General features: G+C 48.7%; 2 protein-coding genes across 2 annotated transcripts; both read right to left on the bottom strand.

Moving 5' to 3' along the window:
* Positions 1 to 11,930: 11,930 nt before the first annotated feature.
* On the bottom strand, positions 11,931 to 42,271 carry LOC311123496 (guanine nucleotide exchange protein smcr8a-like). Its single transcript, XM_084197754.1, has 5 exons — positions 41,376 to 42,271; positions 36,692 to 36,889; positions 16,304 to 16,554; positions 15,190 to 16,001; positions 11,931 to 12,037 (listed from the first exon to the last, which is right to left on the bottom strand). Exons 1-5 carry the CDS (start codon positions 41,565 to 41,567, stop codon positions 11,976 to 11,978), a joined length of 1,515 nt encoding a protein of 504 aa, XP_084053880.1. The 5' UTR covers positions 41,568 to 42,271; the 3' UTR covers positions 11,931 to 11,975.
* Positions 42,272 to 42,754: 483 nt separating this feature from the next.
* LOC311123497 (mitochondrial dynamics protein MIEF1-like) lies at positions 42,755 to 51,268 on the bottom strand. The gene is made up of 2 exons (XM_084197755.1): positions 50,871 to 51,268; positions 42,755 to 46,159 (listed from the first exon to the last, which is right to left on the bottom strand). Exons 1-2 carry the CDS (start codon positions 51,221 to 51,223, stop codon positions 45,673 to 45,675), a joined length of 840 nt encoding a protein of 279 aa, XP_084053881.1. The 5' UTR covers positions 51,224 to 51,268; the 3' UTR covers positions 42,755 to 45,672.
* Positions 51,269 to 58,852: the final 7,584 nt, after the last annotated feature.

The raw sequence follows: 58,852 nt of genomic DNA, 5'->3' as shown, positions 1-58,852 counted from the left end.
CAACTCTATAGGAGGAGAGGAGAGAGTCTAAACCCAGCCTTCACCCTGACCCAACCCACCAGACAACTCTATAGGAGGAGAGGAGAGAGTCTAACCCAGCCTTCACCCTGACCCAACCCACCAGACAACTCTATAGGAGGAGAGGAGAGAGTCTAACCCAGCCTTCACCCTGACCCGACCACCAGACAACTCTATAGGAGGAGAGGAGAGAGTCTAACCCAGCCTTCACCCTGACCCAACCCACCAGACCAACTCTATAGGAGGAGAGGAGAGAGTCTAACCCAGCCTTCACCCTGACCAACCCACCAGACAACTCTATAGGAGGAGAGGAGAGAGTCTAACCCAGCCTTCACCCTGACCCAACCCACCAGACAACTCTATAGGAGGAGAGGAGAGAGTCTAACCCAGCCTTCACCCTGACCCAACCCACCAGACAACTCTATAGGAGGAGAGGAGAGAGTCTAACCCAGCCTTCACCCGGACCCAACCCACCAGACAACTCTATAGGAGGAGAGGAGAGAGTCTAACCCAGCCTTCACCCTGACCCAACCCACCAGACAACTCTATAGGAGGAGAGGAGAGAGTCTAACCCAGCCTTCACCCTGACCCAACCCACCAGACAACTCTATAGGAGGAGAGGAGAGAGTCTAACCCAGCCTTCACCCTGACCAACCCACCAGACAACTCTATAGGAGGAGAGGAGAGAGTCTAACCCAGCCTTCACCCTGACCCAACCCACCAGACAACTCTATAGGAGGAGAGGAGAGAGTCTAACCCAGCCTTCACCCTGACCCAACCCACCAGACAACTCTATAGGAGGAGAGGAGAGAGTCTAACCCAGCCTTCACCCTGACCCAACCCACCAGACAACTCTATAGGAGGAGAGGAGAGAGTCTAACCCAGCCTTCACCCTGACCCAACCCACCAGACAACTCTATAGGAGGAGAGGAGAGAGTCTAACCCAGCCTTCACCCTGACCCAACCCACCAGACAACTCTATAGGAGGAGAGGAGAGAGTCTAACCCAGCCTTCACCCTGACCCCACCAGACAACTCTATAGGAGGAGAGGAGAGAGTCTAACCCAGCCTTCACCCTGACCCAACCCACCAGACAACTCTATAGGAGGAGAGGAGAGAGTCTAACCCAGCCTTCACCCTGACCCGACCCACCAGACAACTCTATAGGAGGAGAGGAGAGAGTCTAACCCAGCCTTCACCCTGACCCAACCCACCAGACAACTCTATAGGAGGAGAGGAGAGAGTCTAACCCAGCCTTCACCCTGACCCAACCCACCAGACAACTCTATAGGAGGAGAGGAGAGAGTCTAACCCAGCCTTCACCCTGACCCAACCCACCAGACAACTCTATAGGAGGAGAGGAGAGAGTCTAACCCAGCCTTCACCCTGACCCAACCCACCAGACAACTCTATAGGAGGAGAGGAGAGAGTCTAACCCAGCCTTCACCCTGACCCAACCCACCAGACAACTCTATAGGAGGAGAGGAGAGAGTCTAACCCAGCCTTCACCCTGACCCAACCCACCAGACAACTCTATAGGAGGAGAGGAGAGAGTCTAACCCAGCCTTCACCCTGACCCAACCCACCAGACAACTCTATAGGAGGAGAGGAGAGAGTCTAACCCAGCCTTCACCCTGACCCAACCCACCAGACAACTCTATAGGAGGAGAGGAGAGAGTCTAACCCAGCCTTCACCCTGACCCGACCCACCAGACAACTCTATAGGAGGAGAGGAGAGAGTCTAACCCAGCCTTCACCCTGACCCACCAGACAACTCTATAGGAGGAGAGGAGAGAGTCTACCCAGCCTTCACCCTGACCCAACCCACCAGACAACTCTATAGGAGGAGAGGAGAGAGTCTAACCCAGCCTTCACCCTGACCCAACCCACCAGACAACTCTATAGGAGGAGAGGAGAGAGTCTAACCCAGCCTTCACCCTGACCCAACCCACCAGACAACTCTATAGGAGGAGAGGAGAGAGTCTAACCCAGCCTTCACCCTGACCCACCAGACAACTCTATAGGAGGAGAGGAGAGAGTCTAACCCAGCCTTCACCCTGACCCAACCCACCAGACAACTCTATAGGAGGAGAGGAGAGAGTCTAACCCAGCCTTCACCCTGACCCGACCCACCAGACAACTCTATAGGAGGAGAGGAGAGAGTCTAACCCAGCCTTCACCCTGACCCAACCCACCAGACAACTCTATAGGAGGAGAGGAGAGAGTCTAACCCAGCCTTCACCCTGACCCAACCCACCAGACAACTCTATAGGAGGAGAGGAGAGAGTCTAACCCAGCCTTCACCCTGACCCAACCCACCAGACAACTCTATAGGAGGAGAGGAGAGAGTCTAACCCAGCCTTCACCCTGACCCAACCACCAGACAACTCTATAGGAGGAGAGGAGAGAGTCTAACCAGCCTTCACCCTGACCCAACCCACCAGACAACTCTATAGGAGGAGAGGAGAGAGTCTAACCCAGCCTTCACCCTGACCCAACCCACCAGACAACTCTATAGGAGGAGAGGAGAGAGTCTAACCCAGCCTTCACCCTGACCCAACCCACCAGACAACTCTATAGGAGGAGAGGAGAGAGTCTAACCCAGCCTTCACCCTGACCCAACCCACCAGACAACTCTATAGGAGGAGAGGAGAGAGTCTAACCCAGCCTTCACCCTGACCCAACCCACCAGACAACTCTATAGGAGGAGAGGAGAGAGTCTAACCCAGCCTTCACCCTGACCCAACCCACCAGACAACTCTATAGGAGGAGAGGAGAGAGTCTAACCCAGCCTTCACCCTGACCCAACCCACCAGACAACTCTATAGGAGGAGAGGAGAGAGTCTAACCCAGCCTTCACCCTGACCCGACCCACCAGACAACTCTATAGGAGGAGAGGAGAGAGTCTAACCCAGCCTTCACCTGACCCACCAGACAACTCTATAGGAGGAGAGGAGAGAGTCTAACCCAGCCTTCACCCTGACCCAACCCACCAGACAACTCTATAGGAGGAGAGGAGAGAGTCTAACCCAGCCTTCACCCTGACCCAACCCACCAGACAACTCTATAGGAGGAGAGGAGAGAGTCTAACCCAGCCTTCACCCTGACCCAACCCACCAGACAACTCTATAGGAGGAGAGGAGAGAGTCTAACCCAGCCTTCACCCTGACCCACCAGACAACTCTATAGGAGGAGAGGAGAGAGTCTAACCCAGCCTTCACCCTGACCCAACCCACCAGACAACTCTATAGGAGGAGAGGAGAGAGTCTAACCCAGCCTTCACCCTGACCCGACCCACCAGACAACTCTATAGGAGGAGAGGAGAGAGTCTAACCCAGCCTTCACCCTGACCCAACCCACCAGACAACTCTATAGGAGGAGAGGAGAGAGTCTAACCCAGCCTTCACCCTGACCCAACCCACCAGACAACTCTATAGGAGGAGAGGAGAGAGTCTAACCCAGCCTTCACCCTGACCCAACCCACCAGACAACTCTATAGGAGGAGAGGAGAGAGTCTAACCCAGCCTTCACCCTGACCCAACCCACCAGACAACTCTATAGGAGGAGAGGAGAGAGTCTAACCCAGCCTTCACCCTGACCCAACCCACCAGACAACTCTATAGGAGGAGAGGAGAGAGTCTAACCCAGCCTTCACCCTGACCCAACCCACCAGACAACTCTATAGGAGGAGAGGAGAGAGTCTAACCCAGCCTTCACCCCTGACCCACCACCAGACAACTCTATAGGAGGAGAGGAGAGAGTCTAACCCAGCCTTCACCCTGACCCAACCCACCAGACAACTCTATAGGAGGAGAGGAGAGAGTCTAACCCAGCCTTCACCCTGACCCGACCCACCAGACAACTCTATAGGAGGAGAGGAGAGAGTCTAACCCAGCCTTCACCCTGACCCAACCCACCAGACAACTCTATAGGAGGAGAGGAGAGAGTCTAACCCAGCCTTCACCCTGACCCGACCCACCAGACAACTCTATAGGAGGAGAGGAGAGAGTCTAACCCAGCCTTCACCCTGACCCAACCCACCAGACAACTCTATAGGAGGAGAGGAGAGAGTCTAACCCAGCCTTCACCCTGACCCAACCCACCAGACAACTCTATAGGAGGAGAGGAGAGAGTCTAACCCAGCCTTCACCCTGACCCAACCCACCAGACAACTCTATAGGAGGAGAGGAGAGAGTCTAACCCAGCCTTCACCCTGACCCAACCCACCAGACAACTCTATAGGAGGAGAGGAGAGAGTCTAACCCAGCCTTCACCCTGACCCAACCCACCAGACAACTCTATAGGAGGAGAGGAGAGAGTCTAACCCAGCCTTCACCCTGACCCACCAGACAACTCTATAGGAGGAGAGGAGAGAGTCTAACCCAGCCTTCACCCTGACCCAACCCACCAGACAACTCTATAGGAGGAGAGGAGAGAGTCTAACCCAGCCTTCACCCTGACCCAACCCACCAGACAACTCTATAGGAGGAGAGGAGAGAGTCTAACCCAGCCTTCACCCTGACCCACCAGACAACTCTATAGGAGGAGAGGAGAGAGTCTAACCCAGCCTTCACCCTGACCCACCAGACAACTCTATAGGAGGAGAGGAGAGAGTCTAACCCAGCCTTCACCCTGACCCAACCCACCAGACAACTCTATAGGAGGAGAGGAGAGAGTCTAACCCAGCCTTCACCCTGACCCAACCCACCAGACAACTCTATAGGAGGAGAGGAGAGAGTCTAACCCAGCCTTCACCCTGACCCACCACCAGACAACTCTATAGGAGGAGAGGAGAGAGTCTAACCCAGCCTTCACCCTGACCCAACCCACCAGACAACTCTATAGGAGGAGAGGAGAGAGTCTAACCCAGCCTTCACCCTGACCCAACCACCAGACAACTCTATAGGAGGAGAGGAGAGAGTCTAACCCAGCCTTCACCCTGACCCACCAGACAACTCTATAGGAGGAGAGGAGAGAGTCTAACCCAGCCTTCACCCTGACCCACCAGACAACTCTATAGGAGGAGAGGAGAGAGTCTAACCCAGCCTTCACCCTGACCCAACCCACCAGACAACTCTATAGGAGGAGAGGAGAGAGTCTAACCCAGCCTTCACCCTGACCCAACCCACCAGACAACTCTATAGGAGGAGAGGAGAGAGTCTAACCCAGCCTTCACCCTGACCCAACCACCAGACAACTCTATAGGAGGAGAGGAGAGAGTCTAACCCAGCCTTCACCCTGACCCAACCCACCAGACAACTCTATAGGAGGAGAGGAGAGAGTCTAACCAGCCTTCACCCTGACCCAACCCACCAGACAACTCTATAGGAGGAGAGGAGAGAGTCTAACCCAGCCTTCACCCTGACCCGACCCACCAGACAACTCTATAGGAGGAGAGGAGAGAGTCTAACCCAGCCTTCACCCTGACCCAACCACCAGACAACTCTATAGGAGGAGAGGAGAGAGTCTAACCCAGCCTTCACCCTGACCCGACCCACCAGACAACTCTATAGGAGGAGAGGAGAGAGTCTAACCCAGCCTTCACCCTGACCCAACCCACCAGACAACTCTATAGGAGGAGAGGAGAGAGTCTAACCCAGCCTTCACCCTGACCCACCAGACAACTCTATAGGAGGAGAGGAGAGAGTCTAACCCAGCCTTCACCCTGACCCAACCCACCAGACAACTCTATAGGAGGAGAGGAGAGAGTCTAACCCAGCCTTCACCCTGACCCAACCCACCAGACAACTCTATAGGAGGAGAGGAGAGAGTCTAACCCAGCCTTCACCCTGACCCAACCCACCAGACAACTCTATAGGAGGAGAGGAGAGAGTCTAACCCAGCCTTCACCCTGACCCAACCCACCAGACAACTCTATAGGAGGAGAGGAGAGAGTCTAACCCAGCCTTCACCCTGACCCACCAGACAACTCTATAGGAGGAGAGGAGAGAGTCTAACCCAGCCTTCACCCTGACCCAACCCACCAGACAACTCTATAGGAGGAGAGGAGAGAGTCTAACCCAGCCTTCACCCTGACCCAACCCACCAGACAACTCTATAGGAGGAGAGGAGAGAGTCTAACCCAGCCTTCACCCTGACCCAACCCACCAGACAACTCTATAGGAGGAGAGGAGAGAGTCTAACCCAGCCTTCACCCTGACCCACCAGACAACTCTATAGGAGGAGAGGAGAGAGTCTAACCCAGCCTTCACCCTGACCCAACCCACCAGACAACTCTATAGGAGGAGAGGAGAGAGTCTAACCCAGCCTTCACCCTGACCCAACCCACCAGACAACTCTATAGGAGGAGAGGAGAGAGTCTAACCCAGCCTTCACCCTGACCCAACCCACCAGACAACTCTATAGGAGGAGAGGAGAGAGTCTAACCAGCCTTCACCCTGACCCACCAGACAACTCTATAGGAGGAGAGGAGAGAGTCTAACCCAGCCTTCACCCTGACCCAACCCACCAGACAACTCTATAGGAGGAGAGGAGAGAGTCTAACCCAGCCTTCACCCTGACCCAACCACCAGACAACTCTATAGGAGGAGAGGAGAGAGTCTAACCCAGCCTTCACCCTGACCCAACCCACCAGACAACTCTATAGGAGGAGAGGAGAGAGTCTAACCCAGCCTTCACCCTGACCCACCCACCAGACAACTCTATAGGAGGAGAGGAGAGAGTCTAACCCAGCCTTCACCCTGACCCACCAGACAACTCTATAGGAGGAGAGGAGAGAGTCTAACCCAGCCTTCACCCTGACCCGACCCACCAGACAACTCTATAGGAGGAGAGGAGAGAGTCTAACCCAGCCTTCACCCTGACCCAACCCACCAGACAACTCTATAGGAGGAGAGGAGAGAGTCTAACCCAGCCTTCACCCTGACCCAACCCACCAGACAACTCTATAGGAGGAGAGGAGAGAGTCTAACCCAGCCTTCACCCTGACCCAACCCACCAGACAACTCTATAGGAGGAGAGGAGAGAGTCTAACCCAGCCTTCACCCTGACCCGACCCACCAGACAACTCTATAGGAGGAGAGGAGAGAGTCTAACCCAGCCTTCACCCTGACCCAACCCACCAGACAACTCTATAGGAGGAGAGGAGAGAGTCTAACCCAGCCTTCACCCTGACCCAACCCACCAGACAACTCTATAGGAGGAGAGGAGAGAGTCTAACCCAGCCTTCACCCTGACCCGACCCACCAGACAACTCTATAGGAGGAGAGGAGAGAGTCTAACCCAGCCTTCACCCTGACCCAACCCACCAGACAACTCTATAGGAGGAGAGGAGAGAGTCTAACCCAGCCTTCACCCTGACCCAACCCACCAGACAACTCTATAGGAGGAGAGGAGAGAGTCTAACCCAGCCTTCACCCTGACCCAACCCACCAGACAACTCTATAGGAGGAGAGGAGAGAGTCTAACCCAGCCTTCACCCTGACCCAACCCACCAGACAACTCTATAGGAGGAGAGGAGAGAGTCTAACCCAGCCTTCACCCTGACCCGACCCACCAGACAACTCTATAGGAGGAGAGGAGAGAGTCTAACCCAGCCTTCACCCTGACCCACCAGACAACTCTATAGGAGGAGAGGAGAGAGTCTAACCCAGCCTTCACCCTGACCCAACCCACCAGACAACTCTATAGGAGGAGAGGAGAGAGTCTAACCCAGCCTTCACCCTGACCCAACCCACCAGACAACTCTATAGGAGGAGAGGAGAGAGTCTAACCCAGCCTTCACCCTGACCCAACCCACCAGACAACTCTATAGGAGGAGAGGAGAGAGTCTAACCCAGCCTTCACCCTGACCCAACCCACCAGACAACTCTATAGGAGGAGAGGAGAGAGTCTAACCCAGCCTTCACCCTGACCCACCAGACAACTCTATAGGAGGAGAGGAGAGAGTCTAACCCAGCCTTCACCCTGACCCAACCCACCAGACAACTCTATAGGAGGAGAGGAGAGAGTCTAACCCAGCCTTCACCCTGACCCACCAGACAACTCTATAGGAGGAGAGGAGAGAGTCTAACCCAGCCTTCACCCTGACCCACCAGACAACTCTATAGGAGGAGAGGAGAGAGTCTAACCAGCCTTCACCCTGACCCACCAGACAACTCTATAGGAGGAGAGGAGAGAGTCTAACCCAGCCTTCACCCTGACCCAACCCACCAGACAACTCTATAGGAGGAGAGGAGAGAGTCTAACCCAGCCTTCACCCTGACCCAACCCACCAGACAACTCTATAGGAGGAGAGGAGAGAGTCTAACCCAGCCTTCACCCTGACCCAACCCACCAGACAACTCTATAGGAGGAGAGGAGAGAGTCTAACCCAGCCTTCACCCTGACCCAACCCACCAGACAACTCTATAGGAGGAGAGGAGAGAGTCTAACCCAGCCTTCACCCTGACCCACCAGACAACTCTATAGGAGGAGAGGAGAGAGTCTAACCCAGCCTTCACCCTGACCCAACCCACCAGACAACTCTATAGGAGGAGAGGAGAGAGTCTAACCCAGCCTTCACCCTGACCCAACCCACCAGACAACTCTATAGGAGGAGAGGAGAGAGTCTAACCCAGCCTTCACCCTGACCCAACCCACCAGACAACTCTATAGGAGGAGAGGAGAGAGTCTAACCCAGCCTTCACCCTGACCCACCCCACCAGACAACTCTATAGGAGGAGAGGAGAGAGTCTAACCCAGCCTTCACCCTGACCCAACCCACCAGACAACTCTATAGGAGGAGAGGAGAGAGTCTAACCCAGCCTTCACCCTGACCCAACCCACCAGACAACTCTATAGGAGGAGAGGAGAGAGTCTAACCCAGCCTTCACCCTGACCCAACCCACCAGACAACTCTATAGGAGGAGAGGAGAGAGTCTAACCCAGCCTTCACCCTGACCCACCAGACAACTCTATAGGAGGAGAGGAGAGAGTCTAACCCAGCCTTCACCCTGACCCAACCCACCAGACAACTCTATAGGAGGAGAGGAGAGAGTCTAACCCAGCCTTCACCCTGACCCAACCCACCAGACAACTCTATAGGAGGAGAGGAGAGAGTCTAACCAGCCTTCACCCTGACCCACCAGACAACTCTATAGGAGGAGAGGAGAGAGTCTAACCCAGCCTTCACCCTGACCCAACCCACCAGACAACTCTATAGGAGGAGAGGAGAGAGTCTAACCCAGCCTTCACCCTGACCCACCAGACAACTCTATAGGAGGAGAGGAGAGAGTCTAACCCAGCCTTCACCCTGACCCAACCCACCAGACAACTCTATAGGAGGAGAGGAGAGAGTCTAACCCAGCCTTCACCCTGACCCAACCCACCAGACAACTCTATAGGAGGAGAGGAGAGAGTCTAACCCAGCCTTCACCCTGACCCAACCCACCAGACAACTCTATAGGAGGAGAGGAGAGAGTCTAACCCAGCCTTCACCCTGACCCAACCCACCAGACAACTCTATAGGAGGAGAGGAGAGAGTCTAACCCAGCCTTCACCCTGACCCAACCCACCAGACAACTCTATAGGAGGAGAGGAGAGAGTCTAACCCAGCCTTCACCCTGACCCAACCCACCAGACAACTCTATAGGAGGAGAGGAGAGAGTCTAACCCAGCCTTCACCCTGACCCAACCCACCAGACAACTCTATAGGAGGAGAGGAGAGAGTCTAACCCAGCCTTCACCCTGACCCAACCCACCAGACAACTCTATAGGAGGAGAGGAGAGAGTCTAACCCAGCCTTCACCCTGACCCAACCCACCAGACAACTCTATAGGAGGAGAGGAGAGAGTCTAACCCAGCCTTCACCCTGACCCAACCCACCAGACAACTCTATAGGAGGAGAGGAGAGAGTCTAACCCAGCCTTCACCCTGACCCAACCCACCAGACAACTCTATAGGAGGAGAGGAGAGAGTCTAACCCAGCCTTCACCCTGACCCACCCACCAGACAACTCTATAGGAGGAGAGGAGAGAGTCTAACCCAGCCTTCACCCTGACCCAACCCACCAGACAACTCTATAGGAGGAGAGGAGAGAGTCTAACCCAGCCTTCACCCTGACCCAACCCACCAGACAACTCTATAGGAGGAGAGGAGAGAGTCTAACCCAGCCTTCACCCTGACCCAACCCACCAGACAACTCTATAGGAGGAGAGGAGAGAGTCTAACCCAGCCTTCACCCTGACCCAACCCACCAGACAACTCTATAGGAGGAGAGGAGAGAGTCTAACCCAGCCTTCACCCTGACCCAACCCACCAGACAACTCTATAGGAGGAGAGGAGAGAGTCTAACCCAGCCTTCACCCTGACCCAACCCACCAGACAACTCTATAGGAGGAGAGGAGAGAGTCTAACCCAGCCTTCACCCTGACCCAACCCACCAGACAACTCTATAGGAGGAGAGGAGAGAGTCTAACCCAGCCTTCACCCTGACCCAACCCACCAGACAACTCTATAGGAGGAGAGGAGAGAGTCTAACCCAGCCTTCACCCTGACCCACCAGACAACTCTATAGGAGGAGAGGAGAGAGTCTAACCCAGCCTTCACCCTGACCCAACCCACCAGACAACTCTATAGGAGGAGAGGAGAGAGTCTAACCCAGCCTTCACCCTGACCCAACCCACCAGACAACTCTATAGGAGGAGAGGAGAGAGTCTAACCCAGCCTTCACCCTGACCCAACCCACCAGACAACTCTATAGGAGGAGAGGAGAGAGTCTAACCCAGCCTTCACCCTGACCCACCAGACAACTCTATAGGAGGAGAGGAGAGAGTCTAACCCAGCCTTCACCCTGACCCACCAGACAACTCTATAGGAGGAGAGGAGAGAGTCTAACCCAGCCTTCACCCTGACCCACCAGACAACTCTATAGGAGGAGAGGAGAGAGTCTAACCCAGCCTTCACCCTGACCCAACCCACCAGACAACTCTATAGGAGGAGAGGAGAGAGTCTAACCCAGCCTTCACCCTGACCCAACCCACCAGACAACTCTATAGGAGGAGAGGAGAGAGTCTAACCCAGCCTTCACCCTGACCCAACCCACCAGACAACTCTATAGGAGGAGAGGAGAGAGTCTAACCCAGCCTTCACCCTGACCCGACCCACCAGACAACTCTATAGGAGGAGAGGAGAGAGTCTAACCCAGCCTTCACCCTGACCCACCAGACAACTCTATAGGAGGAGAGGAGAGAGTCTAACCCAGCCTTCACCCTGACCCAACCCACCAGACAACTCTATAGGAGGAGAGGAGAGAGTCTAACCCAGCCTTCACCCTGACCCAACCCACCAGACAACTCTATAGGAGGAGAGGAGAGAGTCTAACCCAGCCTTCACCCTGACCCAACCCAGCAGACAACTCTATAGGAGGAGAGGAGAGAGTCTAACCCAGCCTTCACCCTGACCCAACCCACCAGACAACTCTATAGGAGGAGAGGAGAGAGTCTAACCCAGCCTTCACCCTGACCCACCAGACAACTCTATAGGAGGAGAGGAGAGAGTCTAACCCAGCCTTCACCCTGACCCACCAGACAACTCTATAGGAGGAGAGGAGAGAGTCTAACCCAGCCTTCACCCTGACCCAACCCACCAGACAACTCTATAGGAGGAGAGGAGAGAGTCTAACCCAGCCTTCACCCTGACCCACCAGACAACTCTATAGGAGGAGAGGAGAGAGTCTAACCCAGCCTTCACCCTGACCCAACCCACCAGACAACTCTATAGGAGGAGAGGAGAGAGTCTAACCCAGCCTTCACCCTGACCCAACCCACCAGACAACTCTATAGGAGGAGAGGAGAGAGTCTAACCCAGCCTTCACCCTGACCCACCAGACAACTCTATAGGAGGAGAGGAGAGAGTCTAACCCAGCCTTCACCCTGACCCAACCCACCAGACAACTCTATAGGAGGAGAGGAGAGAGTCTAACCCAGCCTTCACCCTGACCCAACCCACCAGACAACTCTATAGGAGGAGAGGAGAGAGTCTAACCCAGCCTTCACCCTGACCCGACCCACCAGACAACTCTATAGGAGGAGAGGAGAGAGTCTAACCCAGCCTTCACCCTGACCCAACCCACCAGACAACTCTATAGGAGGAGAGGAGAGAGTCTAACCCAGCCTTCACCCTGACCCAACCCACCAGACAACTCTATAGGAGGAGAGGAGAGAGTCTAACCCAGCCTTCACCCTGACCCACCAGACAACTCTATAGGAGGAGAGGAGAGAGTCTAACCCAGCCTTCACCCTGACCCACCAGACAACTCTATAGGAGGAGAGGAGAGAGTCTAACCCAGCCTTCACCCTGACCCAACCCACCAGACAACTCTATAGGAGGAGAGGAGAGAGTCTAACCCAGCCTTCACCCTGACCCACCAGACAACTCTATAGGAGGAGAGGAGAGAGTCTAACCCAGCCTTCACCCTGACCCAACCCACCAGACAACTCTATAGGAGGAGAGGAGAGAGTCTAACCCAGCCTTCACCCTGACCCAACCCACCAGACAACTCTATAGGAGGAGAGGAGAGAGTCTAACCCAGCCTTCACCCTGACCCAACCCACCAGACAACTCTATAGGAGGAGAGGAGAGAGTCTAACCCAGCCTTCACCCTGACCCAACCCACCAGACAACTCTATAGGAGGAGAGGAGAGAGTCTAACCCAGCCTTCACCCTGACCCAACCCACCAGACAACTCTATAGGAGGAGAGGAGAGAGTCTAACCCAGCCTTCACCCTGACCCAACCCACCAGACAACTCTATAGGAGGAGAGGAGAGAGTCTAACCCAGCCTTCACCCTGACCCAACCCACCAGACAACTCTATAGGAGGAGAGGAGAGAGTCTAACCCAGCCTTCACCCTGACCCACCAGACAACTCTATAGGAGGAGAGGAGAGAGTCTAACCCAGCCTTCACCCTGACCCACCAGACAACTCTATAGGAGGAGAGGAGAGAGTCTAACCCAGCCTTCACCCTGACCCAACCCACCAGACAACTCTATAGGAGGAGAGGAGAGAGTCTAACCCAGCCTTCACCCTGACCCACCAGACAACTCTATAGGAGGAGAGGAGAGAGTCTAACCCAGCCTTCACCCTGACCCAACCCACCAGACAACTCTATAGGAGGAGAGGAGAGAGTCTAACCCAGCCTTCACCCTGACCCAACCCACCAGACAACTCTATAGGAGGAGAGGAGAGAGTCTAACCCAGCCTTCACCCTGACCCAACCCACCAGACAACTCTATAGGAGGAGAGGAGAGAGTCTAACCCAGCCTTCACCCTGACCCACCCCACCAGACAACTCTATAGGAGGAGAGGAGAGAGTCTAACCCAGCCTTCACCCTGACCCAACCCACCAGACAACTCTATAGGAGGAGAGGAGAGAGTCTAACCCAGCCTTCACCCTGACCCAACCCACCAGACAACTCTATAGGAGGAGAGGAGAGAGTCTAACCCAGCCTTCACCCTGACCCAACCCACCAGACAACTCTATAGGAGGAGAGGAGAGAGTCTAACCCAGCCTTCACCCTGACCCAACCCACCAGACAACTCTATAGGAGGAGAGGAGAGAGTCTAACCCAGCCTTCACCCTGACCCAACCCACCAGACAACTCTATAGGAGGAGAGGAGAGAGTCTAACCCAGCCTTCACCCTGACCCAACCCACCAGACAACTCTATAGGAGGAGAGGAGAGAGTCTAACCCAGCCTTCACCCTGACCCAACCCACCAGACAACTCTATAGGAGGAGAGGAGAGAGTCTAACCCAGCCTTCACCCTGACCCAACCCACCAGACAACTCTATAGGAGGAGAGGAGAGAGTCTAACCCAGCCTTCACCCTGACCCACCCCACCAGACAACTCTATAGGAGGAGAGGAGAGAGTCTAACCCAGCAGACCACACCCCTATAGTTTAATAACAATAGATGATATACAGAGGATTCAGATCCCTTGACATTTTCCACATTTTGTTACGTTACAGCCTTATTCTAAAATGGATTCAATCGTTTTTTTCCCCCCTCATCAATCTACACACAATACCCCATAATGACAAAGAAAAAACTGTTTTTTTGAAATGTTTGCAAATGTATTAAAAATAAAAAACAGAAATCCCTTATTTACATAAGTGTTCAGACCCTTTGCTATGAGACTCGATATTGAGCTCAGGTGCATCCTGTTTCCATTGATCATCCTTGAGATGTTTCTACAAATCGATTGGACATGATTTGGAAAGGCACACACCTGTCTATATAAGGTCCCACAGTTGACAGTGAATGTCAGAGCAAAAATCAAGCCATGAGGTCGAAGGAATTGTCCGTAGAGCTCCGAGACAGGATTGTGTCGAGGCACAGATCTGGGGAAGGGTACCAAAAAATGTCTGCAGCATTGAAGGTCCCCAAGAACACAGTGGCCTCCATCATTCTTAAATGGAAGAAGTTTGGAACCACCAAGACTCTTCCTAGAGCTGGCCGCCCGGCCAAACTGAGCAATCGGGGGAGAAGGGCCTTGGTCAGGGAGGTGACCAAGAACCCGATGGTCACTCTGACAGAGCTCCAGAGTTCCTTTGTGGAGATGGGAGAACCTTCCAGAAGGACAACCATCTCTGCAGCTCTCCACCAATCAGGCGCTCAGGACCTCAGATTGGGGCGAAGGTTCACCTTCCAACAGGACAACAACCCTAAGCACACAGCCAAGACAACGCAGGAGTGGCTTCGGGACAAGTCTCTGAATGTCCTTGAGTGGCCCAGCCAGAGCCTGGACTTGAACCCAATCTAACATCTCTGGAGAGACCTGAAAATAGCTGTGCAGCGACGCTCCCCATCCAACCTGACAGAGCTTGAGAGGATCTGCAGAGAAGAATGGGAGAAACTCCCCAAATACAGGTGTGCCAAGCTTGTAGCGTCATACCCAAGAAGACTCAAGGCTGCAATCGCTGCCAAAAGGTGCTTCAACAAAGTACCGAGTAAAGGGTCTGAATACTTATGTAAATGTGATATTTCAGTTTATTTTTAATAAATGAGCAAACATTTCTAAAAACCTGTTTTTGTTATGTCATTATGGGGTATTGTGTGTAGATTGATGAGGGGGGGAAAACAATTTAATCCATTTTAGAATAAGGCTGTAACGTAACAAAATGTGGAAAAAGTCAAGGGGTCTGAATCCTTTCTGAATGCGCTGTACCTACCACTGTGTTCCATGTGGGTTAGACCCTGTGTTCTATAGGAGCGTTCCGTCCCCAGAACCTCAATGCTCTCTCCGCTGCTCACGCTGTCCGGTCTCGTCTCCATGGTTACCTCTTCTCCCTCAGGATCACGTGTCGGCCCCGCCCCTCCACTTCCCGTCTCCAGTTTGATTGACACCTCCTCCACGCAGGAGAAGAACGACTCCAGGCACGGCGATCCCGCCCCCGCCCTCTCCACGGGATGTGACATCACGCCACTTCCTCCCTCTAGCCCCACCCCCTCCTCCTCCAGCTCCTCCTCCTCCTCCTCCTGGTCCCAGAGCTGGAACAGGAAGTGTGTGTGTGAAAGCGTCCTGGAGAGCGTGTTTGTGACGCGGCGGTTGTGTAGAATGCTCTGGTCTCCACGGAGACGGCGTTCTGCGCTGCCCAACTGTTCTAGCGTCAGAGACAGGAAGTAGCAGTCACTCAGCTCCTCCAATGGCTTCAGACGGCGGTCGAACCGCCTCGCCGACCAGCCCCCACCCCCTAGCGACGCCCCGGAGACCAGCTGGGGGGTGTATGAGGGGGAAGGGGGATCAGGGGTAAGGGGGATGGGCTCGGGGATCAGGGAGGGGTCGTAGGGCAGAAAGCCAGGGTCTTTTAACTTCCTGTTGGGGTAGGACGTGACCTGGTGGAGGAGGGACCTGTGGTCCAGAATGGAACGATCCACGCTCGCAAGTTCATTGGTTGTGTTCTGCAGCTCCGTCTCCTCGCTGATCTCTGCACTCTCATTGGATGTCCTTTGTAGCGCTGCCTGAAGGATGGATCGTGTGTACCTGTCACAGAGAGAAGGATTTAAAAACGCTCACACAACCAAACTGTGTGTCGGTGCGTGTGTCGGTGCGTGTGTCAGTGTGTATGTCTGTGCGTGTGTCTGTGCGTGTGTCAGTGCGTGTGTCAGTGCGTGTGTCAGTGCGTATGTCTGTGCGTGTGTCTGTGCGTGTGTCAGTGCGTGTGTCAGTGCGTGTGTCAGTGCGTGTGTCAGTGCGTGTGTCAGTGCGTGTGTCAGTGCGTGTGTCAGTGCGTGTGTCAGTGCGTGTGTCAGTGCGTGAACGTGTGTTGGTGTCTCTCCTCTTACTCCAGGTCTCGTAGCTTCCTCTGCAGCTCGCGGGCGAAGGCCCGGCGGTTTCCCGTCTTCAGGCTCTCGGAGGCGCGGGAGAAGCGGAGCGACATCTCCTGGAACTGCAGCATGATCTTCCTCTCGTCGGCAGAGACGTAGGCCATGCAGAACGGGCGGACGAAGCCGCGAGCCTCCAGGTCGTACAGCGTCAGGTGGTGGACGTAGGCGAACGCCCCCTCCTTAGAGTCACCCAGCACCACACGAGAGTCCTGGAGGAAGGAGAACAACCACATCCTCAGAGTCACCCAGCACCACCCTGGAGGAAGGAGACCAACCACCTCCTTAGAGTCACCCAGCGCCACACGAGAGTCCTGGAGGAAGGAGAACAACCACATCCTCAGAGTCACCCAGCACCACCCTGGAGGAAGGAGACCAACCACATCCTTAGAGTCACCCAGCACCACACGAGAGTCCTGGAGGAAGGAGAACAACCACATCCTTAGAGTCACCCAGCGCCACCCTGGAGGAAGGACAACAACCACCTCCTCCTCCTCAGTCACCCAGCACCACCCTGGAGGAAGGAGAACAACCACCTCCTCCTCCTCAGTCACCCAGCACCACCCTGGAGGAAGGACAACAACCACCTCCTCCTCCTCAGTCACCCAGCGCCACCCTGGAGGAAGGAGACCAACCACCTCCTCCTCAGTCACCCAGCGCCACCCTGGAGGAAGGAGAACAACCTCCTCCTCCTCAGTCACCCAGCACCACCCTGAAGGACGGAGAACCTCCTCCTCAGTCACCCAGCGCCTCCCTGGAGGAAGGAGAACAACCTCCTCCTCAGTCACCCAGCACCACCCTGGAGAAAGGAGAACAACCTCCTCCTCCTCCTCAGTCACCCAGCACCACCCTGGAGGAAGGAGAACCACCTCCTCCTCCTCCTCAGTCACCCAGCACCACCCTGGAGGAAGGAGAACAACCTCCTCCTCCTCAGTCACCCAGCACCACCCTGGAGGAAGGAGACCAACCACCTCCTCCTCAGTCACCCAGCACCACCCTGGAGGAAAGAGAACAACCTCCTCCTCCTCAGTCACCCAGCGCCACCCTGGAGGAAGGAGAACCACCTCCTCCTCCTCAGTCACCCAGCACCACCCTGGAGGAAAGAGAACAACCTCCTCCTCCTCAGTCACCCAGCACCACCCTGGAGGAAGGAGAACCTCCTCCTCCTCCTCAGTCACCCAGCGCCACCCTGAAGGAAGGATAACCTCCTCCTCAGTCACCCAGCGCCTCCCTGGAGGAAGGAGAACAACCTCCTCCTCCTCCTCAGTCACCCAGCACCACCCTGGAGGAAGGAGAAGAACCACCTCCTCCTCAGTCACCCAGCACCACCCTGGAGGAAGGAGAACCTCCTCCTCCTCCTCCTCAGTCACCCAGCACCACCCTGGAGACCTAGAGGGGGAAGGAGACTTTATAGGATGTGAAAGTGATGATCCGCTCCGCTTTACTGCCGTATACAGTCCCTGTTTTCAGACTCTATAGGATGTGAAAGTGATGATCCGCTCCGCTTTACTGCCGTATCCAGTCCCTGTTTTGAATGGGCTTCAATATTATATACACCCATTCATGGAAACTCAGTTATTTAAGATACAGCGCATTCAGAAAGTATTCAGACCCCTTGACTTTTTCCACATTGTTACGTTACAGCCTTATTCTAAAATGGATTCAATAGTAGCTTTTTTTTTGCGCCTCAGTCTACAAACAATACCCCATAATGACAAACGCAAAAAATGGTTTTTAGTCATTTTAGCACATTTATTAAAAATAAAACGGAAATATCACATTTACATAAGTATTCAGATCCTTTACACAGTACTTTGTTGAAGCACCTTTGGCAGCGATTACAGCCTCGAGTCTTCTTGGGTATGACGCTACAAGCTTGGCACACCTGTATTTGGGGAGTTTCTCTCATTCTTCTCTGCAGATCCTCTCAAGCTCGGTCAGATCGGATGGGGAGCGTCGCTGCACAGCTATTTTCAGGTCTCTCCAGAGATGTTAGATCGGGTTCAAGTCCGGGCCACCCAAGGACATTCAGAGACTTGTCCCGAAGCCACTCCTGCGTTGTCAAGGCTGTGTGCTTAGGGTTGTTGTCCTGTTGGAAGGTGAACCTTTGCCCCAGTCTGAGGTCCTGAGCGCTCTGGAGCAGGTTTTCATCAAGGATCTCTCTGTACTTTGCTCCATTCATCTTTCCCTCGATCCTGACTAGTCTCCCAGTCCCTGCCGCTGAAAAACATCCCCACAGCATGATGCTGCCACCACCATGCTTCACCGTAGGGATGGTGCCAGGTTTCCTCCAGACGTGACGCTTGGCATTCAGGCCAAAATGTTCAATCTTGGTTTCATCAGACCAGAGAATCTTGTTTCTCATGGTCTGAGAGTCCTTTAGGTGCCTTTTGGCAAACTCCAAGCGAGCTGTCATGTGCCTTTTACTGAGGTGTGGCTTCCGTCTGGCCACTCTACCATAAAGGCCTGATTTGTGGAGTGCTGCAGAGATGGTTGTCCTTCTGGAAGGTTCTCCCATCTCCACAGAGGAACTCTGGAGCTCTGTCAGAGTGACCATCGGGTTCTTGGTCACCTCCCTGACCATGGCCCTTCTCCCCCGATTGCTCAGTTTGGCCGGGCGGCCAGCTCTAGGAAGAGTCTTGGTGGTTCCAAACTTCTTCCATTTAAGAATGATGGAGGCCACTGTGTTCTTGGGGGACCTTCAATGCTGCAGAAATGTTTTGGTACCCTTCCCCAGATCCGTGCCCCGACACAATCCTGTCTCGGAGCTCTACGGACAATTCCTTCGACCTCATGGCTTGGTTTTTGCTCTGACATGGACTGTCAACTGTGGGACCTTATATAGACAGGTGTGTGCCTTTCCAAATCATGTCCAATCAATGGAATTTACCACAGGTGGACTCCAATCAAGTTGTAGAAACATCTCAAGGATGATCAATGGAAACAGGATGCATTGATGCACCTGAGCTCAATTTCGAGTCTCATAGTAAAGGGTCTGAATACTTATGTAAATAAGGTATTTCTGTTATTTATTTTTAATACATCTGCTCTACTGTTCAGCTGATCAGAGAACAGGCTCCTCTGGTGAACGGTGCTGGTTTAATAAGGTCAGATCAGTCTCTGCTCTACTGTTCAGCTGATCAGAGAACAGGCTCCTCTGGTGAACGGTGCTGGTTTAATAAGATCAGTCTCTGCTCTACTGTTCGGCTGATCAGAGAACAGGCTACTCTGGTTTAATAAGGTCAGATCAGTCTCTGCTCTACTGTTCAGCTGATCAGAGAACAGGCTACTCTGGTGAACGGTGCTGGTTTAATAAGGTCAGATCAGTCTCTGCTCTACTGTTCAGCTGATCAGAGAACAGGCTACTCTGGTTTAATAAGGTCAGATCAGTCTCTGCTCTACTGTTCGGCTGATCAGAGAACAGGCTACTCTGGTGAACGGTGCTGGTTTAATAAGGTCAGATCAGTCTCTGCTCTACTGTTCAGCTGATCAGAGAACAGGCTACTCTGGTGAACGGTGCTGGTTTAATAAGATCAGTCTCTGCTCTACTGTTCGGCTGATCAGAGAACAGGCTACTCTGGTTTAATAAGGTCAGATCAGTCTCTGCTCTACTGTTCAGCTGATCAGAGAACAGGCTACTCTGGTGAACGGTGCTGGTTTAATAAGATCAGTCTCTGCTCTACTGTTCAGCTGATCAGAGAACAGGCTACTCTGGTGAACGGTGCTGGTTTAATAAGGTCAGATCAGTCTCTGCTCTACTGTTCAGCTGATCAGAGAACAGGCTCCTCTGGTGAACGGTGCTGGTTTAATAAGGTCAGATCAGTCTCTGCTCTACTGTTCAGCTGATCAGAGAACAGGCTACTCTGGTGAACGGTGCTGGTTTAATAAGGTCAGATCAGTCTCTGCTCTACTGTTCGGCTGATCAGAGAACAGGCTACTCTGGTGAACGGTGCTGGTTTAATAAGGTCAGATCAGTCTCTGCTCTACTGTTCAGCTGATCAGAGAACAGGCTACTCTGGTGAACGGTTCTGGTTTAATAAGGTCAGATCAGTCTCTGCTCTACTGTTCGGCTGATCAGAGAACAGGCTCCTCTGGTGAACGGTGCTGGTTTAATAAGGTCAGATCAGTCTCTGCTCTACTGTTCAGCTGATCAGAGAACAGGCTACTCTGGTGAACGGTGCTGGTTTAATAAGGTCAGATCAGTCTCTGCTCTACTGTTCAGCTGATCAGAGAACAGGCTACTCTGGTTTAATAAGGTCAGATCAGTCTCTGCTCTACTGTTCAGCTGATCAGAGAACAGGCTACTCTGGTTTAATAAGGTCAGATCAGTCTCTGCTCTACTGTTCGGCTGATCAGAGAACAGGCTCCTCTGGTGAACGGTGCTGGTTTAATAAGGTCAGATCAGTCTCTGCTCTACTGTTCGGCTGATCAGAGAACAGGCTCCTCTGGTGAACGGTGCTGGTTTAATAAGGTCAGATCAGTCTCTGCTCTACTGTTCGGCTGATCAGAGAACAGGCTACTCTGGTGAACGGTGCTGGTTTAATAAGGTCAGATCAGTCTCTGCTCTACTGTTCGGCTGATCAGAGAACAGGCTCCTCTGGTGAACGGCGCTGGTTTAATAAGGTCAGATCAGTCTCTGCTCTACTGTTCGGCTGATCAGAGAACAGGCTCCTCTGGTGAACGGTGCTGGTTTAATAAGGTCAGATCAGTCTCTGCTCTACTGTTCGGCTGATCAGAGAACAGGCTACTCTGGTTTAATAAGGTCAGATCAGTCTCTGCTCTACTGTTCAGCTGATCAGAGAACAGGCTCCTCTGGTGAACGGTGCTGGTTTAATAAGGTCAGATCAGTCTCTGCTCTACTGTTCAGCTGATCAGAGAACAGGCTACTCTGGTGAACGGTGCTGGTTTAATAAGGTCAGATCAGTCTCTGCTCTACTGTTCGGCTGATCAGAGAACAGGCTCCTCTGGTGAACGGTGCTGGTTTAATAAGGTCAGATCAGTCTCTGCTCTACTGTTCAGCTGATCAGAGAACAGGCTACTCTGGTTTAATAAGGTCAGATCAGTCTCTGCTCTACTGTTCGGCTGATCAGAGAACAGGCTACTCTGGTGAACGGTGCTGGTTTAATAAGGTCAGATCAGTCTCTGCTCTACTGTTCGGCTGATCAGAGAACAGGCTACTCTGGTTTAATAAGGTCAGATCAGTCTCTGCTCTACTGTTCAGCTGATCAGAGAACAGGCTACTCTGGTGAACGGTGCTGGTTTAATAAGGTCAGATCAGTCTCTGCTCTACTGTTCAGCTGATCAGAGAACAGGCTCCTCTGGTGAACGGTGCTGGTTTAATAAGGTCAGATCAGTCTCTGCTCTACTGTTCGGCTGATCAGAGAACAGGCTCCTCTGGTGAACGGTGCTGGTTTAATAAGGTCAGATCAGTCTCTGCTCTACTGTTCAGCTGATCAGAGAACAGGCTACTCTGGTTTAATAAGGTCAGATCAGTCTCTGCTCTACTGTTCAGCTGATCAGAGAACAGGCTCCTCTGGTTTAATAAGGTCAGATCAGTCTCTGCTCTACTGTTCAGCTGATCAGAGAACAGGCTACTCTGGTGAACGGTGCTGGTTTAATAAGGTCAGATCAGTCTCTGCTCTACTGTTCGGCTGATCAGAGAACAGGCTCCTCTGGTGAACGGTGCTGGTTTAATAAGGTCAGATCGGTCTCTGCTCTACTGTTCGGCTGATCAGAGAACAGGCTCCTCTGGTGAACGGTGCTGGTTTAATAAGGTCAGATCAGTCTCTGCTCTACTGTTCGGCTGATCAGAGAACAGGCTCCTCTGGTGAACGGCGCTGGTTTAATAAGGTCAGATCAGTCTCTGCTCTACTGTTCGGCTGATCAGAGAACAGGCTACTCTGGTGAACGGTGCTGGTTTAATAAGGTCAGATCAGTCTCTGCTCTACTGTTCGGCTGATCAGAGAACAGGCTCCTCTGGTGAACGGTGCTGGTTTAATAAGGTCAGATCAGTCTCTGCTCTACTGTTCAGCTGATCAGAGAACAGGCTCCTCTGGTTTAATAAGGTCAGATCAGTCTCTGCTCTACTGTTCAGCTGATCAGAGAACAGGCTCCTCTGGTTTAATAAGGTCAGATCAGTCTCTGCTCTACTGTTCGGCTGATCAGAGAACAGGCTCCTCTGGTTTAATAAGGTCAGATCAGTCTCTGCTCTACTGTTCGGCTGATCAGAGAACAGGCTCCTCTGGTGAACGGTGCTGGTTTAATAAGGTCAGATCAGTCTCTGCTCTACTGTTCGGCTGATCAGAGAACAGGCTCCTCTGGTTTAATAAGGTCAGATCAGTCTCTGCTCTACTGTTCGGCTGATCAGAGAACAGGCTCCTCTGGTTTAATAAGGTCAGATCAGTCTCTGCTCTACTGTTCAGCTGATCAGAGAACAGGCTACTCTGGTGAACGGTGCTGGTTTAATAAGGTCAGATCAGTCTCTGCTCTACTGTTCGGCTGATCAGAGAACAGGCTACTCTGGTTTAATAAGGTCAGATCAGTCTCTGCTCTACTGTTCAGCTGATCAGAGAACAGGCTCCTCTGGTTTAATAAGGTGGAGAATCTCACACATGCGGTCCAGAGAAGAGGGATCCACAACCTCAGCCTATAAAATGAGGGGGGCGGTCACTTTCACAGCATATTGTCCATTAACTGACAGAGTACTGAGACCAGTCTATATAGACTGACAACCCCCTCAACACACACTGACTGACAGAGTACTGAGACCAGTCTATATATACTGACAACCCCCTCAACACACACTGACTGACAGAGTACTGAGACCAGTCTATATAGACTGACAACCCCCTCAACACACACTGACTGACAGAGTACTGAGACCAGTCTATATATACTGACCCTCAACACACACTGACTGACAGAGTACTGAGACCAGTCTATATATACTGACAACCCCCTCAACACACACTGACTGACAGAGTACTGAGACCAGTCTATATATACTGACCCTCAACACACACTGACTGACAGAGTACTGAGACCAGTCTATATATACTGACAACCCCTCAACACACACTGACTGACAGAGTACTGAGACCAGTCTATATATACTGACAACCCCTCAACACACACTGGCTGACAGAGTACTGAGACCAGTCTATATATACTGACAACCCCTCAACACACACTGGCTGACAGAGTACTGAGACCAGTCTATATATACTGACAACCCCTCAACACACACTGACTGACAGAGTACTGAGACCAGTCTATATATACTGACAACCCCTCAACACACACTGACTGACAGAGTACTGAGACCAGTCTATATATATAACCCCTCAACACACACTGACTGACAGAGTACTGAGACCAGTCTATATATATAACCCCTCAACACACACTGACTGACAGAGTACTGAGACCAGTCTATATATACTGACAACCCCTCAACACACACTGACTGGCAGAGTACTGAGACCAGTCTATATATACTGACAACCCCTCAACACACACTGACAGACAGAGTACTGAGACCAGTCTATATATACTGACCCTCAACACACACTGACTGACAGAGTACTGAGACCAGTCTATATATACTGACAACCCCTCAACACACACTGACTGACAGAGTACTGAGACCAGTCTATATATACTGACAACCCCCTCAACACACACTGGCTGACAGAGTACTGAGACCAGTCTATATATACTGACCCTCAACACACACTGACTGACAGAGTACTGAGACCAGTCTATATATATACTGACAACCCCTCAACACACACTGGCTGACAGAGTACTGAGACCAGTCTATATATACTGACCCTCAACACACACTGACTGACAGAGTACTGAGACCAGTCTATATATATACTGACAACCCCTCAACACACACTGGCTGACAGAGTACTGAGACCAGTCTATATATATACTGACAACCCCTCAACACACACTGGCTGACAGAGTACTGAGACCAGTCTATATATACTGACCCTCAACACACACTGACTGACAGAGTACTGAGACCAGTCTATATATACTGACAACCCCCTCAACACACACTGACTGGCAGAGTACTGAGACCAGTCTATATATACTGACAACCCCCTCAACACACACTGACTGACAGAGTACTGAGACCAGTCTATATATACTGACAACCCCTCAACACACACTGACTGACAGAGTACTGAGACCAGTCTATATATACTGACAACCCCTCAACACACACTGACTGACAGAGTACTGAGACCAGTCTATATATACTGACCCTCAACACACACTGACTGGACAGAGTACTGAGACCAGTCTATATATACTGACAACCCCTCAACACACACTGACTGACAGAGTACAGAGACCAGTCTATATATACTGACAACCCCTCAACACACACTGACTGACAGAGTACTGAGACCAGTCTATATAGACTGACAACCCCTCAACACACACTGACTGACAGAGTACTGAGACCAGTCTATATATACTGACAACCCCCTCAACACACACTGACTGGACAGAGTACTGAGACCAGTCTATATATACTGACAACCCCTCAACACACACTGACTGACAGAGTACTGAGACCAGTCTATATATACTGACAACCCCTCAACACACACTGACTGACAGAGTACTGAGACCAGTCTATATATACTGACCCTCAACACACACTGACTGACAGAGTACTGAGACCAGTCTATATATACTGACCCTCAACACACACTGGCTGACAGAGTACTGAGACCAGTCTATATATACTGACAACCCCTCAACACACACTGACTGACAGAGTACTGAGACCAGTCTATATATACTGACAACCCCTCAACACACACTGACTGACAGAGTACTGAGACCAGTCTATATATACTGACAACCCCCTCAACACACACTGACTGACAGAGTACTGAGACCAGTCTATGTATACTGACAACCCCTCAACACACACTGGCTGGACAGAGTACTGAGACCAGTCTATATATACTGACCCTCAACACACACTGACTGACAGAGTACTGAGACCAGTCTATATATACTGACCCTCAACACACACTGACTGACAGAGTACTGAGACCAGTCTATATATACTGACAACCCCCTCAACACACACTGACTGACAGAGTACTGAGACCAGTCTATATATACTGACAACCCCCTCAACACACACTGACTGACAGAGTACTGAGACCAGTCTATATATACTGACAACCCCTCAACACACACTGACTGACAGAGTACTGAGACCAGTCTATATATACTGACAACCCCTCAACACACACTGACTGACAGAGTACTGAGACCAGTCTATATATACTGACAACCCCCTCAACACACACTGACTGACAGAGTACTGAGACCAGTCTATATATACTGACAACCCCCTCAACACACACTGACTGACAGAGTACTGAGACCAGTCTATATATACTGACAACCCCTCAACACACACTGACTGACAGAGTACTGAGACCAGTCTATATATACTGACAACCCCTCAACACACACTGACTGACAGAGTACTGAGACCAGTCTATATATACTGACAACCCCTCAACACACACTGACTGACAGAGTACTGAGACCAGTCTATATATACTGACCCTCAACACACACTGACTGACAGAGTACTGAGACCAGTCTATATATACTGACAACCCCCTCAACACACACTGACTGACAGAGTACTGAGACCAGTCTATATATACTGACCCTCAACACACACTGACTGACAGAGTACTGAGACCAGTCTATATATACTGACCCTCAACACACACTGACTGACAGAGTACTGAGACCAGTCTATATATACTGACCCTCAACACACACTGACTGACAGAGTACTGAGACCAGTCTATATATACTGACAACCCCCTCAACACACACTGACTGACAGAGTACTGAGACCAGTCTATATATACTGACAACCCCCTCAACACACACTGACTGACAGAGTACTGAGACCAGTCTATATATACTGACAACCCCTCAACACACACTGACTGACAGAGTACTGAGACCAGTCTATATATACTGACAACCCCTCAACACACACTGACTGACAGAGTACTGAGACCAGTCTATATATACTGACAACACCCTCAACACACACTGACTGACAGAGTACTGAGACCAGTCTATATATACTGACAACCCCTCAACACACACTGACTGACAGAGTACTGAGACCAGTCTATATATACTGACAACACCCTCAACACACACTGACTGACAGAGTACTGAGACCAGTCTATATATACTGACAACCCCTCAACACACACTGACTGACAGAGTACTGAGACCAGTCTATATATACTGACAACCCCCTCAACACACACTGACTGACAGAGTACTGAGACCAGTCTATATATACTGACAACCCCTCAACACACACTGACTGACAGAGTACTGAGACCAGTCTATATATACTGACCCTCAACACACACTGACTGGCAGAGTACTGAGACCAGTCTATATATACTGACAACCCCTCAACACACACTGACTGACAGAGTACTGAGACCAGTCTATATATACTGACAACCCCCTCAAAACACACTGACTGACAGAGTACTGAGACCAGTCTATATATACTGACAACCCCCTCAACACACACTGACTGACAGAGTACTGAGACCAGTCTATATATACTGACAACCCCTCAACACACACTGACTGACAGAGTACTGAGACCAGTCTATATATACTGACAACCCCTCAACACACACTGACTGACAGAGTACTGAGACCAGTCTATATATACTGACAACCCCTCAACACACACTGACTGACAGAGTACTGAGACCAGTCTATATATACTGACCCCTCAACACACACTGACTGACAGAGTACTGAGACCAGTCTATATATACTGACAACCCCCTCAACACACACTGACTGACAGAGTACTGAGACCAGTCTATATATACTGACAACCCCCTCAACACACACTGACTGACAGAGTACTGAGACCAGTCTATATATACTGACCCTCAACACACACTGACTGACAGAGTACTGAGACCAGTCTATATATATAACCCCTCAACACACACTGACCGACAGAGTACTGAGACCAGTCTATATATACTGACAACCCCCTCAACACACACTGACTGGACAGAGTACTGAGACCAGTCTATATATACTGACAACCCCTCAACACACACTGACTGACAGAGTACTGAGACCAGTCTATATATACTGACAACCCCTCAACACACACTGACTGACAGAGTACTGAGACCAGTCTATATATACTGACAACCCCTCAACACACACTGACTGACAGAGTACTGAGACCAGTCTATATATACTGACAACCCCTCAACACACACTGACTGACAGAGTACTGAGACCAGTCTATATATACTGACAACCCCTCAACACACACTGACTGACAGAGTACTGAGACCAGTCTATATATACTGACAACCCCTCAACACACACTGACTGACAGAGTACTGAGACCAGTCTATATATACTGACAACCCCTCAACACACACTGACTGGCAGAGTACTGAGACCAGTCTATATATACTGACAACCCCCTCAACACACACTGACTGACAGAGTACTGAGACCAGTCTATATATACTGACAACCCCTCAACACACACTGACTGACAGAGTACTGAGACCAGTCTATATATACTGACAACCCCCTCAACACACACTGACTGACAGAGTACTGAGACCAGTCTATATATACTGACAACCCCCTCAACACACACTGACTGACAGAGTACTGAGACCAGTCTATATATACTGACCCTCAACACACACTGACTGACAGAGTACTGAGACCAGTCTATATATACTGACCCCTCAACACACACTGACTGACAGAGTACTGAGACCAGTCTATATATACTGACCCTCAACACACACTGGCTGGACAGAGTACTGAGACCAGTCTATATATACTGACAACCCCCTCAACACACACTGACTGACAGAGTACTGAGACCAGTCTATATATACTGACCCTCAACACACACTGACTGACAGAGTACTGAGACCAGTCTATATATACTGACAACCCCTCAACACACACTGACTGACAGAGTACTGAGACCAGTCTATATATACTGACAACCCCTCAACACACACTGGCTGACAGAGTACTGAGACCAGTCTATATATACTGACAACCCCCTCAACACACACTGACTGACAGAGTACTGAGACCAGTCTATATATACTGACAACCCCTCAACACACACTGACTGGACAGAGTACTGAGACCAGTCTATATATACTGACAACCCCCTCAACACACACTGACTGACAGAGTACTGAGACCAGTCTATATATACTGACCCTCAACACACACTGACTGACAGAGTACTGAGACCAGTCTATATATACTGACAACCCCTCAACACACACTGACTGACAGAGTACTGAGACCAGTCTATATATACTGACAACCCCTCAACACACACTGACTGACAGAGTACTGAGACCAGTCTATATATACTGACCCTCAACACACACTGACTGACAGAGTACTGAGACCAGTCTATATATACTGACCCTCAACACACACTGGCTGGACAGAGTACTGAGACCAGTCTATATATACTGACAACCCCTCAACACACACTGACTGACAGAGTACTGAGACCAGTCTATATATACTGACAACCCCCTCAACACACACTGACTGACAGAGTACTGAGACCAGTCTATATATACTGACCCTCAACACACACTGACTGACAGAGTACTGAGACCAGTCTATATATACTGACAACCCCTCAACACACACTGACTGACAGAGTACTGAGACCAGTCTATATATACTGACCCTCAACACACACTGACTGACAGAGTACTGAGACCAGTCTATATATACTGACCCTCAACACACACTGACTGACAGAGTACTGAGACCAGTCTATATATACTGACAACCCCTCAACACACACTGACTGACAGAGTACTGAGACCAGTCTATATATACTGACAACCCCTCAACACACACTGACTGACAGAGTACTGAGACCAGTCTATATATACTGACCCTCAACACACACTGACTGACAGAGTACTGAGACCAGTCTATATATACTGACAACCCCTCAACACACACTGACTGACAGAGTACTGAGACCAGTCTATATATACTGACAACCCCTCAACACACACTGACTGACAGAGTACTGAGACCAGTCTATATATACTGACAACCCCTCAACACACACTGACTGACAGAGTACTGAGACCAGTCTATATATACTGACAACCCCTCAACACACACTGACTGACAGAGTACTGAGACCAGTCTATATATACTGACAACCCCCTCAACACACACTGGCTGACAGAGTACTGAGACCAGTCTATATATACTGACAACCCCTCAACACACACTGACTGACAGAGTACTGAGACCAGTCTATATATACTGACCCTCAACACACACTGACTGACAGAGTACTGAGACCAGTCTATATATACTGACCCTCAACACACACTGACTGACAGAGTACTGAGACCAGTCTATATATACTGACCCTCAACACACACTGACTGACAGAGTACTGAGACCAGTCTATATATACTGACAACCCCTCAACACACACTGACTGACAGAGTACTGAGACCAGTCTATATATACTGACAACCCCTCAACACACACTGACTGACAGAGTACTGAGACCAGTCTATATATACTGACAACCCCTCAACACACACTGACTGACAGAGTACTGAGACCAGTCTATATATACTGACAACCCCTCAACACACACTGACTGACAGAGTACTGAGACCAGTCTATATATACTGACAACCCCCTCAACACACACTGGCTGACAGAGTACTGAGACCAGTCTATATATACTGACAACCCCCTCAACACACACTGACTGACAGAGTACTGAGACCAGTCTATATATACTGACAACCCCCTCAACACACACTGACTGACAGAGTACTGAGACTAGTCTATATATACTGACCCTCAACACACACTGGCTGACAGAGTACTGAGACCAGTCTATATATACTGACAACCCCTCAACACACACTGACTGACAGAGTACTGAGACCAGTCTATATATACTGACAACCCCTCAACACACACTGACTGACAGAGTACTGAGACCAGTCTATATATACTGACCCTCAACACACACTGACTGGACAGAGTACTGAGACCAGTCTATATATACTGACAACCCCTCAACACACACTGACTGACAGAGTACTGAGACCAGTCTATATATACTGACCCTCAACACACACTGACTGACAGAGTACTGAGACCAGTCTATATATACTGACAACCCCTCAACACACACTGACTGACAGAGTACTGAGACCAGTCTATATATACTGACAACCCCTCAACACACACTGACTGACAGAGTACTGAGACCAGTCTATATATACTGACCCTCAACACACACTGACTGACAGAGTACTGAGACCAGTCTATATATACTGACAACCCCTCAACACACACTGACTGACAGAGTACTGAGACCAGTCTATATATACTGACAACCCCTCAACACACACTGACTGACAGAGTACTGAGACCAGTCTATATATACTGACAACCCCTCAACACACACTGACTGACAGAGTACTGAGACCAGTCTATATATACTGACAACCCCCTCAACACACACTGACTGACAGAGTACTGAGACCAGTCTATATATACTGACAACCCCCTCAACACACACTGACTGACAGAGTACTGAGACCAGTCTATATATACTGACAACCCCCTCAACACACACTGACTGGCAGAGTACTGAGACCAGTCTATATATACTGACCCTCAACACACACTGACTGACAGAGTACTGAGACCAGTCTATATATACTGACAACCCCCTCAACACACACTGACTGACAGAGTACTGAGACCAGTCTATATATACTGACAACCCCTCAACACACACTGACTGACAGAGTACTGAGACCAGTCTATATATACTGACAACCCCTCAACACACACTGACTGACAGAGTACTGAGACCAGTCTATATATACTGACAACCCCCTCAACACACACTGACTGACAGAGTACTGAGACCAGTCTATATATACTGACAACCCCTCAACACACACTGACTGACAGAGTACTGAGACCAGTCTATATATACTGACAACCCCTCAACACACACTGACTGACAGAGTACTGAGACCAGTCTATATATACTGACAACCCCTCAACACACACTGACTGACAGAGTACTGAGACCAGTCTATATATACTGACAACCCCCTCAATACACACTGACTGGACAGAGTACTGAGACCAGTCTATATATACTGACAACCCCTCAACACACACTGACTGACAGAGTACTGAGACCAGTCTATATATACTGACAACCCCCTCAACACACACTGACTGACAGAGTACTGAGACCAGTCTATATATACTGACAACCCCTCAATACACACTGACTGGACAGAGTACTGAGACCAGTCTATATATACTGACAACCCCTCAACACACACTGACTGGCAGAGTACTGAGACCAGTCTATATATACTGACAACCCCCTCAATACACACTGACTGGACAGAGTACTGAGACCAGTCTATATATACACTGACAACCCCTCAACACACACTGACTGGCAGAGTACTGAGACCAGTCTATATATACTGACAACCCCTCAACACACACTGACTGACAGAGTACTGAGACCAGTCTATATATACTGACAACCCCCTCAACACACACTGACTGACAGAGTACTGAGACCAGTCTATATATACTGACAACCCCTCAACACACACTGACTGACAGAGTACTGAGACCAGTCTATATATACTGACAACCCCTCAACACACACTGACTGACAGAGTACTGAGACCAGTCTATATATACTGACCCTCAACACACACTGACTGACAGAGTACTGAGACCAGTCTATATAGACTGACAACCCCTCAACACACACTGACTGACAGAGTACTGAGACCAGTCTATATATACTGACAACCCCTCAACACACACTGACTGACAGAGTACTGAGACCAGTCTATATATACTGACAACCCCCTCAACACACACTGACTGACAGAGTACTGAGACCAGTCTATATATACTGACAACCCCTCAACACACACTGGCTGGACAGAGTACTGAGACCAGTCTATATATACTGACCCTCAACACACACTGACTGACAGAGTACTGAGACCAGTCTATATATACTGACAACCCCTCAACACACACTGACTGGCAGAGTACTGAGACCAGTCTATATATACTGACAACCCCTCAACACACACTGACTGACAGAGTACTGAGACCAGTCTATATATACTGACAACCCCCTCAACACACACTGACTGACAGAGTACTGAGACCAGTCTATATATACTGACAACCCCTCAACACACACTGACTGACAGAGTACTGAGACCAGTCTATATATACTGACCCTCAACACACACTGACTGACAGAGTACTGAGACCAGTCTATATATACTGACAACCCCTCAACACACACTGACTGACAGAGTACTGAGACCAGTCTATATATACTGACAACCCCTCAACACACACTGACTGACAGAGTACTGAGACCAGTCTATATATACTGACAACCCCTCAACACACACTGACTGACAGAGTACTGAGACCAGTCTATATATACTGACCCTCAACACACACTGACTGGCAGAGTACTGAGACCAGTCTATATATACTGACAACCCCCTCAACACACACTGACTGACAGAGTACTGAGACCAGTCTATATATACTGACAACCCCCTCAACACACACTGACTGACAGAGTACTGAGACCAGTCTATATATACTGACAACCCCTCAACACACACTGACTGACAGAGTACTGAGACCAGTCTATATATACTGACAACCCCTCAACACACACTGACTGACAGAGTACTGAGACCAGTCTATATATACTGACAACCCCTCAACACACACTGACTGACAGAGTACTGAGACCAGTCTATATATACTGACCCTCAACACACACTGACTGACAGAGTACTGAGACCAGTCTATATATACTGACAACCCCCTCAACACACACTGACTGGCAGAGTACTGAGACCAGTCTATATATACTGACAACCCCCTCAACACACACTGGCTGACAGAGTACTGAGACCAGTCTATATATACTGACCCTCAACACACACTGACTGACAGAGTACTGAGACCAGTCTATATATACTGACCCTCAACACACACTGACTGACAGAGTACTGAGACCAGTCTATATATACTGACAACCCCCTCAACACACACTGACTGACAGAGTACTGAGACCAGTCTATATATACTGACAACCCCCTCAACACACACTGGCTGACAGAGTACTGAGACCAGTCTATATATACTGACAACCCCCTCAACACACACTGACTGACAGAGTACTGAGACCAGTCTATATATACTGACAACCCCCTCAACACACACTGACTGACAGAGTACTGAGACCAGTCTATATATACTGACCCTCAACACACACTGACTGGACAGAGTACTGAGACCAGTCTATATATACTGACAACCCCTCAACACACACTGACTGACAGAGTACTGAGACCAGTCTATATATACTGACCCTCAACACACACTGACTGACAGAGTACTGAGACCAGTCTATATATACTGACCCTCAACACACACTGACTGGCAGAGTACTGAGACCAGTCTATATATACTGACAACCCCTCAACACACACTGACTGACAGAGTACTGAGACCAGTCTATATATACTGACAACCCCCTCAACACACACTGACTGACAGAGTACTGAGACCAGTCTATATATACTGACAACCCCCTCAACACACACTGACTGACAGAGTACTGAGACCAGTCTATATATACTGACCCTCAACACACACTGACTGACAGAGTACTGAGACCAGTCTATATATACTGACAACCCCCTCAACACACACTGACTGACAGAGTACTGAGACCAGTCTATATATACTGACAACCCCTCAACACACACTGACTGACAGAGTACTGAGACCAGTCTATATATACTGACCCTCAACACACACTGACTGGCAGAGTACTGAGACCAGTCTATATATACTGACAACCCCTCAACACACACTGACTGGACAGAGTACTGAGACCAGTCTATATATACTGACAACCCCCTCAACACACACTGACTGACAGAGTACTGAGACCAGTCTATATATACTGACAACCCCTCAACACACACTGACTGACAGAGTACTGAGACCAGTCTATATATACTGACAACCCCCTCAACACACACTGACTGACAGAGTACTGAGACCAGTCTATATATACTGACAACCCCCTCAACACACACTGACTGACAGAGTACTGAGACCAGTCTATATATACTGACAACCCCCTCAACACACACTGACTGACAGAGTACTGAGACCAGTCTATATATACTGACAACCCCTCAACACACACTGACTGACAGAGTACTGAGACCAGTCTATATATACTGACCCTCAACACACACTGACTGACAGAGTACTGAGACCAGTCTATATATACTGACAACCCCCTCAACACACACTGACTGACAGAGTACTGAGACCAGTCTATATATACTGACAACCCCTCAACACACACTGACTGACAGAGTACTGAGACCAGTCTATATATACTGACAACCCCTCAACACACACTGACTGACAGAGTACTGAGACCAGTCTATATATACTGACAACCCCTCAACACACACTGACTGACAGAGTACTGAGACCAGTCTATATATACTGACAACCCCCTCAACACACACTGACTGACAGAGTACTGAGACCAGTCTATATATACTGACAACCCCCTCAACACACACTGACTGACAGAGTACTGAGACCAGTCTATATATACTGACCCTCAACACACACTGGCTGACAGAGTACTGAGACCAGTCTATATATACTGACCCTCAACACACACTGACTGACAGAGTACTGAGACCAGTCTATATATACTGACAACCCCTCAACACACACTGACTGACAGAGTACTGAGACCAGTCTATATATACTGACAACCCCCTCAACACACACTGACTGGACAGAGTACTGAGACCAGTCTATATATACTGACCCTCAACACACACTGACTGACAGAGTACTGAGACCAGTCTATATATACTGACAACCCCCTCAACACACACTGACTGGACAGAGTACTGAGACCAGTCTATATATACTGACAACCCCTCAACACACACTGACTGACAGAGTACTGAGACCAGTCTATATATACTGACAACCCCCTCAACACACACTGACTGACAGAGTACTGAGACCAGTCTATATATACTGACAACCCCCTCAACACACACTGACTGGCAGAGTACTGAGACCAGTCTATATATACTGACCCTCAACACACACTGACTGACAGAGTACTGAGACCAGTCTATATATACTGACAACCCCCTCAACACACACTGACTGACAGAGTACTGAGACCAGTCTATATATACTGACAACCCCCTCAACACACACTGACTGACAGAGTACTGAGACCAGTCTATATATACTGACAACCCCCTCAACACACACTGACTGACAGAGTACTGAGACCAGTCTATATATACTGACAACCCCCTCAACACACACTGACTGACAGAGTACTGAGACCAGTCTATATATACTGACAACCCCTCAACACACACTGACTGACAGAGTACTGAGACCAGTCTATATATACTGACCCTCAACACACACTGACTGGCAGAGTACTGAGACCAGTCTATATATACTGACCCTCAACACACACTGACTGACAGAGTACTGAGACCAGTCTATATATACTGACAACCCCCTCAACACACACTGACTGACAGAGTACTGAGACCAGTCTATATATACTGACAACCCCTCAACACACACTGACTGACAGAGTACTGAGACCAGTCTATATATACTGACAACCCCCTCAACACACACTGACTGACAGAGTACTGAGACCAGTCTATATATACTGACCCTCAACACACACTGACTGACAGAGTACTGAGACCAGTCTATATATACTGACAACCCCCTCAACACACACTGACTGACAGAGTACTGAGACCAGTCTATATATATAACCCCAACCCAACCCAACCCAACCCCCCCCGGGAGACACACACACACGAGTGGCTGGAAGCAAATGGGTCAGCCTCAGTGCAGCACCCCTGGTGCAATTGTAGAGGGTTAGGTGCTTTGCTCAAGGGCACAACAGCAGCTGATGGTATCTAGGATGACGCCAGCCACACTACGTTTTGCCGGCTCACTCCACACCAGAGCTGGGATTCGAACCGGCAAACCCCTCTGGTTGCTGGGGACGCTTCTCCAAACGCTGGGCTACCTTACCTCTGAGAAGGCCAGGTGGGGGAGGGGCTGGAGGGAGGAGCCAGATGGATGGGGGGAGGGGCTAGCTGTCTGGGGGTGTGGCTGAGGGCCAGCGGCTTGGTAGTCGACAGACATGATGCGTAGAGAGAAATGGTTCAGGTCGAAGGAACCGATCACTCTGGGGTCATCAGGGATGGTCCGGACCGGGAGGGGACCCACCTGGACAGGAGGACAGAATATAAACACTGGTCAGTACAGTACATACAAAACGCTACCCCCCTCCAGGTCATTTTTCCAAGATGGCGTAGCAGTACGGTCGCTTTTATTTTTCGTCCTGTGTAAATATCCCGTTTCTTGTTTTTTTTTTGTCTATATTTCTCAATTTTTTACTTTCATTCTTTAACTAAATATACTCTCCTGCAACCTCGACCCAGCGTGCTATCGACCCATAGCTTATTGGACTTTCTGCCGGAATCACTGGACCCTAGCGCCGGATCATCACAACCAGCTAGCTAGCTGCAACTAAATGGCTACCTGTTATTAGTCACTGTTATTGTCTTCATCATCATTGTCCGTGGCCTACACTATCCACCAGCCAGCTCTAGCTAGCCTGGACAATTCGTCGGCCAGTCTGCACAGCGTGCTATCGACCCAGCGTGCTATCGACCCATAGCTTATTGGACTTTCTGCCGGAATCACTGGACCCTAGCGCCGGATCATCACAACCAGCTAGCTAGCTGCAACCTGTTGCTGGCTGATACCATTGCCATATAGCAAGCACCAGTTAGCCTTGAGCTAGCCTGCTAGCTCCCTGCTAGCTGTGCTGAAGCACCAATTTGAACTGCTCTCGGACTCACATATTGCTGTTCACTGGACCTTATGATCACTCATCTGCACAGCTGATGCCTGCTGGACTGTTCCTTTACACGGTACTCTGTCCTGTTTTTTTCTGTTTAGTCTTAGCCCAAACGCTATCGCTATTTCCAGTTGTGTCTTAGCTCTCTCTAATAACACGTGACTGCTTTATGCCTCTCTCCCATGTCAATTATGCCTTGCCTATTGCTGTTTGGGTTAGTTCTTATTATACAATTTCAATGTAGAACCCCTAGTCCCTCTCAAACTGTCTCATATAGTTCCTTTGTTCCCCCCCCCATACACGCCGAGACCGGCTCAATCGATGCCTCCAATGATGCTATCTCTTTCATTGTTACCCAACATTTAGGATTACCTGAACTGTACTCATATCCTTCCATATCCTTTTCTGTACATAATGCCCTGAATCTTTTCTACAACGCCCGGAGAACTGCCCCCTTTATTCTATGTACCCAACGCACTAGAAGACCAGTTCTTAAAGCCTTTAGTCGTATCCTTATTCTACTCCTCCTCTGTTCCTCTGGTGATGTAGAGGCTAACCCAGGCCCTGCAGCCCCCAGTATCACTCCTACTCCCCAGGAGCTATCATTTATTGACTTCTGTAACCGTAAAAGTCTTGGTTTTCTGCACATAAATATCAGAAGCCTCCTTCCTAAGTTTGAGTTATTCACTGCGTTAGCACACTCCGCCAACCCTGATGTTCTAGCAGTGTCTGAATCCTGGCTTAGGAAGGCCACCAAAAATTCTGAAATTTCCATCCCCAACTATAACATTTTCCGTCTAGATAGAACTGCCAAAGGGGGTGGAGTTGCAATTTACTGTAGAGATAGCCTGCAGAGCTCCATCATACTATCCAGGTCTGTGCCCAAACAGTTTGAGCTTTTAGTTCTAAAAATCCACCTTTCCAGAAATAAATCTCTCACTGTTGCCGCTTGCTACAGACCCCCCTCAGCCCCCAGCTGTGCCCTGGACACCATATGTGAACTGATTGCCCCCCATCTATCCTCAGAGTTCGTACTGCTTGGTGACCTAAATTGGGATATGCTTAATACCCCAGCCATCCTACAATCCAAGCTAGATGCCCTCAACCTCACGCAAATTATCAACGAACCTACCAGGTACAACCCTAAATCCGTAAACATGGGTACCCTCATAGATATCATCCTGACTAACTTACCCTCTAAATACACCTCCGCTGTCTTCAACCAGGATCTCAGCGATCACTGCCTTATTGCCTGCGTCCGTAACGGGTCCGCGGTCAAACGACCACCCCTCATCACTGTCAAACGCTCCCAAAAACACTTCAGCGAGCAGGCCTTCCTAATTGACCTGGCCCAGGTATCCTGGATGGATATAGATCTCATTCCGTCAGTAGAGGATGCCTGGTTGTTCTTTAAAAGTAATTTCCTCTCAATCTTAAATAGACATGCCCCATTCAAAAAATACAGAACTAAGAACAGATATAGCCCCTGGTTCTCCTCAGACTTGACTGCCCTTGACCAGCACAAAAACATCCTGTGGCGTACTGCATTAGCATCAAATAGCCCCCGTGATATGCAACTTTTCAGGGAAGTTAGGAACCAATATACACAAGCAGTTAGGAAAGCAAAGGCTAACTTTTTCAAACAGAAATTTGCATCCTGTAGCACTAACTCCAAAAAGTTTTGGGACACTGTAAAGTCCATGGAAAATAAGAGCACTTCCTCCCAGCTGCCCACTGCACTGAGGCTAGGAAACACTATCACCACCGATAAATCTACAATAATCGAGAATTTCAACAAGCATTTTGCTACGGCTGGCCATGCTTTCCACCTGGCTACCACTACCCCGGCCACCAGCTCTGCACCCTCCGCTGCAACTTGCCCATGCCCCCCCCGCTTCTCCTTCACACAAATCCAGACAGCTGATGTTCTAAAAGAGCTGCAAAATCTGGACCCCTACAAATCATCTGGACTAGACAATCTGGACCCTTTCTTTCTAAAACTAGCCGCCGAAATTGTCGCAACCCCTATTACTAGCCTGTTCAACCTCTCTTTCGTAACGTCTGAGATCCCCAGAGATTGGAAAGCTGCCGCGGTCATCCCCCTCTTCAAAGGGGGTGACACTCTAGATCCAAACTGTTACAGACCCATATCCATCCTGCCCTGCCTTTCAAAAGTTTTTGAAAGCCAAGTCAACAAACAGATCACCAACCATTTCGAATCCCACCGTACCTTCTCCGCTATGCAATCCGGTTTCCGAGCTGGTCATGGGTGCACTTCAGCCACGCTCAAGGTCCTAAATGATATTATAACCGCGATCGATAATAGACAGTACTGTGCAGCCGTTTTCATTGACCTGGCCAAGGCTTTCGACTCTGTCAACCACCGCATTCTTATTGGCAGACTAAATAGCCTTGGTTTCTCTAATGACTGCCTCGCCTGGTTCACCAACTACTTCTCAGATAGAGTTCAATGTGTCAAATCGGAGGGCCTGTTGTCTGGACCTATGGCAGTCTCTATGGGGGTGCCACAGGGTTCAATTCTTGGGCCAACTCTTTTCTCTGTGTATATCAATGACGTCGCTCTTGCTGCTGGTGACTCTCAGATCCACCTCTACGCAGACGACACCATTTTGTATACATCTGGCCCTTCATTGGACACTGTGTTAACAAACCTCCAAACGAGCTTCAATTCCATACAACACTCCTTCAGTAGCCTCCAACTGCTCTTAAACACTAGTAAAACAAAATGCATGCTCTTCAACCGAACGCTGCTTGCACCCGCCCACCCGACTAGAATCACTACTCTAGACGGGTCTGACCTAGAGTACGTGGACAACTACAAATATCTAGGTGTCTGGTTAGACTGTAAACTCTCCTTCCAGACTCACATTAAGAATCTCCAATCCAAAGTTAAATCTAGAATCGGTTTCCTATTTCGCAACAAAGCCTCCTTCACTCATGCTGCCAAACATGCCCTTGTAAAACTGACTATCCTACCGATCCTTGACTTTGGCGATGTCATTTACAAAATAGCCTCCAACACTCTACTCAGCAAATTGGATGTTGTCTATCACAGTGCCATCCGTTTTGTCTCCAAAGCCCCATATAATACCCACCACTGTGACCTGTACGCTCTTGTTGGCTGGTCCTCACTACATATTCGTCGCCAAACCCACTGGCTCCAGGCCATCTATAAATCACTGCTAGGCAAATCCCCGCCTTATCTTAGCTCATTGGTCACCATAGCAACACCCACCCGTAGTCTGCGCTCCAGCGGGTATATCTCACTGGTCATCCCCAAAGCCAACACCTCCTTTGGCCGCAATTCCTTCCAGTTCTCTGCTGCCAATGACTGGAACAAATTGCAAAAATCTCTGAAGCTGGAGACGCTTATCTCCCTCACTAACTTTAAGCATCAGTTGTCAGAGCACCTTACCGATCACTGCACCTGTACACAGCCCATCTGAAATTAGCCCGCCCAACTACCTCATCCCTATATTGTTATTTATTTTGCTCATCTGTACCCCAGTATCTCTATTTGCACATCATCTCTTGCACATCATTCCAGTGTTAATACTAAATTGTAATTATTTTGCACTATAGCCTATTTTATTGCCTTACCTCCATAACTTGCTAAATTTGCACACTGTATATTAATTGTATTTCTGTTGTATTTTTTTTTTTTTTTTTTTTTTTGTTTTACCCCATATGTAACTCTGTGTTGTTGTTTTTATCGCACTGCTATGCTTTATCTTGGCCAGGTCGCAGTTGTAAATGAGAACTTGTTCTCAACTGGTTTACCTGGTTAAATAAAGGTGAAATAAAAAAAAATAAAAAAATAAAAAATACCTGTTCAGAGAACTCTGCCACCAGTATGAAGTCCCTGTTGAAAGCGGCAGGGGAGGCCCAGGGGTGAGAGGGGGGGAGGAGAGGGAGGGAGAACTCCTCTGGGAGGTCCTGGGGGTCTGGGTACCCCCCCTCCCTGAACCCCCCCAACCCCTCTTCACTGGTGAAGGCCAGCACATCAGGAGAACCGATCATGTCGTCATAAAACCAACCCCGGGTCTCTGTTGTCCTGTGTTGATCCTAGAGACACGGTGTGTGTGTGTTGGTCACTTGTCCAGTCCTTCTCGTGTCCCCCGTTAACGTTAATGTTATTGCGCCCGTGAGTCAGTTTCGGCACCGGAGAGCTAACGGTCACTCACTGACCTGGTAACTGGTTTTAAAAAGTCTTGTTGTCGTGCAGTTGAAACTTAAATAATACACTTCCAACTAAAAGCGAAACAAACATGGTAAACTTTCACTTCTCATTAATGTATTTAGGTCGGTGGCCGGTCCTAAACATTTGACTTACCGACGTCGTCGCCTTAAAGGCAACAGCAGCTGTCCTGTCGCAGCGACAAAAACATGTCAACAAACACAAAGTCACCGACGACAGGAGCGTTAAATAACGGCGAGAAACAGATCCGTTGGGAGGGAAGGAAAGCCGAGTCACACGGTCAACTTTTGGTCCATCTCGCGTTAGGCCCGGTTCCTCTTTTCGCTTCCGTACGGAGTAATGAATTCAACTTTACCGGGAACTCGCAGCACGGCGGAGAGAGCAGAGAAGTGTGTGTGTCACGTCTTCAGACAGCGAGCACAACTCCAGCCATATTTAGCCATGTGACAACCGCCGGTAGTGCGCGAGGAGACGCCGTTGTTCACGCGCATTATTTACCCCGGTGATGAATCCGTCCCGAGGCCCCTCCGGGAGAGTTGTGTAAGAACTGAAGCACCGCCGCCAGCGTCCGGTAGAGATATGTCAAGTCAAGCCTCGGCAGGGACAGATCATTGGGTGGAAAATAAACGGGATTGATTTGTGGAGGGGAAAGCAGCTATTTACTGACGCAAGCTTGGATTTGTAGTTCAATCATGACCCGATAGACTACAATTTATAATTTAATATAATATGCCATTTAGCAGACGCTTTTATCCAAAGCGACTTACAGGTCATGTGTGCATACATTTTTATGTACGGGTGGTCCCGGGGATCGAACCCACTACCCTGGCGTTACAAGCGCCATGCTCTACCAATTGAGCTACAGAGGACCATTACAACTTGGGGCAAAAAAATGCATCATGAAAAAGTGATCTTTTAACAGAAATGTCTACAATGTTGGATTTAACTTGACTTGAATTGTATCACCCTACACATATGGTATAAACACAACGAGGCCATTAACAGAAGCTCAGCACAAAACATTTATTTATCAGGGCTTCAACTTAAAAACAAAACCTCCGCAAAATGATTTCAAACACACACATTATGAAACCGTAAAACAGAAAAGGCGACGACTTCATTCAGTAGCCAAACACACACATTATGAAACCGTAAAACAGAAAAGGCGATGACTTCATTCAGTAGCTGTGTGAGAGGATATAATGATGGTTGTGTTTTTAAAAAATCAGATTTGAAATGAGAGAAATATGCGGGGTTTATCCGGTCTCCCTTTGTGGCTGTGGTAACTAGTGATGACCGGGTTACCCTGTGTAGTCCAGTCTGCCCATAGAGAACGATAGAGGACCTTTAGTGGCCAAACGGCCATTTTAGCGTTTGCAGCGCCATTAGTTTAAAGTGGCCGACCGGGTGGGGATTCCTATGGGGTGGTATCCTCAATGGCGCTGGCCCAACGCTAAAACAGCCTTCTGGCCAGAGCTGTGCCAGATGTAGATATATAGTCGGCAGCAGGACAAAACCAAAGCCAAGCCTCTGGCACTATGGCTGCGTTTTAACACAAGGCAACCTAATTCTGGACAAATGATCAGAATCGGGTGCCTGTGGAAACGCAGCCTTAAGGCTCCTTTAACCTTCATCTACTTTCCTAGGCACAGTCCATCATCATCATCATCATCATCAGTCTCTGTGCTGCTCAGTCAGAGCTCCTCAACTCATCCATACCATATTACTCATTCTACATTTTAGTCATTTAGCAGACGCTCTTATCCAGAGCCACTTACAGTTAGTGAGTGCATACATTGTCATACTGGTCGTACACCATGTGTAGATGATATATCTCTGCTACATACAGTCAGTCTGTCTGTCTGTCTACCGGCCTGTCAGTCTGTCAGTCAGTCTACCGGCCTGTCAGTCAGTCAGTCTGTCTACCGGCCTGTCAGTCTGTCTACCGGTCTGTCAGTCTGTCTACCGGTCTGTCAGTCAGTCAGTCAGTCAGTCAGTCAGTCTGTCTACCGGTCTGTCAGTCTGTCTACCGGTCTGTCAGCCTGTCTACCGGCCTGTCAGTCAGTCTGTCAGTCTACCGGCCTGTCAGTCTGTCTACCGGCCTGTCAGTCTGTCTACCGGCCTGTCAGTCAGTCTACCGGCCTGTCAGTCAGTCTACCGGCCTGTCAGTCAGTCTACCGGCCTGTCAGTCAGTCTACCGGCCTGTCAGTCAGTCTACCGGCCTGTCAGTCTGTCTACCGGTCTGTCAGCCTGTCTACCGGTCTGTCAGTCAGTCTGTCAGTCTACCGGTCTGTCAGTCTGTCTACCGGTCTGTCAGTCAGTCTACCGGTCTGTCAGTCAGTCTACCGGTCTGTCAGTCAGTCTACCGGCCTGTCAGTCAGTCTACCGGCCTGTCAGTCTGTCTACCGGTCTGTCAGCCTGTCTACCGGTCTGTCAGTCAGTCTACCGGTCTGTCAGTCTGTCTGTCAGTCTACCGGTCTGTCAGTCTGTCTACCGGTCTGTCAGCCTGTCTACCGGTCTGTCAGCCTGTCTACCGGTCTGTCAGTCTGTCTACCGGTCTGTCAGTCAGTCTGTCAGTCTACCGGTCTGTCAGTCTGTCTACCGGCCTGTCAGTCTGTCTACCGGTCTGTCAGTCTGTCTACCGGTCTGTCAGTCAGTCTACCGGTCTGTCAGTCAGTCTACCGGTCTGTCAGTCAGTCTACCGGCCTGTCAGTCAGTCTACCGGCCTGTCAGTCTGTCTACCGGTCTGTCAGCCTGTCTACCGGCCTGTCAGTCTGTCTACCGGCCTGTCAGTCTGTCTACCGGTCTGTCAGCCTGTCTACCGGTCTGTCAGCCTGTCTACCGGTCTGTCAGCCTGTCTACCGGCCTGTCAGTCTGTCTACCGGTCTGTCAGCCTGTCTACCGGTCTGTCAGTCAGTCTGTCAGTCTACCGGTCTGTCAGCCTGTCTACCGGTCTGTCAGTCAGTCTGTCAGTCTACCGGTCTGTCAGTCTGTCTACCGGTCTGTCAGCCTGTCTACCGGTCTGTCAGTCAGTCTGTCAGTCTACCGGTCTGTCAGTCTGTCTACCGGTCTGTCAGCCTGTCTACCGGTCTGTCAGTCAGTCTGTCAGTCTACCGGCCTGTCAGTCTGTCTACCGGTCTGTCAGCCTGTCTACCGGTCTGTCAGTCAGTCTGTCAGTCTACCGGTCTGTCAGCCTGTCTACCGGCCTGTCAGTCAGTCTACCGGTCTGTCAGTCAGTCTACCGGCCTGTCAGTCTGTCTACCGGTCTGTCAGCCTGTCTACCGGCCTGTCAGTCTGTCTACCGGTCTGTCAGCCTGTCTACCGGTCTGTCAGCCTGTCAGCCTGTCTACCGGTCTGTCAGCCTGTCAGCCTGTCTACCGGTCTGTCAGTCTGTCTACCGGTCTGTCAGCCTGTCTACCGGTCTGTCAGTCAGTCTACCGGTCTGTCAGTCAGTCTACCGGTCTGTCAGTCAGTCTACCGGTCTGTCAGTCAGTCTACCGGTCTGTCAGTCTGCCTACCGGTCTGTCAGTCTGTCTACCGGTCTGTCAGTCTGTCCAGGCCCATAGCATCATATTCCCTATGTAGGGCACTACTTTTGACCAGGCCCACAGCATCATATTCCCTATGTAGGGCACTACTCCTGACCAGGCCTGACCAGTGGTCTAAAGTAGTGCACTATATAGGGAATATGATGCCATTTGGGACAGAGCCCAGTAGATCTGGTACTATGAAGTACCTACATGCCAGTACCCTGTTATACATATCCATATTATTATTATTATTATATCTGAACAATATGTCCCAGTCTCAGTAGAAAGGTATATGGTATAACTCATCCATAGAAGTCAGTGTGATGGTGTTGTCTGTATTCTATAACCTCATACAGGGCCTCTTCCTCTGTGACATGTTACACCAGGTTATATATTTCTATATGAGCAGAGTCTCCGGTTCAGAGACAGCGCAGTACAACGTAAACCCCATCTGGTCGATCTCCTCCTCCGTCAGTCCGTTCAACGTGTTAGCGCTGGGCTTGAAGTAGCTGGGCAACACCCCTTGCTCCAGATAGCCTATCAGCTCCCACACACACTGCTGGAACCGCCCACTCAGACAACCCTCCGACCAATCCAGGTCCTTGTCCCCGAGGTGGAGGATGAGGTTGGCCAGCGGCGCGGCGGTGAGGGGTCTCAGAGCGGGACAGTGTCGACAGACGGCTTTGAGGGTTTTGAGGAGGGTACGTCGGACCCCCTGGTCCGCTGAGTCAAGCTGGGCCAGGCGCTGGGTCTCCCAGGGGTAGAGGGAGAGGTGCCAGGTACTATCCCAGGGTTGGGTTAACTCTACCTGGGCAGTCAGGACCACGTCTGCCTCCCTCAGCACCGGCACCATGGAGATGAAGAGAGAATCACCTCGCTCTGGTCTGGAGACACACAGAGAGAGACATATCAGTTATGTCTTAACCCTCAACCCTGACCTTTAACCCCTAACTAACGCAGTGAGACATCAGTCATGTATTAACCCTGACCTTTAACCCTAGCTGTCAGGATCATGGAGATGAACAGGGGGTCACCACGCTCAGGTCTGGAGAGACAGATATACACATTAACCCTGACCTTTAACCCTGACCTTTAACCCTAACCCTCAGGTCTGGTGAGACAGAGATACACATTAACCTTAACCCTGACCTTTAACCCTGACCTTTAATCCTAACCCTCAGGTCTATGGAGATGTCGTCCCACGTCAAAGCACTGACCAATGTTCCCTCTAAGCTGTGTGGGTGTGCAGCTCCTCAGGACTGCCATGCAGAATAAATATAATCTAAGCTGTGTGGGTGTGCAGCTCCCCAGGACTGCCGTGCAGAATAAATATAATCTAAGCTGTGTGGGTGTGCAGCTCCTCAGGACTGCCGTCCAGAATAAATATAATCTAAGCTGTGTGGGTGTGCAGCTCCCCAGGACTGCCGTCCAGAATAAATATAATCTAAGCTGTGTGGGTGTGCAGCTCCTCAGGACTGCCGTCCAGAATAAATATAATCTAAGCTGTGTGGGTGTGCAGCTCCCCAGGACTGCCGTCCAGAATAAATATAATCTAAGCTGTGTGGGTGTGCAGCTCCCCAGGACTGCCATGCAGAATAAATATAATCTAAGCTGTGTGGGTGTGCAGCTCCTCAGGACTGCCGTCCAGAATAAATATAATCTAAGCTGTGTGGGTGTGCAGCTCCCCAGGACTGCCATGCAGAATAAATATAATCTAAGCTGTGTGGGTGTGCAGCTCCCCAGGACTGCCGTGCAGAATAAATATAATCTAAGCTGTGTGGGTGTGCAGCTCCCCAGGACTGCCGTGCAGAATAAATATAATCTAAGCTGTGTGGGTGTGCAGCTCCTCAGGACTGCCGTCCAGAATAAATATAATCTAAGCTGTGTGGGTGTGCAGCTCCTCAGGAGTGCCATGCAGAATAAATATAATCTAAGCTGTGTGGGTGTGCAGCTCCCCAGGACTGCCGTGCAGAATAAATATAATCTAAGCTGTGTGGGTGTGCAGCTCCCCAGGACTGCCGTGCAGAATAAATATAATCTAAGCTGTGTGGGTGTGCAGCTCCTCAGGAGTGCCATGCAGAATAAATATAATCTAAGCTGTGTGGGTGTTTCAGCTCCCCAGGACTGCCGTCCAGAATAAATATAATCTAAGAGAGAGCTACATGTAGCCATGTTAATATCCTTTGCTAGTTAGCGAGTTATTAGCCCAGTTATACAGTGCCTTGCAAAAGTATTCATCCCCCTTGGCGTTTTTCCTATTTTGTTGCATTACAACCTGTAATTTAAATGGATTTTTATTTGGATTTCATGTAATGGACATACACAAAATAGTCCAAATTGGTGAAGTGAAATTAATAAAATCTCTAAAATAAATAATGGAAAAGTGGTGCGTGCATATGTATTCACCCCCTTTGCTATGAAACCCCTAAATAAGATCTGGTGCAACCAATTACCGTCAGAAGTCACATAATTAGTTAAATAAAGTCCACCTGTGTGCAATCTAAGTGTCACATGATCTCAGTATATATACACCTGTTCTGAAAGGCCCCAGAGTCTGCAACAACACCAAGCAAGGGGCACCACCAAGCAAGCGGCACCATGAATACCAAGGAGCTCTCCAAACAGGTCAGGGACAAAGTTGTGGAGAAGTACAGATCAGGGTTGGATTATAAAAAAATATCTGAAACTTTGAACATCCCACAGAGCACCATTAAATCCATTATTAAAAAATTGAAAGAATATGGCACCACAACAAACCTGCCAAGAGAGGGCTGCCCACCAAAACTCACAGACCAGGCAAGGAGGGCATTAATCAGAGACGCAACAAAGACACCAAAGATAACCCTGAAGGAGCTGCAAAGCTCCACAGCGGAGATTGGAGTATCTGTCCATAGGACCACTTTAAGCCGTACACTCCACAGAGCTGGGCTTTACGGAAGAGTGGCCAGAAAAAAGCCATTTCTTAAAGAAAAAAATAAGCAAACACGTTTGGTGTTCGCCAAAAGGCATGTGGGAGACTCCCCAAACATCTGGAAGAAGGTACTCTGATCAGATGAGACTAAAATTGAGCTTTTTGGCCATCAAGGAAAACGCTATTTCTGGCGCAAACCCAACACCTCTCATCATCCCGAGAACACCATCCCCACAGAGAAGCATGGTGGTGGCAGCATCATGCTGTAGGGATGTTTTTCATCGGCAGGGACTGGGAAACTGGTCAGAATTGAAGGAATGACGGATGGCGCTAAATACAGGGAAATTCTTGAGGGAAACCTGTTTCAGTCTTCCAGAGATTTGAGACTGGGACCGAGGTTCACCTTCCAGCAGGACAATGACCCTAAGCATACTGTTAAAGCAACACTTGAGTGGTTTAAGGGGAAACATTTAAAATGTATTGGAATGGCCTAGTCAAAGCCCAGACCTCAATCCAATTGTGAATATGTGGTATGACTTAAAGATTGCTGTACACCAGCGGAACCCATCCAACTTGAAGGAGCTGGAGCAGTTTTGCCTTGAAGAATGGGCAAAAATCCCAGTGGCTAGATGTGCCAAGCTTATAGAGACATACCCCAAGAGACTTGCAGCTGTAATTGCTGCAAAAGGTGGCTCTACAAATTATTGACTTTGGGGGGGGGTGAATAGTTATGCACGCTCAAGTTTTCAGTTTTTTTGTCTTATTTCATGTTTGTTTCACAATATTTTTTATTTTGCATCTTCAAAGTGGTAGGCATGTTGTGTAAATCAAATTATACAAACCCCCCCAAAAAAATCATTTTAATTCCAGGTTGTAAGGCAACAAAATAGGAAAAATGCCAAGGGGGTGAATAATTTCGCAAGCCGCTGTAGATAATTTGTAGTCTGCAGTAGGGGAGTGGTTGCTTCCTACAAGAGAACAAAACGTGACATCTTTGAAAAGCAAGTCGGGTAAAGAGCTTTTTTTATGTCTTAAAGGGGCAGTGTTGTATTTTGAGACAGGCTTGAATAAGCTAAGTAGCATAATTTGTCTGATTCTCTGTAATAATGGTATGGGAATAATAATGCATTTTATTTTGTAAAGTGGTTTCTTGCATCAAACAACACAACAACATTTTCAGTCCCCTCCTTGTCTGAAGGACCAGTGGATAAACGGGTTCATGTCAAGCCCTGCATGTTTTTCTTCAGACGTCTCATGGAAGCCAACATTGAACACCACACATTGGGATGCTACTGTAGGCTGAATGATAGAACAGCTATTTCCATGTTAAAATGTTACGGGATGCATTTTCTCCATTGTTTTTGATGGTAGGCCACTCTGGTAGGCCTACATTATGATCAAATAGCCACAGTAGCCTACTGGGCCACTGTTAAAACTGGAACTTAAAGCGGTTACAGCCTCAGTGTTCACAGTAAACTGCTCTAGAGGAGATCTGCATGGAGGAACGGGCCAAAATACCAGCAACAGTGTGTGAAAACCTTGTGAAGACTTACAGAAAACGTTTGACCTGTGTCATTGCCAACAAAGGATATATAACAAAGTATTGAGAAACTTTTGTTATTGACCAAATACTTATTTTCCACCATAATTTGCAAATAAATTCATAAAAAATCCTACAATGTGATTTTCTGGAGAAAAAAAATCTCATTTTGTCTGTCATAGTTGACGTGTACCTATGATGAAAATTACAGGCCTCTCTCATCTTTTTAAGTGGGAGAACTTGCACAATTGGTGGCTGACTAAATACTTTTTTCCCCCACTGTACTAACTACTGAGATATGTGACTGTCCCAACCTAGATATCTCAAGATGAAGACACTAACTACTGAGATATGTGACTGTCCCAACCTAGATATCTCAAGATGAAGACACTAACTACTGAGATATGTGACTATCCCAACCTAGATATCTCAAGATGAAGACACTAACTACTGAGATATGTGACTATCCCAACCTAGATATCTCAAGATGAAGACACTAACTACTGAGATATGTGACTGTCCCAACCTAGATATCTCAAGATGAAGACACTAACTACTGAGATATGTGACTGTCCCAACCTAGATATCTCAAGATGAAGACACTAACTACTGAGATATGTGACTGTCCCAACCTAGATATCTCAAGATGAAGACACTAACTACTGAGATATGTGACTGTCCCAACCTAGATATCTCAAGATGAAGACACTAACTACTGAGATATGTGACTGTCCCAACCTAGATATCTCAAGATGAATACACTAACTACTGAGATATGTGACTGTCCCAACCTAGATATCTCAAGATGAATACACTAACTACTGAGATATGTGACTATCCCAACCTAGATATCTCAAGATGAAGACACTAACTACTGAGATATGTGACTATCCCAACCTAGATATCTCAAGATGAAGACACTAACTACTGAGATATGTGACTATCCCAACCTAGATATCTCAAGATGAAGACACTAACTACTGAGATATGTGACTGTCCCAACCTAGATATCTCAAGATGAAGACACTAACTACTGAGATATGTGACTGTCCCAACCTAGATATCTCAAGATGAAGACACTAACTGGAAGTCTCTCTGGATAAGAGCGTCTGCTGAACGGGGTAAATGTGTGAGAGAGAGATACCGTATCTCCAGTTTCAGTTCATCCCCCCCGAGGACAGGCCGGACCCGACAGTCAAGAGAAGAGGAGAGGGACGGCCAGTTCATGGTTTCCATCACAGCCTTACTGAGCATGCTCACCATCGCCCTGCACGATAGATACCCTCCCACTAGGAACCTAGAGGAGGAGAGAGAGACAGCCTTACTGAGCATGCTCACCATCACCCTGCACGATAGATACCCTCCCACTAGGAACCTAGAGGAGGAGAGAGAGACAGCCTTACTGAGCATGCTCACCATCACCCTGCACGATAGATACCCTCCCACTAGGAACCTAGAGGAGGAGAGAGAGACAGCCTTACTGAGCATGCTCACCATCACCCTGCACGATAGATACCCTCCCACTAGGAACCTAGAGGAGGAGAGAGATAGCCTTACTGAGCATGCTCACCATCACCCTGCACGATAGATACCCTCCCACTAGGAACCTAGAGGAGGAGAGAGAGACAGCCTTACTGAGCATGCTCACCATCACCCTGCACGATAGATACCCTCCCACTAGGAACCTAGAGGAGGAGAGAGAGACAGCCTTACTGAGCATGCTCACCATCACCCTGCACGATAGATACCCTCCCACTAGGAACCTAGAGGAGGAGAGAGAGACAGCCTTACTGAGCATGCTCACCATCACCCTGCACGATAGATACCCTCCCACTAGGAACCTAGAGGAGGAGAGAGAGACAGCCTTACTGAGCATGCTCACCATCACCCTGCACGATAGATACCCTCCCACTAGGAACCTAGAGGAGGAGAGAGACAGCCTTACTGAGCATGCTCACCATCACCCTGCACGATAGATACCCTCCCACTAGGAACCTAGAGGAGGAGAGAGACAGCCTTACTGAGCATGCTCACCATCACCCTGCACGATAGATACCCTCCCACTAGGAACCTAGAGGAGGAGAGAGAGACAGCCTTACTGAGCATGCTCACCATCACCCTGCACGATAGATACCCTCCCACTAGGAACCTAGAGGAGGAGAGAGAGACAGCCTTACTGAGCATGCTCACCATCACCCTGCACGATAGATACCCTCCCACTAGGAACCTAGAGGAGGAGAGAGAGACAGCCTTACTGAGCATGCTCACCATCACCCTGCACGATAGATACCCTCCCACTAGGAACCTAGAGGAGGAGAGAGAGACAGCCTTACTGAGCATGCTCACCACCTCCTAGAGAGACACACAGACTGACAATTACTAGCTGGGCCAGAAATCTAGAGATCCCTTCACATTCAAATCTGGAACCTCCAAGCCACTTTCTTCCACTGTTCCCCTCTAATCAGGGACTGATTTAGACCTGGGACACCAGGCAGGACAGGACAGATTTAGACCTGGGACACCAGGCAGAACAGGACAGATTTAGACCTGGGACACCAGGCAGAACAGGACAGATTTAGACCTGGGACACCAGGCAGGACAGGACAGATTTAGACCTGGGACACCAGGCAGGACAGGACAGATTTAGACCTGGGACACCAGGCAGGACAGGACAGATTTAGACCTGGGACACCAGGCAGGACAGGACAGATTTAGACCTGGGACACCAGGCAGGACAGGACAGATTTAGACCTGGGACACCAAGCAGGACAGGACAGATTTAGACCTGGGACACCAGGCAGGACAGATTTAGACCTGGGACACCATGCAGGACAGGACTGATTTAGACCTGGGACACCAGGCAGGACAGGACAGATTTAGACCTGGGACACCAGGCAGGACAGGACAGATTTAGACCTGGGACACCAGGCAGGACAGGACAGATTTAGACCTGGGACACCAGGCAGAACAGGACAGATTTAGACCTGGGACACCAGGCAGGACAGGACAGATTTAGACCTGGGACACCAGGCAGGACAGGACAGATTTAGACCTGGGACACCAGGCAGGACAGGACAGATTTAGACCTGGAACACCAGGCAGAACAGGACAGATTTAGACCTGGGACAACAGGCAGGAAAGGACAGATTTAAATACCACTGGTCTGGACAATATGGATAATGATTAGGTAGAACAGGACAGATTTAAATACCCCTGGTCTGGACAATATGGATAATGATCAGGTAGAACAGGACAGATTTAAATACCCCTGGTCTGGACAATATGGATAATGATCAGGTAGAGGGGACAGATTTAAATACCCCTGGTCTGGACAATATGGATAATGATCAGGTAGAGAGGACAGATTTAAATACCCCTGGTCTGGACAATATGGATAATGATCAGGTAGAACAGGACAGATTTAAATACCCCTGGTCTGGACAATATGGATAATGATCAGGTAGAGGGGACAGATTTAAATACCCCTGGTCTGGACAATATGGATAATGATCAGGTAGAGAGGACAGATTTAAATACCCCTGGTCTGGACAATATGGATAATGATCAGGTAGAACAGGACAGATTTAAATACCCCTGGTCTGGACAATATGGATAATGATCAGGTAGAACAGGACAGATTTAAATACCCCTGGTCTGGACAATATGGATAATGATCAGGTAGAGGGGACAGATTTAAATACCCCTGGTCTGGACAATATGGATAATGATCAGGTAGAGGGGACAGATTTAAATACCCCTGGTCTGGACAATATGGATAATGATCAGGTAGAACAGGACAGATTTAAATACCCCTGGTCTGGACAATATGGATAATGATCAGGTAGAACAGGACAGATTTAAATACCCCTGGTCTGGACAATATGGATAATGATCAGGTAGAACAGGACAGATTTAAATACCCCTGGTCTGGACAATATGGATAATGATCAGGTAGAACAGGACAGATTTAAATACCCCTGGTCTGGACAATATGGATAATGATCAGGTAGAACAGGACAGATTTAAATACCCCTGGTCTGGACAATATGGATAATGATCAGGTAGAACAGGACAGATTTAAATACCCCTGGTCTGGACAATATGGATAATGATCAGGCAGAACAGGACAGATTTAAATACCCCTGGTCTGGACAATATGGATAATGATCAGGTAGAACAGGACAGATTTAAATACCCCTGGTCTGGACAATATGGATAATGATCAGGTAGAGGGGACAGATTTAAATACCCCTGGTCTGGACAATATGGATAATGATCAGGTAGAACAGGACAGATTTAAATACCCCTGGTCTGGACAATATGGATAATGATCAGGTAGAGGGGACAGATTTAAATACCCCTGGTCTGGACAATATGGATAATGATCAGGTAGAGGGGACAGATTTAAATACCCCTGGTCTGGACAATATGGATAATGATCAGGTAGAGGGGACAGATTTAAATACCCCTGGTCTGGACAATATGGATAATGATCAGGTAGAGGGGACAGATTGAAATACCCCTGGTCTGGACAATATGGATAATGATCAGGTAGAACAGGACAGATTTAAATACCCCTGGTCTGGACAATATGGATAATGATCAGGTAGAGGGGACAGATTTAAATACCCCTGGTCTGGACAATATGGATAATGATCAGGTAGAGGGGACAGATTTAAATACCCCTGGTCTGGACAATATGGATAATGATCAGGTAGAACAGGACAGATTTAAATACCCCTGGTCTGGACAATATGGATAATGATCAGGTAGAACAGGACAGATTTAAATACCCCTGGTCTGGACAATATGGATAATGATCAGGTAGAACAGGACAGATTTAAATACCCCTGGTCTGGACAATATGGATAATGATCAGGTAGAGGGGACAGATTTAAATACCCCTGGTCTGGACAATATGGATAATGATCAGGTAGAACAGGACATATTTAAATACCCCTGGTCTGGACAATATGGATAATGATCAGGTAGAGGGGACAGATTTAAATACCCCTGGTCTGGACAATATGGATAATGATCAGGTAGAACAGGACAGATTTAAATACCCCTGGTCTGGACAATATGGATAATGATCAGGTAGAACAGGACAGATTTAAATACCCCTGGTCTGGACAATATGGATAATGATCAGGCAGAACAGGACAGATTTAAATACCCCTGGTCTGGACAATATGGATAATGATCAGGTAGAACAGGACAGATTTAAATACCCCTGGTCTGGACAATATGGATAATGATCAGGTAGAGGGGACAGATTTAAATACCCCTGGTCTGGACAATATGGATAATGATCAGGTAGAACAGGACAGATTTAAATACCCCTGGTCTGGACAATATGGATAATGATCAGGTAGAGGGGACAGATTTAAATACCCCTGGTCTGGACAATATGGATAATGATCAGGTAGAGGGGACAGATTTAAATACCCCTGGTCTGGACAATATGGATAATGATCAGGTAGAGGGGACAGATTTAAATACCCCTGGTCTGGACAATATGGATAATGATCAGGTAGAGGGGACAGATTGAAATACCCCTGGTCTGGACAATATGGATAATGATCAGGTAGAACAGGACAGATTTAAATACCCCTGGTCTGGACAATATGGATAATGATCAGGTAGAGGGGACAGATTTAAATACCCCTGGTCTGGACAATATGGATAATGATCAGGTAGAGGGGACAGATTTAAATACCCCTGGTCTGGACAATATGGATAATGATCAGGTAGAACAGGACAGATTTAAATACCCCTGGTCTGGACAATATGGATAATGATCAGGTAGAACAGGACAGATTTAAATACCCCTGGTCTGGACAATATGGATAATGATCAGGTAGAACAGGACAGATTTAAATACCCCTGGTCTGGACAATATGGATAATGATCAGGTAGAGGGGACAGATTTAAATACCCCTGGTCTGGACAATATGGATAATGATCAGGTAGAACAGGACATATTTAAATACCCCTGGTCTGGACAATATGGATAATGATCAGGTAGAGGGGACAGATTTAAATACCCCTGGTCTGGACAATATGGATAATGATCAGGTAGAGGGGACAGATTTAAATACCCCTGGTCTGGACAATATGGATAATGATCAGGTAGAGGGGACAGATTTAAATACCCCTGGTCTAGACAATATGGATAATGATCAGGTAGAACAGGACAGATTTAAATACCCCTGGTCTGGACAATATGGATAATGATCAGGCAGAGGGGACAGATTTAAATACCCCTGGTCTGGACAATATGGATAATGATCAGGCAGAACAGGACAGATTTAAATACCCCTGGTCTGGACAATATGGATAATGATCAGGTAGAGGGGACATATTTAAATACCCCTGGTCTGGACAATATGGATAATGATCAGGCAGAACAGGACAGATTTAAATACCCCTGGTCTGGACAATATGGATAATGATCAGGTAGAGGGGACAGATTTAAATACCCCTGGTCTGGACAATATGGATAATGATCAGGCAGAACAGGACAGATTTAAATACCCCTGGTCTGGACAATATGGATAATGATCAGGTAGAGGGGACAGATTTAAATACCCCTGGTCTGGACAATATGGATAATGATCAGGTAGAGGGGACAGATTTAAATACCCCTGGTCTGGACAATATGGATAATGATCAGGTAGAGGGGACAGATTTAAATACCCCTGGTCTGGACAATATGGATAATGATCAGGTAGAACAGGACAGATTTAAATACCCCTGGTCTGGACAATATGGATAATGATCAGGTAGAGGGGACAGATTTAAATACCCCTGGTCTGGACAATATGGATAATGATCAGGTAGAGGGGACAGATTTAAATACCCCTGGTCTGGACAATATGGATAATGATCAGGTAGAACAGGACAGATTTAAATACCCCTGGTCTGGACAATATGGATAATGATCAGGTAGAGGGGACAGATTTAAATACCCCTGGTCTGGACAATATGGATAATGATCAGGCAGGACAGGACAGATTTAAATACCCCTGGTCTGGACAATATGGATAATGATCAGGCAGAACAGGACAGATTTAAATACCCCTGGTCTGGACAATATGGATAATGATCAGGTAGAGGGGACAGATTTAAATACCCCTGGTCTGGACAATATGGATAATGATCAGGCAGAACAGGACAGATTTAAATACCCCTGGTCTGGACAATATGGATAATGATCAGGTAGAGAGGACAGATTTAAATACCCCTGGTCTGGACAATATGGATAATGATCAGGTAGAGGGGACAGATTTAAATACCCCTGGTCTGGACAATATGGATAATGATCAGGTAGAACAGGACAGATTTAAATACCCCTGGTCTGGACAATATGGATAATGATCAGGTAGAACAGGACAGATTTAAATACCCCTGGTCTGGACAATATGGATAATGATCAGGTAGAGGGGACATATTTAAATACCCCTGGTCTGGACAATATGGATAATGATCAGGTAGAGGGGACAGATTTAAATACCCCTGGTCTGGACAATATGGATAATGATCAGGTAGAACAGGACAGATTTAAATACCCCTGGTCTGGACAATATGGATAATGATCAGGTAGAACAGGACAGATTTAAATACCCCTGGTCTGGACAATATGGATAATGATCAGGTAGAGGGGACAGATTTAAATACCCCTGGTCTGGACAATATGGATAATGATCAGGTAGAGGGGACAGATTTAAATACCCCTGGTCTGGACAATATGGATAATGATCAGGTAGAGGGGACAGATTTAAATACCCCTGGTCTGGACAATATGGATAATGATCAGGTAGAGGGGACAGATTTAAATACCCCTGGTCTGGACAATATGGATAATGATCAGGTAGAGGGGACAGATTTAAATACCCCTGGTCTGGACAATATGGATAATGATCAGGTAGAGGGGTCAGATTTAAATACCCCTGGTCTGGACAATATGGATAATGATCAGGTAGAGGGGACAGATTTAAATACCCCTGGTCTGGACAATATGGATAATGATCAGGCAGAACAGGACAGATTTAAATACCCCTGGTCTGGACAATATGGATAATGATCAGGTAGAACAGGACAGATTTAAATACCCCTGGTCTGGACAATATGGATAATGATCAGGTAGAACAGGACAGATTTAAATACCCCTGGTCTGGACAATATGGATAATGATCAGGTAGAACAGGACAGATTTAAATACCCCTGGTCTGGACAATATGGATAATGATCAGGTAGAACAGGACAGATTTAAATACCCCTGGTCTGGACAATATGGATAATGATCAGGTAGAACAGGACAGATTTAAATACCCCTGGTCTGGACAATATGGATAATGATCAGGTAGAACAGGACAGATTTAAATACCCCTGGTCTGGACAATATGGATAATGATCAGGTAGAGGGGACAGATTTAAATACCCCTGGTCTGGACAATATGGATAATGATCAGGTAGAGGGGACAGATTTAAATACCCCTGGTCTGGACAATATGGATAATGATCAGGTAGAACAGGACAGATTTAAATACCCCTGGTCTGGACAATATGGATAATGATCAGGTAGAACAGGACAGATTTAAATACCCCTGGTCTGGACAATATGGATAATGATCAGGTAGAACAGGACAGATTTAAATACCCCTGGTCTGGACAATATGGATAATGATCAGGTAGAACAGGACAGATTTAAATACCCCTGGTCTGGACAATATGGATAATGATCAGGTAGAACAGGACAGATTTAAATACCCCTGGTCTGGACAATATGGATAATGATCAGGCAGAACAGGACAGATTTAAATACCCCTGGTCTGGACAATATGGATAATGATCAGGCAGAACAGGACAGATTTAAATACCCCTGGTCTGGACGATCAACTGCCTCAGTTATTTGAACCCGGCTTTGAAAGAGAGAAAAACGAATGATGTCCCAGGACCATCCAGTGTAGAGGGTGAACCTGTCCCAGTGTAGAGGGTGAACCTGTCCCAGTGTTATTACCTGTCCCAGTGTTATTACCTGTCCCAGTGTAGAGGGTGAACCTGTCCCAGTGTTATTACCTGTCCCAGTGTAGAGGGTGAACCTGTCCCAGTGTTATTACCTGT

The sequence above is a fragment of the Coregonus lavaretus genome (genome assembly GCF_964263955.1).
Source record: "Coregonus lavaretus genome assembly, contig: HAP1_SCAFFOLD_3750, whole genome shotgun sequence".
Lineage (NCBI taxonomy): Eukaryota > Metazoa > Chordata > Actinopteri > Salmoniformes > Salmonidae > Coregonus > Coregonus lavaretus.
Note: the sequence above shows the minus strand (reverse complement) of the source record. Positions and strands in the feature narration are given on the sequence as shown.

Excerpts from the sequence above, each read along its gene's own strand:
- LOC311123496 (XM_084197754.1), bottom strand. The coding sequence starts at position 41,567 with ATGATCGGTTCTCCTGATGTGCTGGCCTTCACCAGTGAAGAGGGGTTG. Across the intron at positions 36,890-41,375 it reads TGGCAGAGTTCTCTGAACAG|GTGGGTCCCCTCCCGGTCCG; the intron begins GTATTTTTTATT and ends CCTCCTGTCCAG. Across the intron at positions 12,038-15,189 it reads AACCCACATGGAACACAGTG|AGTTGTCTGGTGGGTCGGGT; the intron begins GTAGGTACAGCG and ends CTCCTCCTATAG.
- LOC311123497 (XM_084197755.1), bottom strand. The coding sequence starts at position 51,223 with ATGGTGAGCATGCTCAGTAAGGCTGTCTCTCTCTCCTCCTCTAGGTTC. Across the intron at positions 46,160-50,870 it reads GAACTGAAACTGGAGATACG|ACCAGAGCGAGGTGATTCTC; the intron begins GTATCTCTCTCT and ends GTGTGTCTCCAG.